The sequence below is a fragment of the Camellia sinensis genome, chromosome 8, assembly GCF_055761805.1.
Source record: "Camellia sinensis isolate YWXY chromosome 8, ASM5576180v1, whole genome shotgun sequence".
Lineage (NCBI taxonomy): Eukaryota > Viridiplantae > Streptophyta > Magnoliopsida > Ericales > Theaceae > Camellia > Camellia sinensis.
Window position 1 is genome coordinate 77,131,458 of NC_138968.1, and position 72,089 is coordinate 77,203,546.

General features: G+C 37.5%; 1 long non-coding RNA gene across 1 annotated transcript; it reads left to right on the forward strand.

The window, feature by feature from the left end:
• Positions 1–25,680: 25,680 nt before the first annotated feature.
• LOC114323952 (uncharacterized) lies at positions 25,681–42,315 on the forward strand. The gene is made up of 3 exons (XR_014337089.1): positions 25,681–25,881; positions 31,338–31,520; positions 41,613–42,315. It is a non-coding gene; the product is annotated as an uncharacterized LOC114323952 (long non-coding RNA).
• The last annotated feature ends 29,774 nt before the right edge of the window (positions 42,316–72,089 follow it).

Here is a 72,089-nt window from a genome sequence, read left to right on the forward strand (position 1 = left end):
ATATAATCCTCCTTCATGGTTGACTAGTAGTAATCGGGTCTGAGAATCTTCTGAGCTAACATCACCCCGCTCATGTGCGATCCGCACTCTCCTCCGTGGATGGCCTCCATTAGGCGCTTTGATTCTTCAGTATCGACACACAGTTTATGCATCCCCAGATGGCCCCGTTTGTACAATTTTCCCCCGCAGATGATAAACTAAGCAGCCATGCGACATATTACCCTCTTATCTTTGGCATTTGACCCTAGTGGATAAGTCTCCTTTTCCAAGAAGTTCCAGATATCATAATACCAGGGGTTCTGATCTTGTACTTCATCTATTGTGACGATCAACTCATAGGCCAGCACATACCTCTGCTCAATAATGATCGAACGCATCCAGACTCCCAAAGGGATGTCTATTATTGAAGATAGAGTTGATAAAACATCAGCGAACCTGTTGTTCTCTCTCAACAGATGGGTGAAGGTTAGCTTTCAAACCGAGGAATCAAAACGTCCAAGGTCTGGTGATAGGTTTTTATTCTTTCTTCTTTAACTTTCCAATCTCCTTTTGCTTGAGATACAACCAGGTTCGAGTCCCCAATGACGTCCAACCGTTTTGCCCCTAATTCGAGGGTAGCTTCCAGTCCAGCGATACATGCCTCGTATTCTGCTTCGTTGTTTGACACTTTGAACCAGAGTTTGAAGGCTAAAGGTATCTGGGAATTGTTGGGCGCTATCAGCAACACCCCTATCCCATACCTGTACTGATTAGATGCTCCGTCAAAGTACATAGTCCAAATCTCTTTTTCGACCTGCAGAATAGTCTTATCTGAGAACAGATACTCTACTGCTTCGTCTCCCTCCATTGGGTGATCAGCTAGGAACTCCACTACCGCTCTCCCTTTAACAGACTTGTGCGTCACATACTTCAAGTCGAATTCGGAGAGAAGAAGCAACCAAGGGCTAGCCTACTCATAAGCGTCGGTTTCTCAAAAAGATATTTGATGGGATCTAATCTCGAAACCAGTATTATGGAGGGAGCTAACAGGTAGTGCCTCAACTTCCTGGTAGCCCATACCATGGCCAAACAAGCCTTCTCAAGTGGAGTGTAACGGGTCTCATATTCCAGCACTTTCTTGCTCAGGTAATAGATAGCCTTCTCCACTTTATCCTCAGATTCCTGCGCAAGCATACAGCCCATTGTCGTGTTGGTTATTGACAGATACAAAATCAACGGCTTCCCCGGCTCTGGCGGTGACAACACGAGGGGTTCTGTAGATACTGCTTGATCTGCTCAAAAGCAACTTGGCATCGGTTATCCCATTGGAATTTATTTTCTTTCTTCAGGAGACCAAATAGTGGTTCACAAGTCAAGGTTAATTTTGTAATAAACCGTCTTATGAATTGCACTTTACCTAGAAAGCCATGCACCTCCTTTTCAGTCCTTTTTTTGAACAACAACTTCCTTTTCAGTCCTTGGTGGTGGCATTTCTAAGATGGCCTTGATCTTGGAAGGATCGACTTCGATGCCCCTTTGTGCAATCAAGAACCCCAACATTTTCCCTGCTGTGACACCAAAAGTACATTTCTGAGGATTCAGTCGGAATCGATACTCTCTAATCCGTTAGAAAAACTTCTTCAAAGCGGTGTAGTGGCCCTCTCTTTCTTTGGACTTGACAATCATGTCGTCCACATATAACTCAACCTCTTTGTGGATCATGCCGTGCAAGATAGTGGTTGCAGCTCGTTGATAAGTAGCCCCAGCATTCCGAAGTCCAAACGGCATCACCCTATAGCAGCAGGTTCCCTACGGCGTGGTGAAGGCAGTCTTCTCCCTATTCTCAAGTGCCATTAAGATCTGGTTATACTCGAAAAATCCATCCATAAAGGAGAGTAACGCATGCCCTGTTGTGAAATCCACCAATTCGTTGATATGCGGTAGAGGAAAGTCGTCCTTCGGACTAGCTTTGTTCAGATCTCTGAATCCACACATACCTGAATTCTGCCATCTTTCTTCGGCACCGGAACAATGTTGGCCAACCAAGTCGGATACTTAGATACTAGCAAAAACTCTGCGTCTATCTACTTGGTGACCTCTTCCTTAATTTTCAGAGCATAATCCGGGCATATTCTACGAAGCTTCTGCTTGACGAGTCTGGCCTCAAGGTCAAGAGGGATCAGGTGCTGTACAATCTCAGGATCGATTCCAGGCATGTCTTCGTAGGACCACGTGAAAACATCTTTGAAAACTTTTAATAAAGCGACTAAGCGCTCGCGTTCCTCCGAAGACAACGTGGACCCGATCTGGACCAGACACGGATCCTTCTCAGTACCAACATGAATTGAAGTGATTTCATCAACCAAGGATTTTACAAACCTCTCCTCCTCTCAATCAATCAAATATTTTAAAACCAGAGGAATTCCTTCCTCGTCGTTTTCATCAAAATTTTGAAAGTCTATATTAATGCAATAGACTAAAGGCACAGAAAAGTACTCAGAAATAGCAGTGGTACCATTCTCATTCACAACTTCCAGCTCGTCTAGTTCCTTGGTTACAACCGACTCAAAAGAAAGGGAAAAAAATGACCTGGACAAAACAACGGCATCCGGGTTGTTAACCCCAGGAATACCGGACTCTGACTCAGAAGAACTGAAATCTGATTCTGACTACACAGACTCTGTGGAATTCGATTCTGACTCACCACCTGATTCAGAACTACCAGACAAAAAGCCCTCCTCGAACTGCCAAACGAAGAAGGGTGCGACAAATGCATCCAGAATACCGGTAGAAGGGTCCACAGCTGATTGATCCCCAATCATGGAAACAGAGAAGTCATCCTCCAAGCTCTCTGGTGTGATCTGAGGATCTGAGAGGAGACAAGCTAGCGCTACCCCCATTTCAAGTTATGTTCCATCAGACTCATCCTTTGCATTCAGTTCTACCTCGGCAGGCAAGTCAATTTGTTCTTCTGAGGCTTCATCCCCTTGCAGTTGTAGGTCAAAAAAGATCTCAAAACTGGGCAAACGCTGCTTTTCTAAATTCAGTCAATGCTCTGGAAAACCGCAGAATAGGAAATCTATCCCCTTTCAGACAAAGCGACCATTCAAGGTTCCTTGAATAGGTCTATGCACCAACTCATAGTGTTTTTCACTCTACCTTGCCTTGGCCCTTTCGGCCATTTCTTTTTCCTTTCTTACCCAATCTTCCTTGGTAGGCGTGTAACCTAAACTAAAGGCATGAGGGTTGTGTGGCACTTCGGCCAATGTAGCGACGCCATTCTAGCCACTTCTTCCCAATCCCATTCCGGGTACATGTTGAAGCTTATTCATGAGGTAGATTGATTGCGCACTGACATATAATTGTAGACACCCCATTTTTGACCGTCCTTAAGACTTAGGCGCTACTGATGGTTTACTTGGTGGTGAAAAATGTGCAGGGCAAAGGTTCAATTACTTTGGCAAGGAGAGTGTCAAGTCCCAACCTAACACCCCTTTTTGGACTAAAATGATCTTGATCAAAAGATTTTAGACCTTCAAACCCTCTCTTTCAAAATAGTTTTTGAAAAAGTTCCTACGATGTTCCGATGCTCGCATTTTGTTAAATGTTGCGCTTTTTGATAAACTGAGCAAGAACAAAGTGGAAATGAATGAAAGAGAGATGAACTCTTTGAAAAATCTTTCAAAACACTTTGTTTAGGGGTTTGGAGTTGAAGAAAAGAGGAGAGGAGAGGAGAGAAGAAACCAAGTTTGGGAGAAATCCAGCATGAATCTGGGTAGGATCAAAACTGAACAGTCTTCACTCAAAGGAGCATAACTTTTTGTACAGTTGGAGTTTTGAGGTGAGGTTTTCACCATCTGAAAGAAGACTTCCAGGGCTTCAATGTGGACACAATAATGACCAAAAACGAAGTCTAGATGAAGGAGTTATGTCCATTTGAAGTTGGACCTGGAGAGTAGATTTTCTCTACTGGCCACTGGTGATGGGTGCCGGCCATCGATGATGCAGTGCTCGCCATTGATGGTCCTTGCCGGCCAAAAATGGTGTAGTGCCAGCCATCTATGATCCTCTGCCGGCCAACAGTGGAAAAACGCTTTTTTGTTTGCAGATATTTAGCTCCAGCTGTTTCCATGTTGCTCCAGCTATCCTATACATCAGATATTTCGACCAAGCTCTTGTTTTGGCTATATATGGAGGCTATATCTCATATTTTAGGAGGAAAAGAACAAGTTAGCAAGTTTGGGAGCTTCTCACACTAAAATCTCTCTCTCTCTCTCTCTACAATTTTCAAAGCAAAATCTCTGCCTCTTTCTCTAGAGCTCTCTCTCCCTTGCCCTTTTGTGCATAGAAGTAGAAAAACACTTCTAGTTTGCCTAGGCATCCTTCATCAAAGTTGTATATCTTTGGAATGAGGTCCCTTGGAGCCTATTTTGAGCTCTCAAAGCTATTTTAAGCTCAGAATTTTGGCCATTTTGCTGTTGTGTTTCAAAGGTAATCACTTATCCCTCTTAGCTTGTTTTGCATACTAGCTTTGACATAGTTTTCAACTACTTTGGGGCTATTTTTTTGGGTGGTGTTGAACTACAAAAAATTTTGTTTTTCAGTCCTAAAAATGGTAGTTTAACCCCCTTTTGTGTTAGGGGGTTGTCTCTCCCTTTGCTCTTTGGCTTGCAAAGCCTTTTGAGCCACCTTTCAAAGCTTTTGAAACCATCTTGTTTTGGCCTTTTAACCACTGAATTCCAAAGGAATTTCAGTGGTAGAAAACTTGTTTTGAGCTCCCAAATAGGAGGGGGTGGTCCCCCCACCTCTTGTCTTGTTAGCATGTGTTGTTAGCCTATCAAATGAGCTTGTATTTCTCCCTTCTTGAGGCTTAGTTTGAGCATATTTTTGTGACTTTTTGGACCTGCCATAACTCTGTTTTTGGCTAGTTTGGTCACCTCTTGCATGCTTCTTACACTTGTAGTGTAATCCTACTTGTTAGCCTTACATGCTTAGCACTTTAGCCTATTGTTCTAGCTTGTTTTGGCTCTATTTCAGCATGCTTTTGGCCTTGTTTTAGCATGCTTAAAATCTATTCCAAGTGGTCTTGGTCATGTATGGCTTGCCTTGTAGGGCTATAGCGTAATTGGCTTTGCTAGTCTTGTGTTTTGAGACCCCTAGCATGCATTATTTGTGATGTTTGTATGATATGGCATCATTTGATATGTAATTTTAGAGCATAAACTTCTATCATACTCTTATGTTTATCACTCTTTCAATGCTTTTGAGAAGTTGAGCCTCATGCCTTGTTTGTGAGCCAATACATGAGCCTATCTTTCTTGCCATCTATGCTGCAAGTCTAGCATGTTTTTGTCACTATTTTGACCTGCCTTAGATCTGTTTTGAATGGTTAGGGTCATTTGAGCATTGCTTAGTATGGTTATAGTATAAAGAGCCTTGACTAGCTTTGCGTTTTGAGGCCTTTAACATGTTATGCATGTGATGTTTGCATGGTATGGCACCATTTAGTATGTAATTTCAGTGCATATAGTGTATTCACACTCTCATATACTTCACTTCTTCATAGTTTTTTAGGGTTGTGCATTATGCCTTGCTTATAGGTCAACATGTGTGCATGTTCTTCTAGCATTTGGAGCTCCCATTTCAGCATGTTTAGACTATTATTTTGGCATGGTTTAGCTTTGTTCATGGCTGGTTTAGTCATTTGAGATTGATAATGCATGCCTCTTGAGTGATGCTCTTTACTAGCTTAATGTATTTGGCTTTTGAGCATGCATTGTATATGTTGTTTGCATTGCATCGTGTTCAACTAGACGTTATGTTGAACACAAGGTGGATTGGTCCACTTCAAACTCAAAGTGATGAAAGTGAGCCAATCCCCTTTGTCTCCATTGCCTTTGATCACTCATGATAAGGCCGTGGTCTTAGTGTCTTGTTTGTTGTGCATTCATCGAATTTGTGCAAGTTGGATCTTTGGCCATCATGCATTGAAATGCTCAGTTGATGGTTTTGGATCTAATGGTGTCTCTCCTTTGATGTTTTAAGGTGATAAGGAGGGGCATAGCACAGACATGTCCTAGGGAGACCCTCTCTTTCCTCTATTTTGTGCTCTGTTGCAGTTTGGTGTCGCAGCACACCAGTGGCCGGCAGCACCACATTGATGGCCGGCACCCTCTCATTGTTGGCCGGTAGAGGCCTATCTTTGGCCGGTAGGTGGCCGGCAGCAGCTCCTCATGGCTGGCAGGCCACTGGTGCACTCCCTAGCATGGTTTTGGTAAGATCCAGTAGCAAGTTCTCAAGGACACCCTGCAAATAGAGCCTCATGAGAGCAACCAGAGAGCTTTTCGGGGTGGAAACCGAGCATGCATCCTCTTCTTCCTCGAACAGAGCTGGAGCAGCTTAGTTTTATGCTTACTTGTTAGTTAGCATTAAATTAGTAATTAATTAATTAATTTGTTAATTAGTTAAGTGATGTAATAATTAGTAAATAGATTGCTTATTATTCGATTTGGTTGTGTAATAATTAATCTAATTAGATTATTAGATTAGTTGCTAGCTTAGCTTAGATGTAGCTTAGCTTTTATTCGGACCCTCCGTCAAGAGGGCAAATGTTGTAATAAGTGTGCATGAGTGTGTGAATGTCTTCCAACCCCACGTCTTTCTCCCTTTTATTTACCCACTTTCAGTGGTTAGATTAGGGCATGTTTCGATTAGCATACCTTATGTTTGCATGTTTACATCATCCATTTGTTTTGCATGCATCGGGCTCAGCGCATCATTCAAACTGCATCGTATTTCAATACACTTTCTTGAATACGTGTTTAACATCATGTTATCAAGTGTTGCATTCATATGCCATTTTAGATAGCCGAGCCTATTTTAGTTGCATTTTTGCATGTGTTGCATTAGACATCTTAACATAGCTAGGATTATGCATATTTCTAACTAGTTTTCTGTTTTGGCTAGGAGTACACTGCAAGTGTTTACGCTTTAGCATATTGCATGAGATGCGTATGTTACCATGTTTAGCATGCTTGCTATGAGGCTATGTACTTATTTGATAAACTGCATGAATGCCTGTGGATGAAGGCTTTATTACTTGAATTGAAACAATTCATCAAAATGCGAGTTTTAAGCCCACTTGAAGTGGCAAATCATCTTGTTTTAAGCCCACCTTGTTTGGTGGAAAATCCATGTTTTAACCTACTTGCGAGTAGCATCGTCAAACCACTTTCGAAAAACAAACATAAGATGCTTTGTTCCAAATTGAGCGATTTAGTCTATACTTGTATGCTGCGTGCATCACATAGTAAGTTAGCTAATAAACCGAAATAAGAACACATGTGTTTATAAAACAACATATCATGTTAGTAGAGGCCGATCTTTGATCAGGCGAGCGAGGGTGCTCATTTTAGGACCTTCCCCCCTCGTACCCAAGTTCCCTAGCCAAGGCAACTTTGGTGATGATGGACACATAGCCTTAGGCACGAGTCAGGGTTTCCTAAATTTTCCAAAACAAAATATTTAGGTGGCGACTCTGAAATCTGGCAAAGCAGTCCATGTTTGGCACTTTTTGATTGAAATCGATTTTCCAAAACGATTTGCCAGATTTGGACTCTTTGGTAATTTATCAGTCTTGTATTGCACTTTGTGAGATTAGATTCAGAACCGTGACAGGAGTCTGAACTGTAGTAGCTATGAACCTAAATCCGCGCCCTCTCCGAAAGGGGGGCGCATAGAGCGAGTTCTGGTGGTCTACAATAATCCCTAATCAACAGCCAAAATATCTCGCACTACCCGGGCCTCGGCCAAGGTGAACCCAAACAAAAAGATGTCCTCCTCACCATGCACAATTTCTAGGACCGGCATAGTAACCTCCGATAGCAGATGGATTGAAGCGTTTCCAAAAACAATAGCTATCCCCTTCCCATGGGAATATTTCAGCATCTGATGCAGAGTGGAAGAAACAGCCTTCACTTGATGTAGCCACGGCCACCCAAGAAGCAAGTTAAAGATGGCTGGGACATCTAGGACGTGGAATTCAATATCCTGTTGTGCCGGGCCAACCTGAGTTCTGATCCGCACTGTCCCCATCACTTCCCAACTTGTATTATCATAAGCCCAAATCACCTGGGTTGTTGGCACAAAGTCTGCGGGTTTCAACCCGATAGCATAGGCTGTGCGCGACAGGCACACATTTATTACGGATCTCGTATCAACCAAGACAACTGGTATCCACTTCTATTTGCACTCAATAGAGATGTTCAATGGTTTATTATGCTCAGAGCCCTCAGGCAGCAATTATTTATCTGTAAAGGTCAAAGTCGGTGAAGCCCCTCCCGGGAAAACCGATCCTACTAGCTGCTCAGGGGTTGTGTCGATGGAGGGCTTGGCTTTGTCCATTGCAGAAAGGACTGCTTGTCTGTGCACCCGTGATGCCATGAGCAATCCCCAAATGGATATATCTTCCCGAATCTTCTTCAACTGCTTCAGTACATCCTCTTTTTCTAATAGTTTCTCTTTCTATTTCTCTGCTTCCTTGTCTTTCCTTGATGCTTCCGGCTGATCTAGATGTGGGGGCTTAAAGTACCGCCCGCTCCGGGTCATGTGATCCACCTCTTCGATATACCATGTATTATCTGGGAGATTCTGTCCCTAGTCGTCATCAGTATGGGCGAGACGCAAGCCATCGTCTTCTCACCATGACGCTCTAGCAACCGACAAGCACACGTCCGGTTCCGCTGTAATTGTTCTTTTGTTCACAACACATTCTATCCTTGCAGGACCCTTGGCTTTTCTGGCCTTCTGATCATCCTCAATTCTTTCGTGTTCAAACCACTTCAGTGCGGCTTCTTGTTCTGTATCAACTGTAGAAATGCTGCTCAATTCCCGAGCAAAAATTCTTCGTATCGGTGCTCTCCGACAACTTCCCTTTGTTATCGACCATTCCGGCTGTTGCAGACGTTCCCGTTTCTGACCGTTCCTATTTTGGTTGAGACCCCTCGTCAACATTTGGTTCATCGCTGAGCCACCATGCATTATCTGTTAATCCATTCATGTCAAACCAACCAAGCTGTACATTCCCCAGATCCTATTCATCAAAGAACTGCAGGTTACTGATGTCCTCCTCAAGTTCAGCCAAATCATCCAGTCCCTGGCTTGGCCCGTCTTCCCGGACTACATTGACTTCCATTTCCCTCGGCAATTCTACCTTTGACCTGGGTTGATCGGCTGGTACAATATAGTGGCAAGGGTTATATCCTTCCTCTGCTAAGTCCCCACCCTCAGGTTGTGAACCAACATTTCCATTCTCCTCCAAGGTCACCCTGACTTTGTCTTCCACGGTCACCACCACTGGCTCGGGTTAGGATACGGAGACGCTCATCACGTACAGATCTGTGCTCTCTGGGATGAAGAGCGTCGGCTTGGGTAGGTGGGAGGGAGTGATATATATGCTCTGGTCGTATGGGACGGCCATGGTTTGGATGAAGTTTACCAGCCTAGGTGGAGGGGGTTGGTTATGTGGTGGAAGATGATTTGTAGTGACATTTGGCTTCTCAGGAGGTGCTATTATTTTGTTGTCAATGAGATCCTAGATCTCATGATGGAGTCTGAAGCAGAGGTCAGTGTCATGACCATGCTGCTAGTGGAAAGCACAGTACTTGGCCAGGTTATGTGTAGGAGGGAGGGGATTAGATAATGGGCGAGGCTCCAAAGGCTTTAGGTGCCCCTTTTTGATTAAGACCCTCAAGGCCGCTAACAAAGACATGTAAAGTGGGGTGAACACCCTCTAGCCCCGAGGTGGATACTTTGCAGGTTGTGAGGCGGGTGCGGAGGTTCCTGTAAAGGGTGTGGCTGTTTTTGGTGTGGTGGCAACCATACCCACATCAGAGGTCCTCGCAGCTGCATTGCTACTCGTAGCTGCATTCGAACTGCGTGTAAAGGCCCTCTTGGGCTGCTCCTTTTCGTGGTCAATTAGACCCTGTTTCATTGTATCTTCTATCTAGACCCCTATCTCATGAAGGTCAGCAAATGTCGGGAGGGGTAAGACAATCATCTTCTGCATCAGCTTCGGTTACAGATTACGAATGATCATTCTTATTTGGTCTTTCTCAACTGGCCTAGTTGTCATCATAGAAGCCTTGGCCCTCCAACGGGTTACAAAGTCGAAGAAGCCCTCCTTCGGCTCTTGGCGAGTAGCCTTGAGATCATGAGTTGTGACCTCGATTTGAGTGTTATACGAATATTCGGCGACAAAGGCCTCAGCCATCTCCTTCCAGCTCCTTTTCACAGAATCTTCCAACTTAGCATACCAGATAACCGCAATACCCGACAGGGTCCAACCAAAGAGAGATAGCTTCTGCAATCTGGACAGGCCCATTGGCCGCAAAATATTTGAGAACAGCCGCAGATGGACCATAGGATCTCTCGAACCGTCGAAGCGGTCTATGTGAGGCATCTTGAATCTATCCGGCAATGTTACCGCTGAATCTGTGTAGCCATCCTCTATGTCTGGGATGGAGTTGACTCCTTGAGCCCTCTTAAAAAGATTTTCAAGCTTACTCACTTTTAACACAGTTGGGTCGATCTCAAACTCAAAGGGGGCCTCGGTTGGGAAGGCCTGTGCTTTGGAAGTCTGGGGTGGAATTGGATCCACTGGGATGTCCGTATTTTCCTGGACATTGGTTGTGGGGACAGGAGCCCTTGGTACATGAATTTCTACTGGAGGTGGGTGGGATGCAGAAGTTGTTGCCTGTTGGGGTTGTTGTTTCTGTTGTTGTTGAAGTTTGGCAATGAGTTCAGCCCGTTGGGATACGACCTCTGTTTGACGAGTGGTAACCTCCACTTGGCGAGCAGCGTCTCGCTGCATGGCCTCGATGGTCAGTTGGAATTAATGCATCATATCCTCTATACTCATACTGTCTAAGGGCTACTGATCTATCTGTTTCGGTGAGTACTCTCTTTCTGAGGTGGGAACAGGAAACTAAACCCGACTGCGCACAGGCGACATAGATAGTGATTGCTGAATCGAAGACTATTGAACCGGTGATCTGTGCCTGATTGTCCTTCGTCTAGCAACTAGGGGTAGCGAAGCAAACACTGATTGTCCTTTAATAAGATCTTCAGATCGGTGAATCTTCCCAACTCTAGTCCAGAGTACTCAGGAGGTGTCTGCCTCGTCGGAAGCAATGATGAAATACTACCTTGCAAAAAGAAAATAAAGCAAAAAGAAAAGAAACATCAATCAGCCAACGAACAGCATCTCGTCTTAGACAGAGACAACACACAGTTGAAATCAAAAGTTGAACAATCTATACTCAAATATTGATCTCTACCCCCAAATTTCTACTTCAAACTGATACCCCCAAACTGATACGCAGACTTGCAACTGATACATACATTCCTGTAGAGTCACACTCTAAAAGCACATATCAAGCAAGTGACAGCCAAAACACCCCTATGGTGGGGTAGGGTTTCCCTGTCCTAATTTCGTCAGGAACTAGGGGTTCGCTACACAAGTAAACGGTTTCAAACAAACCAACATTCAGGTGAGCCACCTATCCTACTTTAGAACAGTCTTTATGGCTTCCGATATGCAACTAGGTCGAATAGTCAAAAAGAGTGCCTCAGCAAGACCACCTAATATACCTCTCGCTCCTAACACCGAGAAGTGAAAGAAGAATCAAATGGTACAGCAGTGATCCAGATCCAAGGTTTGTGTTCCCATCGTGGCAAACCCGTAACCGGTCAGCCTTATGGCACGTTTTTCCAAGCAAGCCTCTGACAAACCGCTCAGGAATAGCAGATGGCAAACACTACGACTTAGGCGCACCAATGCAAATGCAATGCAAAGAAACACATAAGTGTAAATAAAACAACATATCATGAGTTCAAGTCAAGTTCTCTAAATCCGTAACAGAGTCACCAGAAACTGTAGCACTCGACTTTCTTCGCACGCCCCCCTTCGGAGAGGCGCGAATTGGTCCTACAGTTCGGACTCCTATGACGGTTCTGAATCTAATATCACAAAGTGCAATGTGAGACTAATAAACACCAAAGAGTCTAATCTGGCAAATCATTTTGAAAAATCCGATTTTAAATCAAATAATGCCAAAATTAGACTGCTTTGCCAAATTACAGAGTCACCACCTAAATATTTTATTTTGAAAAAATTTAGGAAACCCTGACTTGTGCCAAAGGCCACATGTCCGTCATCACCAAAGTTGCCTCGGCTCAGGAACTTAGGTACGAGGGGGGAAGGTCATGAAATGAGCACCCCCGCTCAGAGGATCGGCCTCTACTAAGTATGATATGTTGTTTTATAAACACATGTGTTCTTATTCCGATTATTAGCTAATTTTACTATATGATGCGCACATCATACATGTATAGACGAAATCGCAAGAATTGGAACAAAACAACTCATGTTTATTTTCAAAAATGGTTTGAAAATGCCACCCTCAAGTGGGCTAAAGCGCGGATTTGCCACCCTCAAGTGGGCTAAAGCGCGGATTTGCCACCCTCAAGTGGGCTTAAAACATGATTTTTCCACTTCGCAAAATGGGATTAAAACTCACATTTGATGAATTGTTCCAATTCAAGTAATGAAGCTTTCATCCACAGGCATTCATGTAGTTTTAGCATTTAAGCACATAGCCTCATGGCAAGCATGCGAAACATGGCAACACTCACACTCATGCAAGTATGCTAAAGCGTAAAACTTATAGTGTACTCCAAGCTAAAATAAAAACTAGTTAGAAATATGCATGATCCTAACTATACAAGATGCCTAATGCAACACACGCAAGAATGCAACTAAATAGGCTCGGCTATCTAAGACGGCATATGAATGCAACACTTTGATAACATGCATCTAAACACGTATTCACGCAAGTGTATTGAAATTGCGATGCAGTTTGAATGATGCGTCGAGCCCAGTGTGTGCAATACAAATGAATGATGCAACATGCGAGCATAAGGTATGCTAATCAAAACGTGCCCTAATCTAACCATCGAAAGCGGGTAAATAAAAGGAAGAAAGACGTGGGGTTGGAAGACATGCACACACATACACACACTTATTACAACATTGCGCCCTCTCAAAGGACGGTCCGAATAAATAAGCTAAGCTACACTGAGCTAAGCTAATTATTACCAACTAATTAACTATTCTAGCTAATTAATTATTACAACACAATTGAATAACTAGCTAAGCTAAGCTAATTAAAATATTACAAAACAGATTAAACTAATTAATTACAACACATGTAATAATTAGCTACAATTAACTAGTAAAGCAATAAAGTAGCCCTGCGGGTGAGGGAGATATGCATGCTCGGTTGGCTTCTTTCTGAAAATCCACCACCTTGCCTCTAGATGCCTCTGTTTGCACATCTTTGGACCTCTAAAAATTATGCCAACCTCCAAGTTTCCTCTGTTCCATCTCAAGAACACACTGATGGCTGATCGGCTATGATTGGTAGCCATTGGCCACTACTGGTGGCTGGTTGGCTGGCTTTGGTGGCCGGTCGGCTAGTACATGTGTCCGATCGGCCACTGCTCTCGTGAACTTCCTCTTTTTGCTGCAACAGAGAGCAAACAGAGGCATGACAGTGTATTTGTCAAGGGATATATGTACTGCCACTCTCCTTATCATTTCTCAAGCTCAAAGGAGTGTGGCACTTGGCTCTCAAGCCACCAACCAAGCATTTTCAATGCATGATGGCCAAAGAACCAAGCTTGTACAATGTTAATGAATGCACAAGTAAGACTCGAAGAGCCACCACCCTATCATGCATGATTAAGGGTGATGGCGACCAAGAAACATGACATGTTTCATCACTTGGAGCATGAAACGTCCCACATTTCTTGTGTTTGGATTAACGTCCGATCCAAACACATGCAATGCAGCACAAATGCTTATCTTGTTCATGTTTTACTTTGCTCATTTCTTGTTTACACATTTTTCATTACAAATTAATCCTTTAACCGATTAAGTCTAATGTGAAAGTCCTCTAATGAGAGAGGGATCAACTGAAGGATGATTTAAGACATGAGAAAGATCATGTCTTTGGCTAGGAGGAACCCTCAAAAGAGAGTTAAAGCCATTGAGCACAAGTTCTATCTCAAGCTTAAACACAACCTTAAGGCCAACCAACCCTTAAAGCAAATTAAAAGTGAAGAAATGAGGGAGGTTGCAGAATTTTCAATACTGAAATGGCATGCTAAAGACACTAAATCATGCAAGCAATCCATGCAAGACATGTTTAAAGCCAAAAGCATTAAAGCTAGTGAAGAACACTACATTAGAGGCATGCAATACTATGCTTAAATGACCAAATCAGCTCTGAACAGAGCTTAAACATGCCAAAATAGTGGCCAAAATATGCTGAGATTAAGGCACGAAAGGCAAGAAAAACATGCTCGCATGTTGGCTCACAAACAAGGCACAAAGCACAACTCTCAAAAGCAATGAAAGATTGGAATATGTGAGAGTGTGACAAAGTTACACGCACTGAAATTACATGTTAAATGATGCTATAGCATGCAATCATCTCAAGCAAAGCATGTTAGAGGCCTTAAAACACAAAGCTAGTGAAGGCATTTACACTATAGCTATACAATACATGGCTCATGTGACCAAGACCACTCAAAACAGAGTTAAAGCATGCTAAATCAGTAGCTAAAACATGCTAAGATCAAATCATAAAGAGGTAGAAAAAGATGCTCATATCTTAAGCCATCTGCACATGCAAACAAGATACAAGGGGATGAGGCCACCCCCTCTTATTTTGGACCTCAAAACCAACTTTTTACCACTGAAAAATCTCTGAGTTTCAGTGGTTAAAAGGCCAAGAAAATGGAGTTTGAAAAGCTTTAAAAAAGATGGCACAATACTTAGCAAACAAGCTACAAAAGAGGGTGAACCACCCCTAACTCCAAAAAGACTTTAAACCACCATTTTTAAACCTTAAAAAAAGAGGTGTTTGTAGTTGAAAACTAGGCCAAAAACAACATGCAAAGGTGGCCAAACAAATAACTAAAGCAAAGCTTAAAAGGGGATAAGGCTACACCTTTGAAGCATAGCAACAACCAACCACTTTTCTGAGCCAAAACCAACTTTGAGAGCTCAAATAAGACCTCCAAGAACCTCATCCACAAGGTAGTCTAATTTGGTTAAGGGGGTTGTATGCAAATATGTAGAGATTTCCCACTTTCAAGCACAAAATAGGAAGAGAGAGAGGATTCTAGAGAGAGAGGCAGGAATTTTGCTCTAAAAATTTTTTAACCGCAAAAATGGGGGAGAGACCTCCCCTTATATAGAAAAACAAGCTACAAGCTTGTATTCATCCCTCCATACACGTGTATGGAGATAAGCATTAGTGACCAATAACTGGCACAACTGGCAAATAAATATCTGAAAAAGGAGAAAAATGGCCACCGGCCACCACTGATGGCCAGCAGGCACAAGCCATGGCCAATGGACACTGCGGATGGCCGAAAAGCCACCCTCTCCTCCAGATGCAAAGCACAAAGCTCTTGGTCCACAACCAAGCACAAAACAGACAAGTTGAGAGGCTCCAAGGCAAGGCACTCAGTTGAGACCTTCAAGAACTCAAAACAAACACGAACATGCGAAATCATCGGGTGTTCAAATGATGACGTCCAAGTCTTGAGGACGGTCAAAAATGGGGTGTCTACTGGGTGCTCATTTCAGGACCTTCCCCTCTCATACCTAAGTTCCCGAGCCGAGGCAACTTTGGTGATGACGGACACGTGGCCTTTGGCACGAGTCAGGGTTTCCTAAATTTTCCTAAAATAAAATATTTAGGTGGCGACTCTGTAGTCTGGCAAAGCAGTCCAGTTTTGGCATTGTTTGATTCAAAATCTGATTTTCCAAAATGATTTGCCGGATTGAACTCTTTGGTGTTTATCAGTTTCACATTACACTTTGTGAGATTAGATTCAGAACCATGACAAGAGTCCGAACTGTAGGACCAATTCAAGCTCTCCGAGAGGGGGGCGCGAAAAAGTCGAGCTGCAATGCCCCATTTTGAAAATGGCCAAGGGCTGGCCACTGGGTTCAAATCTGCTACTAGTTAATGTATCAAAGGTGCGAACCTTTGACACTTCTCGCATTTTCTAACATAGGCTTCATCATCCTTTTGCATGTAGGGCCACCAGTACCCCTTAGTAATGGCCCTATAAGTAAGTGATCTGCCCCCAGCATGGCTTCCACATACTCCTTCATGTGCTTCATACAAGAAGTCTTTAACTTGGGAGGGATGCACACATCTCAAAAGGGGACCAATAAAAGGCCTTTTGTAGAAATGTTCTTCTGCTGTCAGGCTAAACCTAGCCGACTTCTGTCTAGCCTTGTGTTTTTCTTTGCAATCATCTGGCAGCTTCCCATCTCTAAGGAATATTACTATTGCATCCATCCAACTTGGGCCCATCTCCACATAAATTGCTTCGTACACTGTGATCAATGGTTCAACACTTGGGCCTGATAAATAATCAACCATTATTGTCCTTGCCTCCCTTGATTTCATTGCACTAGCCAGGTTAGCCAAGGCATCGGCATGGTTGTTGTTATCTCGGCTAACCTGCTATAGTCAGCAGTCCTGAAAAAAGGCTAGCAGACTGACAATTTCTTTGACATAGGCTATCATTCTTTCATCTCGGGCTACATATTCGCCTGTTGCCTGGTTCACAATAAGCTAGAAGTCACAGAAGACCACCACCTCGTCGGCTTCCATTGTTGCTACCAACTTCAATCCTGCGATCAGTGCTTCATATTCTGCTTCATTGTTTGAGGCTTTGAACCCCAAACGAATAGACTGCTCTAGCATTCGCCAATCTGGAGATACTAGAACTACTCTTGCCCCCGCTCCTTGACGGTTTGAACTCCCATCCACAAATAAGCGGAAGGAGTCGCCAATATAAATATCGCAGGGCTTGAGTTTCTCTTCCTTCTTCCGCTCTGCTGTGGGGTTTTTCATTCCCAGCTGGGTCTCTTCTTGTTTCCTTAGACGCCCCAAGCCGCGCCTCATCGGAGCCCGACATAGGATGGCTCCAGGTGTGAACTCGGCCACAAAGTCGACCAAAACCTGGCCTTTAATTACTGTTTTGGGCGTAAATTCCAGGTCGTATTGGCCCAGTACTACTGCCTATCTGGCTACCCTACCTGTCAGATCTCCTTGTTATAGCAGGGACTTCAAGGGGTGCTCAGTTAGTACCATAATCTTGTGGGCTTGGAAATAATGGTTTAACTTCTTGGAGGCCATCATTAAGGCCAATGTCAATTTCTCCAGGGGTAAATACCTGGTCTCTGCGCCTGCTAGGGTTTTACTCACATAGTATATTGCCATTTGTTCTTTCTTCTCTTCTTTGATTACCACTGCACTCATTGCATGCTTCGAAACTGCCAAGTATAAGAATAGCTCCTCTCCAGGTACTGGATTTGACAGAACTGGAGCTGTTGTCAGGTACTTCTTCAAATCGGCCAAGGTGACTTCGCACTCCTCTGTCCACAAAAAATCTGTGGCCTTTTTCAATAGACTAAAAAATGGTTTACAGTTATCTGAAATTCTGCTTATAAACCTATTGAGGGCTGCAGTCCTTCTTGTTAGCATCTACAGTTGTTTTGTCGACGTTGGGCTTTCAAGTCCACGATAGCCTTGATTTGATCTGGAATTGCCTCAATGCCCCTTCTGGTAACCAAGTATCCCAAGAACTTACCAGACCTAACTCCAAATGCACATTTTGAAGCATTGAGTCGAAGCCGATATGTTCTAAGAATGTCGAAAACTGCCTTCAAGTCCGCCAGATGATTCTCAGGTTCTTTGATCTTCACGACCATATCATCAATGTATATTTCCACTGTTTTGCCAATCAGATGTTTGAATATCTTGGTCACCAACTTCTAGTAGGTTGCTCCTGCATTGAAAGGCATCACTCTATAGCAATACAGCCCTTTTTGGGGTGATGAATGCAAACTTCTCATCATCAGGGGGGTACATTGCTATCTGATGGTACCCCGTATAAGCATCCAGGAAGCTTATCATTCCATGCCTTGAAGTGGCATCCATTAATTAATCGATCTTGGGGAGTAGGAAGTTGTCTTTAGGACAAGCCTTATTCAAGCTAGTGAAGTCCACGCAGACCCTCCACTTTCCATTCTTCTTTTTCACAATAACTGTGTTTGACAACCAAGTGGGCTAGTTTATCTCTCGGATAGCTCTAGCCTCTAACAATTTGTCCACTTCCTCCTCTACTGCCTCCATATGAACCAAAGTCGGCCTCCTTACTTGCTGAATGATGGGTTTAGCCGACCTGTCTACGTTTAATCTGTGGCATGTAACCTCGGGGTCAATTCCAGGCATCTCGTATGGCTTCCAGGAAAACACCTCTATGTTTGCTCACAAGAATGCTTCTAACTTCCTTTCCTCTTTTTCGGCCAAGCCTGAGCCAAGGAGGAAGAATCGCTCTTCATGTCCTTGTTGAACCAGAATTTTCTTCAAGGCTTCCTCACTTTTGTCGGCCGGCTCTTTGCTGACGTCATCCAGGACATCCATGTCCTCGTCCTCAATCTCCACTGTTTCTGCTTCTCATACATTGCAGGTGGATTTCATTGCTACCAAGGAGCAATTCTTTGCCTGCACTTGATCCCCTTTGACCTCCTCAATTCCATACTCTGTTAAGAATCATAACAACTGGTGTAGTGTTGAGGAAACAGCCCTTATTGCGTGCAACCATGGCCTCCCCAAGATAACATTGTAAGGGGAGGAGGTGTCAATTACTGTAAACTTTGTACTTACCTTCTTGGTGCCTACCTGCACCTCCAAACTTATTGCTCCCAGGGGCCATGTCAGCGTTCCATTGAACCAGACCATTGGACTGTTAGACTGCTCCAGATCATCTTGGTGAAGGTCGAGCTCCTTGTAACATTTGACATACATGATGTCACAAGAGCTGCCTTGATCGATCAGAATGTGCCTTACCTGGCATTCTTCAATCTTGAGGGATATCACCAGAGCATCGTTGTATGGATGTTGTACCATGTCTAGGTCGACTTTAGTAAAGGACACCATTGGTCCCTGGTACTCGTTTTCCCTAGGCCTCTTTTGTTAGACTTGATACACATGTTGTAAGTGTTTTACCCTCTGAGTCTCCCCACGTACCTCGTTCTCATTGACCTTTGAGTGAATCACATTGATCACGCAAGGTCCGTCTACCTGCGGTTACGGTGTTGGTAGAGGTGGTGCTGCTGCTAGTGCTTGGGGCAACCTTGCTTGCTCCTCCTATTCTGGCCTCATCTACTAGGTCCCTTAAGTGACCTTGTCTTACCAGATCTTCCAGATGTGTCTTTAGGGCTCTGCACCCCTGAGTTAGATGCCCATCCTCATTATGATAGGCACAGTGCTTTCCAAGGCTTATTCCCATAAATTCGCCAGGGATCTTCTCTAGTGCTCTATAGTAAGGCTGAAACCTGATCTTTTCCAAGACTTTGTAAACCGGGATTTGAAACACTGTGGTGACTGCCTGTGCAGCTCTCAGTCCTATTTCTTGTCTATTAAAATTTGTATTACGTTGGTCTAGCTTCGGCGAGCTATTCCGCTTCTCTTGTTTTGATGCCTTTGTTCCGACGTGTCTTCTTCTGCTCTCCCATATTTCTCGATTCTGGCCATAAGTTTCTCCATACTTTTTGGCAGTGTCTTTACCAGTGACTTTCGAAGCAGGCAGTCATCATTCAGACCGTTCTTAAAAGATACAACCGCCAACTCTTGGTTGCACCCTAGTATTCGGTTAAACATCTCATAATACCTTTTGGCATAAGCCCTGAGGCTTTCATCCTCTCCAATTCTCAAAGCCATCAGGGAGTCTACCCTCAACGGCTGCAGTTTGTTTGTAACAAACCTAGCCACAAACATCTCGGCCAGGCCTTCCCAACTTTTCATAGTTCCTTTCGGCAATTTGTGAAACCAATCTGATGCGATTTCCCCAAAGGATGAAGGAAACACCTTGTAGAGCAACGGTTTGTTCCCGGTATATAGTGCCATCAAATATAAGCCGACATGGAAGTTCGGATCGGACTTACCGTCATATATCTGGAACCTCGGCATGTGAAACCTTTTTGGGGCCTCAAACTTATCCAACTCTACTGAAAACAACATTCTTGGCTTGACCGGGGTTGTGACCTCGGCATCTTGTCGCTTCCTCTGGAGGTAGTCCCTCAAATCCTCCTTAGTCCGGCCAAGAGCTTAGCTGTCAATGGATTTCAGCCTTTTTGGTACGCTGTTCTCGGTGTCATTATGAGTCCTCTTGAACCTCTCTTCATTCATCGTGTCAAAACAAAGCTCCTTCCCTTGAACATGCCGATGTTCCTTGACGTAAGTTTCCTTGGCATGATGTGTCTTCTAAGACTCTCCTCTTATCGATTCTCCTCGCCCGACCTCCTGTGAAGGCCGATGCGAATGCTCCTTCACCCTGTCATGCTGAGAGACTGCAGGGATTGCTTTCTGTCCCCCCTCTTCTGGGCATCGTTCTTGGCCACTGGAATCGGCATGTCTTCTAATGGAAACGGTGGCTGTATGACGTTGTTCTGCATCATGAAGTTGACAACCAATTGTAGGTCTACCAACTTGTTTGCCATTCCTTTCATCTTGCCGTCCCTCCTCAAGCATCTATCTTTCCATACTTGAAGGTTGCTTTCGTTGTAATACCCGCCTTGACATGCTTTCTTCGGTGCGTCTCCCTCTTGGCCGACATCCTTTTCTCTGGGATTCTTATCCCAAGGTTCTTCATTACAGTTGTCCTCTTCAACGTTAGGATCAGCGTTTTTACCACTCCCACTAGGGATGTCACCCCCAATCTTTTCTTTCTGCCCATCATTGGCCATCTATTCTCCTTAAGTTTCCCACAGATGTTGTCAAATTATGGGTGCTGATTTCCGACCACACTGCCAAACAAGAACTCAACGAGAGAGTACAAGCAGAATAGATCACGCCCGAACAACCTATCACAGAAAGATAAGACTCCAGCGGTGGTTCGTCCACCCGGGGGCACTCCGACGATCAAGTCAGTACTCAGTATCTCCCAAAGATAGCAAACAGTGCTTAACTCACTAGCCAGAATACAAAAAACGTACCGCAAACCCACGAGGGTGCCTTATTTTATAGCTAACACTAACATGATCCCCGTATAAGCCTAACTTCAATGGACTCTGGCTCAATGCTCATCTTGGACTCCCAGCCAGATAGAGATAAATTCCCTAAGAGCTTTATCTTTATCCAGACTGAGGTCATCCCCCATTCTAGGACTCTTGTCTCCTATCCGCTCATCTCGGATTCCGATATCTCCGTAGATAACCTCGGCAACATGACCAAGACACTTGGCACCTCAGCTGACACTCCGTTGCCACCTTGGCCACGTATTGTCATTCATAAAATATGTCCTTACAGTAGTGATACTATAAATTCAGAGTTAACTATTTAAAAATTATTGAAAATTATTATTTTGTGATTCAGATTTATTCTATGCATAGTGTAACGCCCTCAAAAAAAAAATACATAATTCCCACATCCAATCTTTCCATCAACATGATAGACAGTTTACATTACCATACAAACATCAAAGTTAATACTACACAAGTGTATTTCATATTAATTACAAATGTTTACAAAAATGATAAAATGCCCTGCAGGCTTACATCCTTTCAAGTTGTTACTTGGTCAATCAAAAGAAGAGTTCTAACTCTTTTTACAGGTAAAGCCCTCGGCTTGCATTTACGTATAATCAACAAAATAAATAACAAAGCAGAGTCTTCAACTCCGAAGACCTCCCAAGCAAAGATCTTGAACTTGGCATGTCTCTTGTACCTGAAAATGGTATCCCAAGTAGGGTGAGCCAAAGCCCAGTAGAAATATACTAAACCCAATATGAGAAATAACTAAAACATTATCACACAACAAATGATCGACACGTATAAACATTATCATACATCAAATGATTGACAGGTATACACCAAATCACACCCTTCTCAATGTCCGGCAACAATTACATCCATGCTACCATCCACTTCCCTTATTTGTCCAGATCAGTTCCTAATTATGGTTCAATGTCTAACCAAACGATTTAAGTGAGACTACCACTCGACTTGTTAACTCTTCCGTTACCCATGATTCAAAATGAGACTACATCTCACATACTAATACTTCACTTTATAAGGTCTCGGGACTTTCACCCCGAACGCCATGGCCAACTTAATTATCTATGGAGTACATTCCCCAACTCCTCCCAAATAATGATACATATATAATGTATTTAAACATATAACCACCTATGGAGTTCATTCCCTATCTTCTCCCAAACATAGATGTACAAACAATGTGTTAAAGTATATGAACACGCATATGGAGTACATAAATAATGTATTAAAGTATATGAACACATATGGAGTACATCCCCCATCTCCTTCCAAACAAGTTACATACGTAATGTGTTAAAGTATATGAACACATATGTGTGTGGAGTACATCCCCTATCTCCTCTCACACACTGGAGTACATCCCCTATCTCCTCCCAAACAAGTTATATACATAATGTATTTAAGCACTTCATCGCATACCATGATCAATCAATACACATATTTGCTGTATTATTCCAACCATCACATTCAATGACATAACACGTTCGATTAGTTTCAGTTTTCCCTAATCAACATACAATGTCTACAACAATCAAGACTATCATCCACCAATAGCCCAAAACAGTTATCTCTAAACAGATAATAAATTCATCAACAGATAAAATATCGACAATCTCATAGGTGAGTGATTAAATTATCCAACTATACCATTTACTCCTACAATTCCCCAATTTCATTATTCTCAACTCAATTTCACATTTTCCCAAATTAATTATTCAACATAAATAGGGCATTTTTCCTTTTTTCTCAACATCAACCCTAAGGTTCAATTTCATCAACTTGACAACAATAATTCCATTTCCCAAGTTCTCTTACGCACATAGAGTTTAACATTTGAAAACCCCCTTTTTATAACCACCAAACAAACCCTAACTTTTCCAAAATTACCCAACATTACTAACTAATCAAAATGACTAATATTTATGTCAAAACTCATAAGAAGGAGTAGATCATCCCTACCTCAAATTCGGAGCTTAAAGGAAGAAGATGAAGAAATTCGAAATGCTCCAAACCCTAATATTTTCGGATCAAAATGTAGCTCTCAACAAGCTCCACACTTTTTACAAAGGTCCAATGGTAGAAGATCACTCCCACTAGATCAAACCCTAGAGAGAAGTTGGAGTTTTAGAGTGCGAGGCTCTCAACTTTGTGTTTTGAAAAGTAAGAAAGAGAGTGAGGGTTGAAAAAGTGATCTAAAATGACCCAGCTGCTAAGTGATATATGTATGACCCGCTCGAGCGGAGAATAGGGCGCTCGAGTGTCAAACACAAAAACTGGACCCGCTCGAGCATAAAGATACCCGCTCGAGCGCCAAGACACAACTACAAAACTCCACCCGCTCGAGCACAAAGGATAACCCGCTCGAGCGTAGCTTACACTCCTCCATTACTTTCATAGACTTCGAACACCCGCTCGAGCGCAAGAATACCCGCTCGAGTGCTACCCGCTCGAGCGTAAAGAACACCGCTCGAGCGCGAAAAACACTCTTGTAGTATTTCTGCAGACGTACAAAATGCTGAAAGTGTGCAAACTCCGCTCGAGCGCAAGAAGACCCGCTCGAGCGGATCACCAAAAACCTGGGCAACAATTGTGGGGACCAAAGCTGAACCAACCTGTTCGAAACTTACCCAACACAACCTAAAACTCAAAGACAAGGAGTAAAGGATGGAAATGAGAATAAAGCAACAACACAACCACAGAACCAAGTCTGGAATACAATAAACAAAGAATGGGAAAACCGGGATCGCTATACATAGATTCTGTACTACATAAACTCAATCTCAATCACACAATTCTCATTCGGGATAAATTTGAGATACTTTAGTAGGGTCATAGTATTTTTCTAACAAAAATGCTACAAATTTACAAAAATTACTAAAACATTAAAGGAGAATTCTACCCTACATACTTCCACTATATGCACATCTAATTATGTCATTTTCTTCGATAGTTATGAATAATTTTTTTTAATAGTTATGACATTATTTTAATTATACCATATGTGATATTTAATTATTATTATTTTTTAATTATGACTAAAAAAAATATATAATTAATATTTTTTTTTTCTTTCATTAGAACAACCCCAATCACACTCTCTACTTTTCACTAGCTAAACTACGAAAAAAGTACACTTTTTATTTTACCTAATTACTTTAGATATTGTGTTCTTCCACCACACTCTTTATTTTAGCTAATCATTCAAACTAACTTAATTAATTTTTAAAACAAAAAATACTAATTGTTGATATTTACTAATGTAAATTAGCAATAATAATAAATTTGCCCATACAAGCATACAAAATCTGTAGAATGAGGAGAAAAAAAAAATACAAAATACAAAATAAGTTATTCCGTAATTCATCAAACAGAATTGAAAGAACATATAAAATTGCTACATACACATATACATATATAAAATATATAAAATCTCAAATCCAAGACATAAATATTCAAAAATCCAAAACATATAATACATATTTGTTTGGAGAGCCTATGAGACTCTTTAATTGTAGCTAGCAAAAAGGTAGGATGATAAAGTAATTAACCCAAAACTCAACCCATTAAAGCTCAAAACTAGAGTTATATTGACTAAAATACCTGAGCATCTCCAAGAGAATAGTTAAACAAGGCTTGTTAGGCATTTTAGCCAATGTAAGTCTAATTTTGAGCTCCAATGGGCTAGTTATTGGGCTAGCTACTTTACCATCCTATTTTTTTGGTAGCTACAATTGAAGAGCCCCAGAGGCTCTCCAAACAATTATGTATGTATATATTTTAGATTTTTGTATATTTATATCTTGAATTTGGGATTTTATATATTTTATATATATATATATATATATGTGTGTGTGTGGGGGGGGGGGTGGGTGTGTGTAGCAATTTTATATGTTCTTTCAATTCTGTTTGATGAATTACGGAATAACTTATTTTATATTTTGTATTTTTTTTTCTCCTTATTCTATAGGTTTTATATGTTTGTATGGGCAAATTTATTTTTATTACAAATTTATATTAGTAAAATATTAACAATTAGTATTTTTTTATTTTAAAAATTAATTAAGTTAGTTTAAATAATTTGTTAAAATAAAGAGCGTGGTTGGAGAACACAATGACTAAAATGATTAGGTAAAATAAAGAATATATTTTTTTTATACTTTAACTAGTGAAAAGTAGAGGGTGTAGTTGGAGTTAACAAACTTTTTTTAAAAATGCTAGACGCCCCAAAAATTCTACCAAAAGTTTTACCAAATGTCTCACATGGGTGTGGGACCCACATGGGACCCACATTATGTGGGTCCCACACCCATGTGAGACATTTGGTAAAATTTTTAGTAAAATATTTGGGGTCTCTAACATTGCTCAACTTTTTTTTTAGCTATCCCATGCTCTTATATATATATATATATATATTGAACTGTCCCACGCTCTTATATGTTATACACATTTTGCGCCTCTACATAATTTTTCCCAATGTTAAATACAAAATTGCACCTATAAACAACGGTCTTCTCTGTGGGTCGTCGTCTCCGTCAACTGGATGAGAGAGGAGAGAGAACCATACCATGGAAGCTCTGCTTAGGCTTCTTCGAGTAGCCCTAGTGTTCTCAGTCGTGGCTCACTTCTCTCTCCTCGCCGAATCTTCTTCTTTCTCCTCGCAGGAGTTTCAGATCGTCAATGTCGAAAGCAGAGTAAGCTCTCTCAGTTCATCAAATTTGTCTCTCATCTATCTATATACATATATATATATATATATATATCGCATCCGAACGAGCCCCTGTAGCAAATTGAGCTACAGATCTTACACTTTAGGCTTTGGTCTTTTTGATAGTATAATGGAATCTGGCTTTGTTTCTGAAATAAAACCATCTAGGTTTGTTTGGCCGCCAAGAAAATGGAGGAAAAGAAAAGAAACTAAATTTATTTATCTCATGTTGTCAAAATTTCTCATTTTCCCCAGTTTCTAGAAAATATACGATGAAATAAATCAAAGTGTAAAAAGTTGTTTCAATGGTTACAGAGCTTGAACTCAAGTTCAGATGGTTACAGAGCTCGAATTTTGAATATTTCGATTTTTCAAAAAGAAAGCTATGGAGTTTTTTTTCAAATGGTGTGCACATTTATAATAAAAAACAATGTGCTGTGACTTCTTGTTGACCAGATGCCCCCAACTGTGAATTCAACCAAATTTCAACAAAAAATGGAATTTTTTTTCTTGTAATTCTATAGAAGAATAAGCCCCTTTCTTTTTCTTTTTTCTTGGGTATGATTTTCACAAATTCACAGATGATGATTATTATTGTTATTATTCATGCAAGTTTGAGGCTCATAACTTGCAAGTTCATTTCATGATAAATTTTTGGAAAACTTAATTTGTATGCTTCTTTATTAAAAACATACATAGATCTAAGTTACTGGAGCGGAATGGGAAAATTGCTAGTTTCTTATAGTGTCAACTTGGTTCTGAGTTTTTTGGATCCAAATAGAAAAAAAATAATACTTACAAAAAGTCTGCTAAATTTTTCTTAAATATATAATAAAGTTTACAAAAAATTTAAAAATATATAAAATGTTCATCAATTTATATAAAAAAAAAAAAATTAGTTGAATAGGTCCATAAAATCAATCAATAAATAAAAATAGAGAGGGAAAGAAAATATCTTCACTATTTATGATGGATGAAAGATGAGAGAAGATCAATAATGTTGAGTTTTAGGCCTCCAATTTCTCATTCTTTGAACTTCAATTAATCTTTGAGTGGCTGTTATGTGTGGCTAGCTTTTGTTTTGCTCTAAGGGTTATGTTTTGTTTTTCCCCAATTTTGATTGTCAGTCAAAGAGGCACGAACAACCCACCAAGGATCCTTTAGAGTGTTTTTTTTCTAAAGTTTCTTAAAGTTATGTATTGTGTGGTTGAGATTTAATATTAAAAAATTGATGTGACTTGCTATTAAATCTCAACCACACAATGCATCACTCTAAAAAATTTTAGGAAAAAAAAACTCTGAAGAATCTTGCTCCAACCATAGATAAGAGAGAGAAGAGATTGGTTGGACCTCAAATTTCTTTACACTTGGGCTTTGTTGAAGAATATCACTTTTTAATTTAAAATTAAAAAGTTAGTAAAATAATCAAATAACCAATAAATTATATAAAAATGTGAAAGATTTTTTTTTCTTCCTACTTTTTACATTTTTTTCGTAAAAAATTAAAAAGTTATCTCACACATTAATTTTTTTATGTCAAATTTTAGTCAAAAAAATTAAAAAAATACTAAAATAATTTATTTTCAAAACGAGGCCTAACTTTAAAAGATTTAAGAATATAGGCCTCAAATTTTTGGACTTTTTAAATTTAATTTGGGTTATGTATTAAACAGATTTTTGTAGTGAGTTTTTATATTTTTATATTTTAGATTGGGCCTTTTATTTGTTAAAAAGTTAAAGTTTAGATTGGGCTTTTTATTCATTCAGGCCTTTAAACTTATACTAATAGTAAATTGGGCCCCATTTTTTTTTAATACACTGGTACAAAATTGTAAATTTTTTTAGGGTCCTATTTTCAGCCTTTTTTTTTTTTTAAGGCCAGAAGCGACTGCTTTTGTCCCCCTCCAAACTGGGCCTGCAAATTCGTATCCATTTTTCTTAGTTTTTCGCCCACAAGAATATATAATATGTGTGTTTGTTTTGAAGGATTAGGGTGTGAGATTGGATTATTAGTCTCACTGGATTAATAGTTCATTATTTGTTTGAAAAATTTTACTCCGGACTACTAGTCCCACAAATATGGGACTATCCTATCTCATTGGGGAAGGTAGGATAGAAACCATGTAGTTGGTATCCCATGAGATTATTTTGTGAAATGTCCATTTTACTCTCCATACTATTACTTAGTAAACAATTAGAAAATGAGAAAATAGTCTTTTGAACATTTATAAATTACTTTTTTAATGTTGTTAATTTAAAATTATATATTAAATAAAAAATTTAAATTATAAATTATAAATTATAAATTTAATTTAATTAAAAATAATAAATTAAAAATTATGGCCTTATAAATTAAATTTTTTTAGTGTTGTTAAAAAATTAAATTTACATATTAAATAATTTTTTTTTAGTGTTGTTAATTTAAAATTATATATTAAATAAAAAATTTAAATTATAATTAAATTTATTTTAAAATAATAAATTATAAATTATGACCTTATAAATTAAATTTTTTTAGTGTTGTTGAAAATTTAATTTATATATTAAATAAAATTATTTTTTTTATTGTCATTAATTTAAAATTATATATTAAATAAAAAATATAAATTAAAAATTATGGCCTTATAAATTAAATTTTTTTAGTGTTGTTAAATTAGAAATTATAGATTACAAATTTTAAATTATATATTAAATAAAAATTATAAATTACAAGGGTAAAATAGTCTTTTGAACATTTATCCTTATCCAGTCCGTCCAACCAAACATTAGATTCACTGAAAATAGTCAAATCCAAACATATAATCCCATGACTAAACAAACATTGGATACAAATCCAATCCAACCAAATAGTCCGGGGACAATATATCTCGGAACTAATAGTCCGATGGATTACAATCTCCCTTATCCAATCCGTCCAAACCAACACACCCAATGGGTATGGATTGAATCTTATTGATGATATGGTTTTTGGTTGCTTCAGAAGTTTGAAATCACAAATCTTGGAATACAGAACACTCTAATACCATAAAAACATCAACAATTTGAAAGTTCCCCACCAAATTTCCAAGGGAATGATGGAATTCCATGTAATACTATTATATTGGGTAAATTATCAATAGATCTTAATAGTTGAAATCCATTCTCTTCAAATTTTATTAAAAATAAATCCAAATAAAATCGTCGCTAAAAATAATCTCTTATGACGATTTTTTGCATATAGCGATAAAAATTGACAATTAGTGATTCTTTTTATTACAATTTTTATAAATTGTTGTTAAAATTTATAATTAGTGACTTTTTTTTTAACGAATTTTTTAAAATGTCGCTAAAAGTTTAAAATTAGTGACATTTTTTTGTGACAATTTTTTAAACTATCGCTAAAACTTATAATTAGTGACATTTTTTAGACAAATTTTTTATATTGTCGCTGAAAATTAACAATTAGTGACAATTTTTTATAGTATTTTATTAAAAACGTCATTAATTCTCACAAAACCTATTGGACAATAAGTTCCCTTACTATTTAACTACAAAAAATGCACCGCATTAAATTTTTTTCCTTTTTAATTTTTGGAAAATAGTTTCATATTTTGGATGTTGAACCCTTTCAGACTAATATCCTATCTAAAAAATTAAAAATTAAAAAAATAAAAATAAAAATAAAAAAACCCTTTCAGGCTAATAGATATATATCACATCTAACTGTTTATGTCGATTATTTATGACAACCACTACAAGCTAATGAAATAGGGAGTATATCATCATCACATTTACGTATAGATTCTAGGAATACAGTTATTGTTTCTTATTTTCTGTTATCAACTGTAGCGGAACTAGATTTCAATGTAATTCTTGAAATTTCAATTGCTACAATGTCCAGGATCCATATGCTTTTCAGACATGTGTCTGTTTTTTTTTTTTGGAAGATTGGCTCAACATTTGTCCAATTTATTACATTAAGAATAATCAACTCCGTTTGTTTTTCCAAAAAATATTTTCTACATTTTTTGATATTTGATATGACAGAAAATAAAAGTCATTAGAAAATATTTTTCATGATCAATAGAAAACAAGTATATTTGAACAGAAAATATTTTTCACTTTTAAAAGTTGGAAAACGTTTTCCGAACTAAATTTTTACTAATGCTACCACTACCAGACTACTACCACCACCATCCATCATTGCATTGCCGTCACCACCTCCATTGCCACCAAACCACCACGACTACCACCTCCACCCTATCACTACCATCACTATCACAGTCGCCACCGCAAACACCCCAACACCTCGAACCTCCACTACCACTTTCACCACCTGCTCCTCCTCTATTACCACCACTAATGCAACTATTAGTGCATTAGTTTAAAAAAAACAAAACCAAATATAAGAAAACATTTTCTATGAAAAATATTTTTTGAAAAAAAATTTCCATAAAAAATATTTTGCACTGAAACAAACAAAGAGTAAATTTCAATTGCTAAATTTCCTACTTGATGCTTGCGGGAGTGATATATTTTCCAAGTACCAAAATCATTGGTCCTTGACGTACATATGTATACATACATATATATAGACATACAATCCTTCAATTCGGCAACATTTGTTTTGGGGTATTTTATTCATTTTTTGTTGTTCGGTTAAACAAAAAGTAAATAAAACATTTTTTTAAGGAAAATGTTTTTGCATCCTTTTTTTAAAATGACTTACTTTTAAAAATTTTCTGAGTCAATTTTTATGAAGTTAACTCTTACTCATTATCTTTTCAACACATTTAGTATTTTTAAATAAATATCTAAACCCACTCAAAAATCATAAATGACACTTATTGAATCAAAATTTATCTTTAGGTAATCAAATATTTTTATTTTTAAATGTCAATCAAACGTCAAAAAACAAAACAAATTTTTTATTTTTTTTGGTGTAAAATATTTTAAGTTGAAACAAACTGAATCGATTGCCATATATATTTTTGATCTGGCTAGGTTTTGCTAGTCTCATCGTGTGTTTTTGGCTTCTTCAAAGACTGCAAGTTCAGCATGATAAGAATTGCTATTCAGCTTTTGGTCGTTTTTGATTTTACTATTTCCCTCTATAGAATTTTTTTTCCCTTTCCATTTGGATGAAAGAATGATCTCAGTTTCATGCAGTGATCAATTTAAATAATAAAAAAAACAAACAAATGAGACAATGAAAATTTTTCCTAAGGTTAATGTTAAAAAAAAAATCAACAACACTATAAATTCAAATTTATTGACTCAAAATTTATCCCAAAAAAAAAGAATTTATAATTTAAACTTATTTTATTTATAAACTTTACATTTTATTAATTTCATCTCTATCTTATAAACATATACGGAATAAATTATAGACCGATAAGAAGGACTTTATAACATTTTTGTAAAAAAAATTCTTTATACTGATGACTTTTTCTTTGCAATCAGAATTAGAAATAAAGCCGCGGTATGCCTTTATTTGGGGGGTTAAAAGCCACTTTTGTCACTGGATATGGAATACCGTTGCAAGACTTCCTTTTTTGAGTCATCTCATGTAGCCCCCTCACTTCACTTCAGCTTTTGGATGTCCTCTTGCTGAGGCAGTGGCAGACGAGTTGACCATGAAAGTGGGTACGTATATTTTTTCTACTTTCTATTTATTCACTTAAGTTTCTCTCTGTTGGACATTTCCCTGGAATGAAACATCATATAAATACTAAAACAGAAACTGTTGCCAGAGGGATTAAAAAAGGGGAATTAGCACTTCACTCTATATTTGTAATAGATAAATAAATGATTAATTAGTTAAATTAGTGATAAATTTTAGGGTAATTTCCAAACACACTCATGAAATTTACTTAAATTATAAATTATTTCCTGTGATTTTAGAAATTACATTATACCCCCTAAGGTTTTAATTTTATAAAAGATATGTCCTTTTATTAATAAATCATCAAGCCAATTAACAGTTCTTAATAATATTAAAATTTTATTTCAATTAATAATTCAGATAATTTTATTATTGTATAGGTAAACAGTTAAAAATTTCACTTTTTCAATTAATTATGTTAAATAAAAATTCTGATAGGGAGGTATTTGTAATTTTCCAAACCACAGGAGGCAATTCGTATTTTAAGCAAATCTCAGGGGTGGATCTGTAATTTATCCTAAATTTTAATAATCAAAAGAAAAAATTGTTAAAAAATTCAAGGTAGAAAGAGTATAAGACCATTGTTTCGAAACCCAGGCCAAACCAGCCGGTCGGTCGGACCGGAAACTAGGCCTTGCTTTGGTTCGAAAAATCCTCTAAACCTGGACTAAGGGAAAAATTGGTGTAAAATTGGTAAGAAGTCCTTTTATTGGTTTTGAAGGATATTTTATTTCTAATTTTACCCTTTAATTTATCTATGGACTTTTTTTATTATCTGTTCAATTTTTTTTCAATCTGTTCAAATTTTTTGACTATCTATTTAAATTTATATCTATCTTTTTATATTTTTTCTATCTGTCAAAAATCTATCTGTTCAATATTTTTATTTGTACAAATTTTCTATCCAAATTTTATTTGTATAAATTTTTTATATTTTTACAATTTTTATCTATCCAACTCACTAAGTTAATTTTTCATATCTGTTGAATATCACAAACCTTATTGAACATATATGTGCTAAATAATTATTTGTTGAACTTATCTGTGTGAAATTCTTATCAAAGAAAGAGAAATTGAATAGATCGATCATCCATTGAACAGTCTGGGTATGAACAGATCAATTCAAAAACCATTAAAAGCACATATCTACACAACAAGCATATATAACCGCAAAACACACATATCTAAATCTAAAGCATATATAACCGCGACAATCACATTCTTGAAAATCAATGGTTGATCTATGTGGATGCTACTCCATAGAAGAGGATCACTTCTAATAGTTGAATGCAAAGATTTGCAAATCCGTTCCACAGAAGATGATCACTTCTAATAGTTGAATTCAAGGATCTGCAAATCCGTTCCATAGAAGAAAAAAAAAAAGATCCCGAACACCAAGAAAACTAAGGGCAAAAGGTAAAGCCACATGAGCAGCTCCACTATCTTCATCAGCACAACTTTCAACAACCTCCAGAGATTGCCGACCAATAGAACGTAGATTCATTTCCAAAGCAAACTGTCATCGCCGGTCACCTGCAAAGCCAAGTTCATTTGTAGTTTTGGTGGAAAGAGATAGAGGATGAAAGATAGATAGAGAGATCAGTCGGCAGAGAAAGAGAGAGAGAGAGAGAGAGAGAGAGCGACAGTGATGGCAGTGACACAGTGGTGGTCTAGATCTAGGGTTAGGGTAGGCAGATCTAGGGTTCGAGTAAGTAGCAACGAAACCCTTGGGATCACCGGCGACGAATCCCCTATTCCCTCATTCGAATATCTCTCTCTCTTTAATGGTAGCTCCGGTGAACGTACCGAAGTGAATGTAAAGATTTGAGAAGATGAGTGATCAAGGCAGAAAGAGAAGATAAGAAAATACGAAGACGAATGATCTAAAGTAGATCTAAGGAAGATCGATACTCTCTGCTTCATTTTCACCGGCGGCGAGGCTTTATTCTGGCAGAAGATTAATAACAAAACCCTAGCACCTTGTTCCGTCAATATCTCCAATGAATCATCGAGAGGTGTATTTGTGATGTTGAGAAGTAGCGGCTGAAACGGCACCGTCGAAACCCACCATTGTTGGGCAGTGTTGGATGGGTTTTTAGTAGTGGTGATGGAAGAGAAAGATAGGTTTTTAGCAGTGGTGATAGAGGAGAAAGAAGAAGAAGAAGAAGAAGAAGAAGAAGAGAGAGAGAGAGAGAGAGAGAGAGAGAGAGAAGAGACAGAGAAATGCATAAATGAGGAGAGTTGTGTACATATATATAATATGGGTAGTTTCGTCATTTTGCACAACCGTGTCCTTATGGACATAATTGTTTACCGCCTAGACTTTTCAACTAAAAGAATTCGAATTTGGATTTATAAACCGAATGCCCTAATCAAAATCATATAATTTTTCATGAGTTAGTAATTATTTTGGGAGAAAAACCACTGATTTGTAAATTCCCTATAAAAAAATAAAAAATAAAAAAAACCCTTTTGATATGGTTCTTTTTCTAGTGCAACAACACCTGTAAGTATTTTTTTTTATGGTATACTAGTTTTGTCAAAAATTTGAAATAAATTTTACCATATATGTTAGGAAATCGACTCTTCCTAATCAGAATCAATGAGATACAAAATAGATAGCCAAAAAATTAAAATGAATTGAAACAATCATATACACAAGAAACACAAAAATTTATCCCATAATATGACTACATCTACGCTGTGGTTTTCACTATGATCATAAAACAATTACAACTCTCCACAATAAAAGAAATGTGCCCCCCCCCTCTCATCTATTTATAAGTATAGAAATTAAGGTAATGAGGAAGCAACAGGAAATTATCCAAATATCCAAAAAATTTGAGCCTCCGCCCAACCCTCCATCACTTGAGGGAGGAACCCCAAACCCCCCATTGAACATATAGCCCAGTGTACAATAATTATTAGGGTTCACAAACCTTGCAATGGGTGCATATGATGGAGTGCATTACTCACATCACAAACCACCAGATTCATCTGCTGCTTTCATATTGCTTATTCTTTGTTGAAAAGATTTATTAGGGAAATAACATGTGTACCTTACAATGTTAACTGTAATTTCCTCTCATATGGATCTCTACAGACCAATTATTTATACCTTGACGTCGTTGGAAAAGAAAAATGTAGTTCTTGAAAACAAGTCTTCCTTTCTAAGTGATTTGCCAACCTCTTGTGCTGATTTTCACATTTGCACAGCATTAGTTCTTTTCAACCTTGAGTTTTAACATGGTTAAGTGTAATTTTAGATGATTTTAGGGTTTGGTGCCCGTATGTTGAGAATTAGTTCAGTAATTTTGTAAGACAAATGAATCATACATACAAGACACAACAAAGACTCACATGTCATTTGTACAACATTTTGCTAACTTGAATAGTTGACAAATGTTCATAGAGACAATAGTGAACAAACAAGACATCCAATATGCAGTAAACACATGTTTAGATAAAACATGTTTAAACAAGCATATTTTATGTTAAAACTTTTGCATCAGTAAGTAGCATGTTATTTATTGTTATTTCTAATATGTGCTGATGCTTTTATTTTCATTTTATGAGTAAGCAAACTTTTTAGTCACCGACAAGTAGCATACCTCATCAAAACAAAAGATATACATTCATGTAGCCTGTTACAATATCTAAGAGAGAGAGAGAGAGAGAGAGAGAGAGAGAGAGAATATTATATGATGTGTATATTCAATATTATGTTGAATAATAATGTAACAATGTATACCATACTCCTTTATCTAGGAAAAGAGCAACTTAAGTATGGTAATGAATATAGTATGGTATATATGATAGACAGAATATATAGTTACTATATTTAACACCCCATCTCAAATTTAAATAAAGATACCAACTTGAGTTTGGAGAGAAAAATTAGAACATGAAATAAAACTAGAAATAAAATAAAACATTGATAAATCTAAGGCAAATAGATTACAAAGTCCAGATGAGAGCATAGGGGCACTTGAGATAGATTAGAGCCCGGAGCTAATGCAAGCATATAGTTTATGGTCGTGTCGAACCATTGTAGGAACATGGCTGAAGCTCATAGAGCTAATGCCAAGAGACAGTTTATGGTCATGTTAGACTGTTGTAGAAGAAGAACGTGTGTTGAACCAACAAACGTGGCACACATGTAACATATGACGTGGTGTTGAACGATGATGGCAACAGATGAAGAAGTGTGTCAGGGAGAGGCTTGGAAAGGAACCTTGTGCACTAGGAGGTGGCTTGGAAAGAAACAAAATGCGCCAAGGGGGTGGCTTAGGTAGTGTGCCAAGGGGGCGACCAACAGCTTAACCTATAGCTCTGATATTGTGTTACAATATCTAAGAGAGAGAAAAAGATAATATTATATGATATGTATATTCAATATTATGTTGAATAATAATTTAACAGTGTATATAACACTCCTTTATATAGTAGGAGAGAAACATAAATATGGTAATCCTAAGTATGATAACGAAAGTAATATGGTATGTATGATAGACAAAATATGTAGTTATTATATTTAACATAACGCTCAAGATTATCTATAAAATCCAAAAGATGCTCTCTACCATTTAGTTACTAACCCTTGGAGACCCACATATACAAAAGAGTCAACAAACAAGATTTCAACTTAGAAAGGGGTATCAAAAGGCCTTCTATTCATTTCCCCCCATAAAATCCGCATCAAACAACGTAGAGCCACTTTCCATGCTTTCCTTGTATAAATCTATTAGGTTTCATCAAAGCATGATAAAAAGAGTTGACTTCAAATTTCCTTGATTCAAATATATTCCACATCATCATGTCATTTCTCTATTTTGAGTCCTCATAGATTATACATTAAGGTGAAGTTGATAAAATAAAAATCAAAAATTAAAAGAAAAGGTAAATCACATTGACACCCCTCTATTAATTTGAAATCATACACACACCCCTTATATTCTCTGAAATATCATGGAGCTCCCTTACTTTAAATTTTGTTATAAAACACAAACCCTTTTGTGAGTTAACCGTTTGGCAAAATTCTTCAAGTGACAATTTTATTTTATTTTTTTTGTGGCAATTTCTCCAATCGTACACCCCTATATTTTCTCTCCCCCTCCCTTACACAGAGGGTATCAAATGTATGCCTTTCACAATCTGAAGCTATAATTAAACCAATGAAAAAAAATCTTCACACTTTTCTCTCTCTACCACAACCCTTGATGATAGCTACAACAACCGCTTAATACTTATTTGATCAAACAAAGAGGTTGAAATACAAAACCCTAGCCCAAAACCACCATTACAACCTCTAGAATGCTGGAAAATCCATCTTTTCAACTACCACTACCTCTATTGGATTGCACCAATCAACACTACCTCTCAACTCAAACCAACCCTTACACCCTTCAATACTTTTTTACCTATTATTTCATCCATTGTTCATCACCATTCACCTCATTCCACATTTGATCAATGAACAATCGCAACCACCACCTAACATAAAATCCACCACCATAGAATCCCTCTGTACGTAGATCCAAATGGATGATGATTTTAACCAAAAAAATTGATTTAAGAGAAAACCTATAGAGCAATGAGAGATTAGAGAGGGAATATCGCATTTACAGTGATGGTGTGCGATGAAAGAACTATGGCAGAGGCGTTGGTGGGAGTGGAATGTTCAAACCACTTATGTTGTTTCAAAAATAGATTTAGAGAAATGATTTATAATGCGAAAAACAAACTTTTATTTCACTTAGATAAACTGAAACACATACATGGAGATAAGAATACTTTCTCTCAAACTCTCACACTCTCTCACTTTCTTATTTTTCTTCTCAACTCCCACACTTAGAACTAGCATAATCTTACATATTTATAGCTAAACATTGATAATATGAATGTATTAAATAAACTACAATAAAACCATTCAAGCTTGAACTCTTCAACCATCAAACCTATAGTAACATGTAGAAATCCTTGAACCCTAGTTTTCTGTATTTTTGCTCCTACCTCCTAGCTAGGATGGTAGAGAAGAAAGCTTATTTCATAACATCACCCCTTAAGCTTGATCGTCTGCAATGCTTCTTCCATTGTCTTTTTCTACAACATCATTGTAAAACATGAGCAACATCACCTCTTCACTCATTGTAAAGTTTACATACTCGTCAACTTTGTTGTATGTTACTTCCTCCATGCACTAATGACTATAGTGCCCATACTGATTGCAGTTATAACATTGGACCTCTTTTATGCATTCACTATTGTAATGACCATACTCGTTGCAATTGTAGCACTGCACGTAGCTTCTGTCACAACCTTTTCATTTGTTGTTAACCCACTATTGACCTCTTTCTTGTGAAACAACCATCTGTTGTCATCTCTTGTCAACCATCAATTAACTTTTGTCTCTTGGAACAACTACATGTTGTTCTGTGTTGTTAACCACCTATTGACCTCTTCTATTTTGCAGAACAACTGCTTGTTATCTGTCTCGTGGAACAACTACTTGTTGTTCTCTGTTGTCAATCAACTGTTGACTTTTGCCCCCCCCCATGTTGGAGCCTCTTCCAACTTGTCTACGGCCTTTTCCTCCACTTCTCTATGGTGTTCCCTATTGTTGTTATCTGTTTCCTCTAAACGTCAACTTTGACTAAAGAGCTTGCTCTAGGGAACTTGCGAAAGTTCTCTTGTTTATTCTTTGCTTGTGGATCTGCAACGTAGCCATCAACTTATCCACAATCATGGTGTTCAAGTCCTTTGATTCCTCTACTGTAACAACTACGTGTTCAAACTTTAAACATAGGGATTCAAGATCTCCTCTATTACTCAAACATCATCCATCGTGTCTCTATATCATCTGATCTAGTTCACAATGGTCAAAGTCTTTATAAAGTACTTGAAAATTGACTCATGGTCCTTCATCTAAAACAATTCGAACTCACCTCTTAATACTTGCAGTCAAATCTTCATGTTCTTCTCAATTCCTCGGTGTGAACTCAGAAGAATACTTCATGCTTCTTTAGAGGTTGTCATCTTTTCAAAGCTTGACTCATCAATGCTTTGATAGAGCAAATACAAGGATGTCTTATCTCTTCTTCTTGTATCTCTCAAAGTAGCCTTTTGGGCTCTATTCACTTCCTCTTCATCTTCTAGGCTTGCCAACTCTTCATATGCGTGTTCAACCAAGTCCTACACATCTTGTGAGGCTAATAACACTTGTATTTGGATACTTTAGTTCTCATAGTTCTTTTTGCTCAATTTTGAAAACTGGGGATGAAAAATGGTGTTCATGTTGACCATTGATTGACTTATGTTCTTCAAATAAGCAACACAAAATTTTCAAGTCTGAATTTAAAAAAAAAAAAAAAGACTCCAGAAATAAACTCAGAAGGATCAATTTAGCTAGGAACATATTTTGTAAAATTTTAGAATTTTTCAAGGTGTTAAATGAAAATATTCAAAAATATCAAAGATATAAATTGAATTTTAAAAAAATTTGAGGCCAAAATGGAATTTCAAAAATTACTGGGCAGAACCAGACACAACCAGGTGGTTCAAGTATTGTGATTTGGAAATGGTAATAGGTTAGAGATGGTTGTTGAATGCATGACATTTTCTCCTCGTTTGTGCTTGGATTGATCTCATTGTATTTGGTTGTGTTGTTTGCAAAAGTCATAACGATTTGAGCAGGGTCAGTTCTGGGTTAAGGCCGGTAAAACATGTGTCTTGGTTCTCAAAAATTAGGGCGACAAAATATTCCTAAATTCATTAGTCTTGTACTATATTAAAAATTCAAAATGACCCAATTTTGTTTTATTAATTTAGGCCAGTTTAAGGGCCCCAAAAAATTTTGTTAGGCCCAATCAAAAAATATTTATAAGGGTTAGATGTTAGCCCGATTGAAAAAATAAAATATAAAATAATTGTATATGTATTAATCGTTAATCCAAATCTATTTAGCCTTTTTTTTAAAAAAAAAACTCTCTTTATGACTCAATTATGTGTTTTTTTAGTAATTTTTTTTAATATTTTACGTAATTTTTTTTATTTATTTTGTAAATATACCTAATTTAGATACATTTAAAATGTATAATGTTTGTGAATATATTTTTTAAAAATTTACCAAATATAAAATAATATAAAAAATACGAATTATAAATTCAAAAAATTATTTTTGAAAACTCTGAACTAAATAGAGTAATTTTTTTATTTTATTTTATGAATATTTAAAAAACTCCCGAAAAATTATTTCAACTTAACCTCTCGAAACTTAGGGTTGGCCCTAGATTAAAGGGTGATCACATGACTGTCTTTTTTTTGGTTGTGCTGAAAATTATCAAATCAGATAAAAGACATTATAGTACTTTTTCCATTTCATCAACGATGTTAGCTAATCAGGGTGCAAGTACGGGTGGACAAGCGTAGGGTCGTTTAAACTGTGCTAACACTACATAGTAATGAATTTTGTATCTACCCAATTTTAGCCCAGCCAAAGGGTCTCTATGTTTGTCCTAAGCCCAGTCCAAAAAATAATTCTAAATCTCAAACCTACCTATTGGGCTATATGTTAAAAAAAAAAAAAAAAAAAAAAAATTAAAACACTTCATAATTAAAAAATGAGAAAATGGAAAATTTTCTTAATGCTATTGTTAAAAACATTCTCTATACCAATGACTTTTTCTTTGCAATCAGAATGGGAAATAGAGCCACAATATCCTTTATTTGAACACTACAAGAAAAAGCATTTTTGGCGACTAAATTTTTAGTCGCCAAAAGTCCGTTTTTAGTCGTTGAAAGTCGAGTTTTTACTTTCAGCGACTAATTTTTTTCGTCGCCCCTTTTGTCGCGTATATATGGTCGCCGGAGGTATTGGCGACTAAAATTTTTTTAGTCGGCAAAAAATAGCTCTTTAGCGACCAACTTTTTGGTCGCCAATAGTGATTTACACTTTTTAAAATCACACATTTGGCGACTAATCTTTTAGTCGCCAATAGTCCATGAATTGCCGACTAAACGGTTTAGTCGCCCAAAATAAACACTTTTGGCGACTAAAATTTTCGTCGCCAAAGGTCCTTCCGTGAAAAAAAAAAAAACCAATTTCTTTGCTTTTTCTGAGATTCGAACCGCCAACACCTTTAGCAACACGCTCACACCTTTAGCAACACGCTCCCTCCACTATGCCACTTCAACATCACATGAATATATATGCAATATATATTATTTATATAGTATATTGACCGGTATTAACACAAAACTGTATATGTAAATATAATTATTTTTATTCAATATAATTTATGTAAAAAATAAATTATTTATTAAAAAAAAATTTAGGCCACTTTTGGCGACTAAATCCATTATTTAGTCGCCAATTCTATTATTTTGGGCTACTAATTAATTTTTTGTCGCTAAAAAAATAAGTTCAAATTAAAAATAAGCAGTTTTGGCAACTAAATCTGTTTTTAGTCGCCAAAAACGTCCCCTTTTGGCTACTAAACTGAATTTTAGTTGCCAATTGACTGTTTTTAGCTACTAATTTTTTTTTTGTAGCCAAAAGCTTCATTTTCAGCGACCAATCTGTTTTTAGTCGGCAAAACACCTATAATCGGCGACGAAAATGTTTTTTAGTCGCCAAAACCATCACTTTTGGCTACTAAACAACCTTTAGTCGCTAAAACCCCTACATTCGGCGACTAAACTCTTTTAGTCGGCAAAAGTGTTCAATTTTGGCGACTAATTCCATTTTAGTCGCCAATTCTACTACTTTCAGCGACGAAAAATGAAGTTTTAGTCGCCAAAAACGCTTTTTCTTGTAGTGGAAGGTTGGAAGGCCACTTTTGTCATTGGATAAGGACTACCATTGCAAGACTTCCTTTTTGAGTGATTTGATGGTAGGCGTTACCTCAACTTTAGCTTTTGGATGTCCTATTGTTGAGACAGTAGTAGATGAGTTGACCATCAAAGTGAGTACAGTTCTTTAAATTTATATTTTTTTTACATTCTTTTATTCCACTTATGTCTCTTTAAGCTGGAATGGAAAAGAAAAATACTAAAGCAGGAACTGTTGTTTTTAGGTGGTTCTGCCAGAGAGATCAAAACACCCTTCTGCTATGGTTCCTTTTCCACTACAATATCTAGAGGCAGTTGTTATGGCATATCACTTTTGTCATCTTCAGAGACATTTGAAATAAATTTTATTATGTGTGGATGTGTACTGTGTTCCTTCCCTTGATGTTGTTTTACTCATATTCCAAAACACCTGATTCATCTGATTGTGGCAACGAAATTTCATGAGTACAGACCAGTTGTTCATATCTTGATGTCATTGGAAACATTATAGCAGCGTTGGTTCCTGGACACAAAGTCTCCTTTCCAGGTGATTTACTAACTTATTGTGCTGATTTTCAGATTTTCCTTGGCATTAGTTCTTTTCAGCCTTGAGTTATAACAAGATTAAGGATAATTTTGGATGATTTTGAGGTTCGATGCACGTATGTTGAGAATTGGTTCAAGAATTTTTTTTAAGACTAATGAATCATACACACGAGACACAACAAGGACAGACATTATCGTTTGTACAACATTTAGGTAACTTGAATATCTAACAAATGTTCATAAAGACATTAGTGAACAAACAAGACATCCAACATAGCATGTTTATACAAAACATGTATAAACAAGCATATGTTATGTTTAAAATTTTATATCTTTATGTAGGCATGTTATTTCTGTTATTTCTAACAGCTACTGATTTATTATTTTTTAAATAACAAGTAAAAAAAAACTACAAGATGTAAATTAAATAAAAATTTAAAAAAAAAAAAAAACAAGAAAACTTAAAATATGAAGTCATCAAAGGGAATGTTCAGGGCCAGCCCTAGGGCATAGGCCACAAGGCCATGGCCTAGGGCCCCTCAAACTAGACTAAACAAAGGGGCCCCTCTTATTATAATTTAGTATAATATATTAGGTATGTTTTAAGTCTAAAAAAATTAAAAAAGGCCCATACTAACTTAAAATAAATTGAACCATTAAAAAATTAAAAATCCATTCAAAAAAATTAGCATTGTTATCCATTGAAAATAGATCCAAAAAAGGGGTCTCTCTTATTATAGTTTAGTCTAATATATTAAGTATATTTTAAGTCCAAAAAAAATTAAGGAAGGCCCAAATTAACTTAAAATAAATTGATCTATTAAAAAATTAAAAGGCCCATTTAAAATAATTAGCACTATTATTCATTGAAAATGATTTTGTAAAAAAATTAGATTATGCAAGTATGATTGATTTATTTTCTTCTAAAAACACAAGAAGAGTGAGGATCAAACAATACTTATTAGTTATTATAATGTAATGCTAAGTATTTTTTGTGATTTTGACACAAATCTTTTGTCCTTTACTTTCAATTTTTTTTTTCATTCAATGAAAAAAAAATATGAAGAGCCCCAGAAATTTATTAGTTGATTATCGGTTTTGGGCCCCGAAAATCTCAGGGTCGGGCCTGGGAATGTTACATGTATCCTTCCACAACCACAAGCATACCTAGACAAAACAAAAGCTGGACATTCCTTTGGCCATCAAAGTTCTCTAAAAAAATCCAAAAGATAATCATCGAGTTACTAACACCCTTGGAGAACCAAACACACAAAAGAATCAACAAACAATTTAGAAAGAGGTTTCTCCATCCCATCAAAAGATCGTCAATTCCTTTATCTCCATAAAATCCACATCAAACACAACAGAGCTACCATCCATGGTTTTCTTATACTCTTGCCGACTCACACCATTCCAACAATGCATGAATTAATCACCTTCCCTGGGAACACTCAATGAACCAAAATCTGATTAAACAAAAGTTTGCATTTTCTGAGCCATAGGACACCAATTCTGCATCTTCCTTAATTAACAGTAATGTGCTTATACAGAATCAGGGTAATTCAAAGTAAGGATTTTATCACGGGTTGTTATCTGAACAAAGAAAGCAACCTTGCATGGTGGTTTAGACCTCCAAATTCTTTTCCAAGGAATAGATATACAGCCACCAAGCAAAGCATTGATAAAAGGACTCAATTTTCAATTTTTCTTGATCTAGATCTATTCCACCTTATGTCATCCCCCTTTTCTTTCCTGGTAGATTATACAATAAAATAGAGCCTTAAGTAATAATAATAATAATAATAATAATAATAATAATAATAATAATAATAATAATAATAATAATATAAATAAATAAATAAATAAATAAAAGACAACCTATACAATAAAGTGAAAAGAACCTCAAACCCCTCAAACTTCCAATCATACCTGTTGTGCCCACCAAAAAGACACATCCAAAAATACCCTGCTCCACTATAACCACAAATAATGTACCACTGCTGCATTCATATTCTTAGCAATCCCAAAAAGGGACCAAAATCTCCCCTCCTTCCACAACCAAGCTATCATAAGATTTTGGCCTTAATTCAAGTTTTTTTGGGTCCACCTCCTATTCAACTAAGCTAGCCTCAGTCACCGCTAGCTTATAATAAAGCAATCCTAACACTCTAAAACAGGTATTCTAAAAACTTAGAAAATTAAAACTGACTCAGAATAAAGAAACTAAAATGACTAGAAAACAATAAATTTTATACTATTTTAGGCTAGATAACAATAATCCTTATCAAAATCTAAATTTAAAATAACAAAAAATAAAATAAAATATAAAATTTTCCAAAATGGTGTCGTACGCCAGTTGGTGAGCTTTTTGGATTCATCTATTCTGACCTCTATGGTTGAATGGAAAACAGAGTAGTTCCAAGCTCAATGGCTCAATTGGTGTGATTGCACAATCAGTTGGCAAACCTGCACTGTTCGCCTAGAATTGGAAAGGGAATGATCCTTGCACCCAATGGTTGGGGCTCACTTGTGCCACTCCGGAATAGGAAGAGACTGAAGCAAACCTACTGGTTTCTGATGCTCTGCTTTTACCTGTTGGCATTGTAAGCATTTAGAGTTGAAGTCGGCAATCTCTCTTTTCCTGTTGGGCCACCAATACACTAACTTCAAATCTTGGTACATTTTGGTGTTCCCTGGGTGCATTGCAAACACTAACTTGTGGGTTTCCTCTAAAATTTTCTTTTTCAAATCCGCATCATTTGGAACACACAATCTCCCTTGAAATTTTAATACGGAATTTTCAATTATGAACCCCGATTTAGCCTTGGGGTCAAGTTCATCACAAATCTTCTTTAAAAACTCATCATTCATTTACTTTCGTTTAATCTCCTCAATAATGGCAGGTTAGGCAGACATCGCGGCTATCAAGCTATCTTGTTCATAAGGAACCACTTCAATTTCAAGTTTTTCAAACTCCAGTAGCAGTTCTCTCTGATCTGTGAGTAAATAGGCAAGATTCTCCACATTCTTTTTACTAAGTGCATCTTCTACAGTATTGGCTTTGCCCGGATGATAGTGAATTTTCAAGTCATAGTCTTTGATTAGTTCAAGCCATCATCTTTGACGTATGTTCAACTCTTTCTGTGTGAAGAAGTATTTGAAGCTCTTATGATCTATGTACACTTCACATTTGGTCCCATACAAATAATGACGCCATGTTTTTAATGGAAACACAATTGTAGCAAGTTCTAGGTCGTGTGTAGGGTAGTTCTTTTTGTGTAGTCTCAATTGTCGAGAGGCATATGCAATCACCCTGCCATTCTGCATTAAAACACAACCCAAGCCCTTATAAGATGCATCACTAAAGATCACAAAACCTTCAATACCTGAGGGAATAGTAAGGATTAAGGCTGTAGTCATTCTTGTCTTCAACTCTTGAAAGGCTGTTTCTCTCTGATCTGTCCACTCAAATAGTTTTCCTTTTCGAGTCAACTGAGTCAATGGCACAGCAATTTTTGAAAAGTCTCTAACAAATCTTCGATAATACCCTTCCTATCCCATAAAACTATGAACGTCTGATACATTAGTCGGGGTAGGCCAATTAATAATTGCTTCAATTTTATGAGGATCCACAGATATACCATCCTTATTAATGATGTGCCCCAAAAATGCTATTTCATCAAGCCAAAATTCACACTTTTTGAATTTCCCATATAACTGTTTTTCTCTAAGTGTTTGAAGAGTTAGATTCAAATGTCGTTCATGCTCATCTTTATCTTTCGAATAAATCAAGATGTCATCAATGAATACAACAACAAAGTCGTCCAGGAAAGGTTTGAAAATCCTGTTCATTAAATCCATAAATGTTGCGGGCGCATTTGTAACTCCAAAAGGCATGACTAAAAACTCATAATGTCTATACCTGGTCTGGAAGGCAGTCTTTTCAATGTCCTCAGCCTTAACTTTCAATTGATGATATCCCGATCTTAAGTCAATTTTTGAAAATATCTGTGCCCCCTGCAACTGATCAAACAGGTCATTAATACGCGGCAAAGGATATTTATTTTTCACCATTACCATGTTGAGCTCTTAGTAATCAATGCACAATCGAAGAGTGTCGTCTTTCTTTTTCACAAAAAGTACTGGTGCACCCCATGGTGATGTACTCGGTCTGATAAAACCTTTATCAAGCAATTCCTGCAACTGAGTTTTCAATTCTTTCATTTCAATGCTAGACATACGGTAGGGAGTTTTAGAAATTAATTGAGTTCCCGGTATTACATCAATTGTAAATTCAATCTCTCTATCAATAAGTTGGCCGGGTAATTCATCTGGAAATGCATCAAGAAAATCTCTCACCACTGGTATATTGTCTAGAGTAATGTCTATAGTTGGTTCAGTTATCACACTACACAAATACCCTTAACAACCCCTATTTATTAGTTTTCGGGCTTTCATGGCAGATATGAGGTACTGTGGAGGAACTACCCCTTTCCCTTCAAAATAAAATTCATCTTGTCCTTGAGGTCGGAATATTACTCATTTCAAAGCACAATCAATAGTTGCATAGTATTTAGCTAACCAATCCATACCCAATATAGCATCAAAATGTCTCATGTCTAAAGGTATTAAATCAGCGTACAAAATAGCATTCCCGAGAAATAATTCACATGCAACAAATACTGTTGAACATAGCATGGATCCCCCCCGTAGGTGATGCAACACATAATACATAGCTCAATGCTTCCATAGGTCTATTCAAAGTTTCAGCAAAAACCACAGAAACAAACGAATGTGTAGATCCTGGATCAATTAAAGCATAAGCAGGTTTACCACAAATGGAGATTGTACCTGACACTACTGCCTCGGTATTTTGAGTGTCTCCCGGGATCAATGCAAAGACTATTCCTTGCCTCCGTTCATTTCTTGTGGTAGACGGTGTTGTAGTTGGTTTTGTTATGGGAATTGATTCAATCGAGCTTGTGGCACCTTGGTTACCATCCTGACGTGACTATGTGCAATCTTTTGCCATGTGTCCTACTTTTCCACACCGGTAACAAGTCCCTATAGTGCGATAGCAAACACCCCGATGCTTCTTTCCACAAATGGTGCAAGTAGGTGTTGAGTTGCCACTTTGGGTTGACCCCGAATTACTGGAATCCCCAGGCTTCAACTTCTTATTTGTTGATGGTGTCCCTTTATTGAAATTATGTCTCTTGCCCTTACAGTTGGCTACATTTCTCTCTGCTATTAGTGTCCTATCAAGTATATTCATTTGTGTCGGTAATTTGAGCACATTGATTTTATCCAGAATTGGGTCACGCAAACCTTCCTCAAACTGTCTAGCCTTCTTGTAGTCCGTATATACCATGTGGGGTGCGAAGCGAGCTAATTCTTTAAACTGAGCCTCATATTCAGCAATTGATTTATTTCCTTGCTTGAGTTCCATGAATTCAGCTGCCTTTCTGTCCCATACACATTGTGGAAAGTATTTCTCATAAAAGATTTCTAGGAAACGGGCCCAAGTAACGTCTCAATTCTCATCTCGAACCAACATCCACTAATGTCTTGCATCATCTTCTAATGTGAATGCAGCTAGTTGTATCTTCTGAGTTTTAGTATATGGGAACACTTCAAACAATTTTTCAATTCCTAAGACCCAAGCTTCGGCTTTCAACGGTTCAATTCCGCTATGAAACAATGGTGGCTTCATCTTTTTAAATTCTCTGGTCAAAGCAATAATACAACTCCCCGGCTGGCACCGTGGAGCTGGAGGTGGCACAGGTATTGGAGGTGGGGGTGGTGTTTGTTGTTGTTGTTGTTGCCACTGTTGTTGTTGCCTTATGGCTTCAGTCATATCTTGCATCATTCGTTCCATTCTATCCAATCTTGAGGAGGTTGCCTCCTCGAGCTCATCACCCCTTGTCCTTACCATATTCTATATAAAACTTGTATTATAATAAACACAACAAATAAAATATGTCCACATGTACAAATTCAAAACATGTAATCATACAATTTATCTCACTCTAATATTTAATTGCACATAAATGCAATCCTGAAGTCTCTTCCAGACTCTCTATAGCTCAATGGACAAGTGAGTGAGATATAACTCGTGCTCTAATACCACTCTGTCAGGATCCAAACCCGCCCCTATAGGTTTAGCGTCATGACCGGCCAGTAATCATAGATTACCTACGGCCTCCATACAAAAGAATCTCTTAATATAAAGTACGGGGCTTAGCGGAAGTTTAAAATGACATAGAAATTATCCATTGAGCTATGCGTATATGTAAAGAACTAGTATAATAAGTAAAGTTTTGTCCCAAAAGTACATTCATCGCAGTCATACAAAAATTCATGTCTTACAAAATACAACCCCAACTATATATAAATACAAAATTACTGAAACACACAAAAAGGGGGTTCGACTAGCATGGCTCCACCTGAGTATGTTTAGTTCACTTGGAAGCTCCACAAAAGGCTGACTTGGGTAGACTCGAGGCTTTCCTAACTCTGTTGTTTGGCTTGCCCAGCTACATATATATGTAAATAAATAGTGAGTTAAAGCACAATGAGTAATAACAGAATAAAGAGATTATATAAATGAAGTTCAATAGCATTGCATCATCAATTTTAACATCGAAAACCATTTCAAACAAGCATGTAGTACATTCGATAGAGTAACAATGTTGTTATAATAATAGGACCTCAAGGGTCAATCAATATATCATAACCAATGCGACCATTAAGGTCTAATAGCAAAGATTTCTATATTTCAATCATCTAATGGGCCACGGTACTGTTTCTCCCGGGCGAGGGTTAATGGGCCATAGTATTAATCTTCTCCAGGCAAGGGTCAATGGGCCATGGTATTAATCTCCCCCGGGCAAGGGTCAATGGATGCTGTAGACACCCCATTTTTTACCGTCCTCAAGACTTGGACGTTATCATTTGAACACTCGATGATCACCCAAGTTTGTGTCCGTCTTGAGTTCTTGGAGGTTTCGGCTACGCGCTTTGCCTCAAGACCTCTCGACTTGTTTGTTTTGTATTTGGTTTTGCACCAAAAACTTGTTGTTTTGCTTCTGAGGGTGGGAAATAGCTTGTTGGCCATCCCCACACCTCACCAGCCATGGCCTGAGGCCACCGGCCCTGTTTTCTTGCTACCGGCCAAAAGTGTTGGCCGGTCGGCAATGTTTTTGGTCGGCCGGCCATTGTTTTGATCAATCGGCCACTTTTCGTGGCCGAGACCTTTTCTTGAGGGAGCTTGACCCTTTTGAACCTTTGTTTTAACTTCTTGAGGAAGCTTGAACCTTTTGAACCCTTGTTTTAGCTTCTTAAGGAAGCTTGAACCTTTTTTAGCTTCTCCAAGAAGTTTGACCCTTTTGCTCCAAGCTTCCAAGAGAAGCTTGAACCTTTCTTAGCTTCTTGAGGAAGTTTGACCCCTTTGCTCGAGCTTCCTCAAGAAGCTTTACCCTTTTTGCTTTAGCTTCTAAGAGAAGCTTGGCCCCTTTGCTCCAAGCTTCTAAGAGAAGCTTGGACCTTTGTTCCTCTATAAAAGAGGGCCTCTCCTTCCATTTCAAGGGTTGAAAAATCTGATATATAAAATATATATATCACTCTCTCTATATATCTCCCTCTCTCTCTACATTTGTGTGGGTTAGAGTGTTCCAAAGTGAGTTTTTGTTCTTGTTCTTGCACTAGAACACCTAGGAGTACACTACGTTTTGGTTACTAAGGTGCTAAGGAGTTGTTTGAGGGGTTTTTGAGCTGGTTTGATCCAAAGAGGCTGCTGGTTTGGTGTTCTTGGAAGTGGTCTTCGAGGGTAACTCCTTTTTCCTCTTTTATTTCCCATTTTTGTACACACTTTTAGCCTATCTTGCATGCTGATTTAAGCTTAGCTGACCTTCCCCAATCGTACCCAAGTTCCCGAGCCAAGGCAACTTTGGTGATGACGGACATGTGGCCTTAGGCACGAGTCAGGGTTTTCTAAATTTCCCAAAATAAAATATTTAGGTGGCGACTCTGTATCTGGCAAAACAGTCCATGTTTGGCACTTCTTTCTAAAAAATCTGTTTTCCAAAACGATTTTGGCAGATTTGGACTCTTTGATGATTCATCGGTCTTGCATTGCACTCTGCGAGATTAGATACAGGACCGTGACAATTTGAGTCCGAACTGTAGTGAGCCCCAATGAACAAAACGGGGGATTTCCTCCCAGGGCGTTCGGGAACGTCTACAGATGCCATGGTATTAATCTCCCCCAGGCAAGGGTCAATGGATGCCACGAATACATTTCGAAAATGAACTTCATTCATCATTATAAAATAAATTTTCGATAAACCATTCAATCAGTCACATATTGATTCCAAAGAAATAACAATTTCAAAAATAATATTACTTGAGCATATCTTTATAAAGTTACTACTCACAGTGGTTTGTGGTGTCACTAAGCCTTGGACGCCTACCTAGACAAAACACATAACAAATGCACAATTGAAACACCACTTCAATTTAATTCAATTCTTCTCATGTGTTTCTAACTCATTATATGATTATGTGAGTCTAAATGGTGCCTAAGAATACTTGGAGTGGCACGAGGATGCAAATATACACTTAAAAGAGTTGGTAAAATTTTGCTGAGAACAGGGTCTCCGCTCGAGCGGGGGTTCAAAAACAAAAGTGATCATTCGAGCGCAGCTTCTGTCACTCGAGCGGTCTACAAAAGTACTGGTTGCATGAAATTTCAAGTCGACGGTTGCTTGAGCGGAAGACAGAGAAAAACGGTCCTCGCTCGAGTGCCACTTTGGTTGCTCGAGCGGCCTGTAAAATTTTATAAAACTTCTAGGAGCTCGATTTTCATGCTCGAGTGAGGTTTTTCTCGCTCGAGCAGACAACACGAATTCTGGAATTTCCAGAACTGTGTTTGAGCTTCAAGGTTGATATCCAAAGCTTTAAAACTTGTTTTTTTGGTACAAAAGCTTGGAAAATCATCATATAACATGAAAATACTTCCATTTTGAAACCATTTGTTCGAAATCATGCTTCAATTGTCCAAGTTCAAGTTTAAATTTTCAAGTTGAAACCATGCATGTTATAGATTAAGCCTCCGTCATGTTAAAACACCACTAAATGATATGAAATGCAAGAATTCATGGATGATCTTCAAGATCATGCCTCCTAAGCTTCATGCATGCATGAATTTCAAGAAATCTTAGCTCAAAAATGAAAGATTAAGCATGCATGTGCACAATTCAACTCAAATTCATCATATCCATGGTAATCCATGCTCAATCTACCCAAATTCAAACAAATGATCCCCTAACTCCATGAACTTAGTTTCTATATGACTTGATTCCAAGAATTTGGCTTGAGTTTCATACCTAATGTGTGAATTCAAGTGTTAGACTAGCTCAAGTCACCAAAACTCTAGCAATTCAGTTCAATCTCCTCTTTCTCTCTCTAAATGTTCAACTCTCCTCCCTTCTCTCTCAATTCTTAGCCAAGTATGTGTATATGTGAGCTCATAAGCTTATTTAGAGCTATTTATATGGTCTAATCACATATGATTAAGGTAGCCTAATCACATATGATTAAGGTTAACTAGTTAGGCTTAATTCTAGTTAATTCAATCTGTTTATTCTAATTATTTTGATCCAAATCAATTTTCAATTAAAGTTACCATAAAACTCTAAATATTCTAATTAGCCTATTGGGCTAGTCAATTTCAGTTTCTGAAGTCATCTAAGCTCTCAATTTATGTATCTAAGTTGTCAATTTGAACAGATATTCCATGTAATGACAGATAATCACAAAATGAAGCATGTAATTGCATAAATAAACACACAATCATGCAATTAGACTTACTAAAATATCATTATACACTAGTTCGGAGGTCAGGGTCATCACAATCTCTCCCCCTTAGAAAGTTTGGTCCTCCAAACTTAGGTTACCTTATGATGGAAATAAATACGAATACCACTGCCTCATCTCTTCTTCTTTCTTCAAAGTAGCCTCCTTCTCATAATGTTCTTTCCATTCAACTTTCACCATAGGGATTATTTTATTCCTCAATTGCTTTACTTGCCGATCAATGATTTGCATGGGCCATTCTTCATACATCATATTCTTGTCTAGAGCAATTTGATGGTGATCAATCACATGGTTTGGCATACACTAAAAAATACAAAAAAGTGAAAAAGTTACTAAAAAACAAAAAAAAAAGTCATCACTATTCACCAAAAATATATATATATATAAAAATCCCCTTTACACAGGCCAAGTACAAGCCAAGTACAAGCCACTATACACAGGCCAGGTAAGTGATGGTCACACGGGTGGAAATTTTTTTTTGCACAGGATGGTGCTGTTCGGCCCATGGGGCCCATCACGGGTCCCATTTTGATAATCTGAACCGTTCAATGTGTAGAACTCATCGAGTAATATATGCCTGTAAAAAATCATGTTGATCGAATATCGCTAACTAAATGATCAAATCAGTTTTGTATAAAAAATGGATGGTGTTATAGTTAACGATTGACAAAAAACTAATCCTATCATGACCCAAAATCGCCCCTAAAAGTTTGGTCCATGACCAGCCTGTACTTAGGCCTCAAAACAGAATTCCAGAATAATATTTAACCAAATACAGGGCCTTAAGTGGAAGCAAATATCAACATAGATAAAACGCCCATTGAGCTTGTGCATACATGAAAATTAGAGTAATGTAAGTCTTTAATTACGTTTCCATATTCACAATAATCACAGAATTATATAGATCTCACACACACTTATATAAGACTCTACAAATTACATAACTCCTAGTAATCAAAATTAAGGCCTCAACACGGAGGCATACCCCAGGCGACTTGGCAGACAAGTGGATCTCATACAATTCTAGTGTCAGTTCCCGATGGCTCACCTACATAAATATACACAAAAATGGAGTGAGCAAGGCTCAGTGAATAATAGCAATGTAAGGAGGTCAGTTAAACGAGTATACTCTTAGAAAATGTAAATATGCATATCAAACCATACACAGATCTTATTCATAATCATATTTTAAAACGGCCTCAGGCCCACATATGATACGAAACGGCCTTAGGCCCAATATATGTACAAAATGGCCTTAGGCCCAACATATTATACAGAGCGGCCTTAGGCCCACATCTCGACAGTTGTCCACACATTGGAAGGTCAGTAGAACATCGACATGTACACTACCTCTCTTGGCCTCTGGCCATGAATCATAATCGATTCGAATCATATTAGGGTCGGTGAGACATCGGCATGTCCTCACCTTGTAACGCCCTCAAAATAATAGCTTTAAACCCATTAAATAAGACATGCATTGATATTCAAAAGCTCCACATTCTTTCTTTTAACAGAGTTTCGTTACAAAAAGTATTACATGTTAACAACAAAAGCAAATGCCCTATGGGCTTACAGCTTTCCAAGTTAACACTTGGTTACAACAAAAGAGTACTAACTCAAACACGTTAAGCCCTTGGCTTGAATTTACATGTAATACATCAAGTAAAACAACAAAAAGTCCGCCTCTGGCCTCCCAAGCTACGTCCTTGGAGGTGGCATGCTACCTGTACCTGAAAATGATATTCCCATATAGGGTGAGCCACAGCCCAGTAGAAATACACTAAACCAACCATGAACAATGACTAAAAGATTAGCAACTGATAGACGGTCAACACTGACACTTCCATTTACATCTCCCTACGTTACCATGACAGCCAAGTCTATGTTACAATTCACTTTTCGTTTTTGTTCAACTTTGAGTTTGAAAACAAGGCTCAGTACTCTGGCCAGAACATTTGATGAGATTATAGTTCATCACTAGAACACTTTCGAAATCCAAGGTGGATACACATTATTTTATTGTATCAATAACACATAAACTACTCCCATACTTCGCAAACAATGATGATATACATTTTAGTGCTATATCAAATCAAACAAACTTTTCAATAGATAAGCATATGAGCTATATCACTACTACAACAGATAAGCATATGAGCTGTATCAACATTACGATAGATAAGCATATGAGCTGTATCAACACTTCAACCGATAAGCATATGAGCTATATCAACATTCCAACAACCGGTTTAGAGGTACATCCCCCATCTTCCCCTAAACCATTAACCGGTTTAGAGGTACATCCCCCATCTTCCCCTAAACCGTGGAGTACATCCCCTATCTCCTCCCATACACAAGTAATGCATATAAACACAGAATCACATATGCAATCAATCAATACATAAAATTAATGTATTCTATCAACCGACATGCTCTATGACACATCCAATTGATTAGTTTTAGTTTGCCTAATCATCAAGCATTGTCTACAACAATCAACACTACCCTCCGCCGGTAGCCCAAAGCAATTATTTCTAAGCAGGAAATAAATGCACAATGGATATTCAATCGACATTTCAATTCGGTGAGTGATAAATAATTCAACTACACCCTTTAACCCCATGCACTCCCAATCTCAGCAATTCCATTTCATTTCCTCATTTCCCACAATTAATTATCTCAATTAATTAAACAATGTAATTAGGTCATTTTCCATAATTACCATTACCACCCTTAGGTCCCATTTTCATCAATGATTCAACATTTATTCCATTTCTCTATACCAAACATGCATCTAGGTTTATTACAAATAAAACCCCAACTTTTGTAAAATAACACAAATGGCCCAAACTTTCACAAAATTACCAAACCAACCCCAACATCTCAAATTACCAAAATTTAAAGACAAAATCCATAGAGAGGAGTAGGATATCCCTACCTCAAATTCAGAGCTCCAAGGGAGAAGATGAGTAAAACTCAGAAGTGCTCCAAATCCCAAATTTCTCAGATCTCAACAAAGCCCTCGACGATCAACACACTTCTTACAAAGGCCCAAGGTGAGGAAAACACTCTAGGTAGATCAATCCTAAGAGAGAAGTTCGGTTTTATAGTGAGGTGCTCTCCAATGGAGGTTTTGAAAAAGTAAGAGAGAGAAAGGAAATCAAAAAGTGATCAAAAAGGTGGTTTCACGAACTGATATAAAAGCAGGTCCGCTCGAGCGTACAACACCCCGCTCGAGCGTACAGACACAGGTTCACGCTCGAGCGTCCAAAGATCCGCTCGAGCGCCGGGTGCACTCTCCCAGAATTTTCTGCAGACGACCAAAATGCTGAGAGAAGGAAATTCACGCTCGAGCGTCCAAACTGCCGCTCGAGCGGAGAGGCAACAACAAAATCCCGCTCGAGCGTCAAATCGCCGCTCGAGCGGAGAGACCAAAACCTGGGCAAAATTTCTAAGTTTTAAAACACGACCCACTTATTCCCAACCTGCCCAACACAACCCAAAATTCTAATTAAAAGAGTAAGGGATAGAAATGAGGATAAGATAACAACGAATCTACGGAACCGAGTCCGGATTATAGTTAAACAACAACAGGAAATATCGGGACCGCTATAACCTCCCCCCCTTAAAGAATTTCGTCCCCGAAATTAAGGGTACGCCAAAACACAAGGCCAAGTGATAACAGAGCATTCAACAATCGAGCCCCAAGGAAAGAAATTACTTTCACAACAAACCTCCGACTTACTCTTAGCAAGGAAGATACTAACCAAGGAAACACATTCTAAACAACCACACCTTAGGTACGCAAGCCTCAACAAACCAAACCTCCCCCGAAACAATTCACCAACAACCGACTAGCATTCCAAGCTAAGTCACTACTCAACAACACGACCAAAGCAAATCTTTAGAGTAGATAATAAGAAAACATTTTCTTGTTCAAGAGGCATTTCCCAAAGATGTTTAAATTTTCAACGTTAACGTTCCGGAATAAATCTTGCATGTTCCGTACGAAAACTCAAAAGCTTTGCAAACATTTTTCACAAATACGGTGTTACCCAAAAAGCAGAGTCATCCACAGTTTATTTGCCAAAAGATTAATCTGGAATTCTTTAAAATTCTTGAATTAAATCAACTTTTCAACAACGCATTTATATGGTCCAAACACTGGAAAAATTTTGTTTTCCATTTCTTTCCAAAACAGCACTATCCACAACTATCACTCATACAGTGATGCCACAACCGACACAGAACATAACATTTCTATAATGATAGTTAATAGAAATAACAACAGTACTATCAACACATAAGGTATAAGAAATTCATGGTTTTGCAATTTTATCCCGCCTCCCTTTACTTAACCACTTTATAATCCTAAACACGGCTCAGAAATACACAAATGATACACATTATAGTGCTGTATCAACATCAAACTAAACACCATACATTCATAATGTATAAAAAGCCAATCATTCACAATGATCAATCAATACATATATTAGATGTATTATTCCAACCGTCAGACTCAACGACAAAACATGTTCGATTAATTTCAGTTTTCCTTAATCAACATACGTAGTCTACAACGAACGAGACTAAACTCAAGGTGACCAATGCCACCCCAACACCCGATACCGACAAGCTGACTAGTCAACTCAATAAACTCTACACTCAGTAATCCACACACTGATGTGCTACTCAGACCACTAATCCCAACCACGGAGTTCTCTACACGAACCACAAATTTTGGAATCTCACTGGATTTCCTAAAATTTAACCGCCTCAACATCGCGTCTAAGGGAATCACCATCCCCCGCCATGGTTATCTAGCAAGCCTGCTCACTTCCTTGACCGAAGACCGACATGGTCAACCTCAATCACAACATCCCGAATACGAAGGACTACTTTGACCCACGCTATACTCATTACTTTAGAACACGAATTGCTCTTCCTTCAAAGAATGTTGGCAGCATCCACTCATAACCCACACCCAACAATGGATAACCAATCACAATATGAACACTACCCCTATACAACCAAGGGGGGTCACCACGGACTCACTATCTAGCAAGGCCCAACACACGAACCAGCATACAGGTACCATTCCCACTAACTCGAGATACAAATCTCACGTTCCCTCGAACATTCTCATATAGTCCTGCCAACACCGCGCAACTCTCGAAACCATCCCATCTAACACATTCAACCGTACTAGGCAAAACCTCCTTATTTTGCAGGCCCTCTTACTCCTACACCGAATCCTCCACTAACTCATAGGGTCCACTCGTTACTCTATATCTTACTTGTCACTCATCTCGAGAGTACCATCAAGAGGCCCGGCATCCGTGCTAAACCACTAGTCCACACTACCGCTAGGCAACCATCATGAACCAAACCCCGACACCGTCACAAGTCGCCGATAGGGCTTCCAAAGATTCACTCTTCTAACTTTCCAGAGGGGTAAAAGTCCTCGCCTCCCTCGTCATTAACCCACATCTTCATCCGCAAACACCATACCACTGTGACTCCACCCACGGGTCACACTCTAACCATGGGCTATATACCCAATTAACGCTTCTGATAATATCCTCTGACTTGACCAGTGCTTAGGTACGAACTTATCACATTCAATCCAAATAAAGAAATTTGAAAACTTAGGGAGACATCCATTATACTACAGCCCGAGGTATAGTACCAGCTACTCACAACACATCGCTCCCGATACAACAATCACAACCTTATATAGGGACTGACATCCCTTCACTTGAAACGGCCAATCAGTACACCTGCAATCTTGACAACGTTACTTACCACGAAGGTACGAGTCCAACCTTGACAAAATTATGTGCCATGCCCCCGTAGGACACCATATTAAATACGTGTTACATCTAGTATTAATCGTACACTTCACATCCTCTCAAGTTCACCCGACAGTAGATCAAAAGCTATACCACGCACAAACTTTAAATGGGTAGTACTCATGTAATTCCACACACTCGGCAAGTAAAACAGTTCTCGCTCCAATATTTCCTTGGCTAGGACACGTACCCCTCGGTGGTTCTTCCAAATTTTGAAAACAAGGCTCTCTAGCCTCATCCTCCCCAAATCAAGTCACAAGCATAAATTTTTTTTTTATATAGGAACTTTATACATTAATAAAATTTTAGAGCTACGACATGCTCCAATTCACCCACTCTAGGGAAATTAACAAACAAAGCATATATGTATATATATATATATAGATAAACAAACAGTTTAGATGTTTCAACCTTCCCAAAACACATTGGTTACACAACGGAACCCAATGATCACAAAACAATAATCCACTGATTACAAAACGGATTAGTCAAAACAAAACCATCCCATCAGTATTACTACTACTACCGTCCCTTGTTGGACCGCCGAAGTTGGTCATCCCCGAACATAAGGCAACCTACGAGCTTACAAGTCACGGACAAGAACCACTGGTATGCCCCCTCTGCCCACACCTGGAACAACTACAAACTTCCCTAGCTGGGGCTTGGGAACTCGACTCTACTGAGGCCCTCGCAATCTGGCCTGCTAGTCCCCCAAAACGATACTGTTCCTGCCCAGTCGAAAGAAACTGAGCCTGGTTAGGTTGCAAAACCCCTAAAGAAGCTCCCGGCTGAGTACAAGAACGCCGAATATGACCCGGCTGATTACACACCCAACAGGTAGGCGGTGCCTGAGCACGAGATTGGTTCAGAATCTGGGCTGATGAAGACCCCAACAACTGCCTCCCCACTGAGCATTTAATCGGTCCAAAACCCGGCTGGTTGGATGATCCTGGTGGTACAACTACTGGTTGAACTGCTAACCCCACCCCTTTCTTCTGTGGGCAAACCGAAACCCTGTGGCCCAGCAGACCGCATCTGAAACAAATGATGCCCCTCTGCTTACTTTCCCCCGAACCCAAATCTGACACTGGAAGGGCAGTTCTAGCCCGTCCTCCCTGTTGCGAGTTTAAAACCCTCTGCCTCTTAAAAGGCCTACCAACACCCTGAGTCACAGGAGTTGCCGAGATGGCTTCCTCTCCACTCTGCCCCATTGCTAGCACTGCAGCCTCTACATGGGCGGCCGCCTCAACAAGCGCCCTATATCTTTTATGCCAAGACCCCGCTATCCTTACACGGATGTCGTCACGCAGCTTACTCTCAAACTCAAAACAACGTAAATCCTCCGTCTCCACCAATTCTGGAGCAAACCTCGACAGATTAGCAAACCATCTTTCGAATCGCACCAAAGGTGTAGTACCTTGGCGTAATTCCACAAATTGTTTCCGCAGCTCTTTCCGAGCGGAAGGAGGGAAATCGCAACTTCCTCGCCTAGGCATCCTAGTAAAAGTAACGGAGACACGTTAGCACACTCATACATGTGCCGAGGCTAAACACTTACATCCTAACACATGGATAACTGTAATTCACTCCACATAAGCACATAAACATGTAAGCACTTACGAATTTCATTTCCAGATAATGATAGTCCCGAGGCGTTACTAGAGTTCCGATCAGAAACAGCATTGATCAAGTGCCTTTCCAACAGGACTCCCAGAAACCCAAGGATCCAATCAACATCCAAGAAACTACATTCCATACCCAAATAGTCACATAAACATGTTATCACAAAAGTACATAACATTACGTCTAAGTCTCTAACAAGTGAGAGAAACCCATTGTGATACTAATCACTTCCTACGTACCCAAAGTATTCGAACCCGGTACGCTCTGATACCAAGTTGTAACGCCCTCAAAATAATAGCTTTAAACCCATTAAATAAGACATGCATTGATATTCAAAAGCTCCACATTCTTTCATTTAACAGAGTTTCGTTACAAAAAGTATTACATGTTAACAACAAAAGCAAATGCCCTATGGGCTTACAGCTTTCCAAGTTAACACTTGGTTACAACAAAAGAGTACTAACTCAAACACGTTAAGCCCTTGGCTTGAATTTACATGTAATACATCAAGTAAAACAACAAAAAGTCCGCCTCTGGCCTCCCAAGCTACGTCCTTGGAGGTGGCATGCTACCTGTACCTGAAAATGATATTCCCATATAGGGTGAGCCACAGCCCAGTAGAAATACACTAAACCAACCATGAACAATGACTAAAAGATTAGCAACTGATAGACGGTCAACACTGACACTTCCATTTACATCTCCCTACGTTACCATGACAGCCAAGTCTATGTTACAATTCACTTTTCGTTTTTGTTCAACTTTGAGTTTGAAAACAAGGCTCAGTACTCTGGCCAGAACATTTGATGAGATTATAGTTCATCACTAGAACACTTTCGAAATCCAAGGTGGATACACATTATTTTGTTGTATCAATAACACATAAACTACTCCCATACTTCGCAAACAATGATGATATACATTTTAGTGCTATATCAAATCAAACAAACTTTTCAATAGATAAGCATATGAGCTATATCACTACTACAACAGATAAGCATATGAGCTGTATCAACATTACGATAGATAAGCATATGAGCTGTATCAACACTTCAACCGATAAGCATATGAGCTATATCAACATTCCAACAACCGGTTTAGAGGTACATCCCCCATCTTCCCCTAAACCATTAACCGGTTTAGAGGTACATCCCCCATCTTCCCCTAAACCGTGGAGTACATCCCCTATCTCCTCCCATACACAAGTAATGCATATAAACACAGAATCACATATGCAATCAATCAATACATAAAATTAATGTATTCTATCAACCGACATGCTCTATGACACATCCAATTGATTAGTTTTAGTTTGCCTAATCATCAAGCATTGTCTACAACAATCAACACTACCCTCCGCCGGTAGCCCAAAGCAATTATTTCTAAGCAGGAAATAAATGCACAATGGATATTCAATCGACATTTCAATTCGGTGAGTGATAAATAATTCAACTACACCCTTTAACCCCATGCACTCCCAATCTCAGCAATTCCATTTCATTTCCTCATTTCCCACAATTAATTATCTCAATTAATTAAACAATGTAATTAGGTCATTTTCCATAATTACCATTACCACCCTTAGGTCCCATTTTCATCAATGATTCAACATTTATTCCATTTCTCTATACCAAACATGCATCTAGGTTTATTACAAATAAAACCCCAACTTTTGTAAAATAACACAAATGGCCCAAACTTTCACAAAATTACCAAACCAACCCCAACATCTCAAATTACCAAAATTTAAAGACAAAATCCATAGAGAGGAGTAGGATATCCCTACCTCAAATTCAGAGCTCCAAGGGAGAAGATGAGTAAAACTCAGAAGTGCTCCAAATCCCAAATTTCTCAGATCTCAACAAAGCCCTCGACGATCAACACACTTCTTACAAAGGCCCAAGGTGAGGAAAACACTCTAGGTAGATCAATCCTAAGAGAGAAGTTCGGTTTTAGAGTGAGGTGCTCTCCAATGGAGGTTTTGAAAAAGTAAGAGAGAGAAAGGAAATCAAAAAGTGATCAAAAAGGTGGTTTCACGAACTGATATAAAAGCAGGTCCGCTCGAGCGTACAACACCCCGCTCGAGCGTACAAACACAGGTTCACGCTCGAGCGTCCAAAGATCCGCTCGAGCGCCGGGTGCACTCTCCCAGAATTTTCTGCAGACGACCAAAATGCTGAGAGAAGGAAATTCACGCTCGAGCGTCCAAACTGCCGCTCGAGCGGAGAGGCAACAACAAAATCCCGCTCGAGCGTCAAATCGCCGCTCGAGCGGAGAGACCAAAACCTGGGCAAAATTTCTAAGTTTTAAAACACGACCCACTTATTCCCAACCTGCCCAACACAACCCAAAATTCTAATTAAAAGAGTAAGGGATAGAAATGAGGATAAGATAACAACGAATCTACGGAACCGAGTCCGGATTATAGTTAAACAACAACAGGAAATATCGGGACCGCTATACACCTCCTTCAGTCTTAGAGTTGTCAACACTCCGTGGCTTATAACTGAACGGCCTCGAGCCCATCACTAGTAAAGCAGAACGACCTCCAGTCCTTAAGAATATCATTGCTCGATAACGCAAATAAGTTTTCTAGTTATTCATCATAAGGACAGATAACTTACTTATGCATAACAGAACGCCATCGATAACTATTAGTAGTAAATGAAACAGAACATTACACTGCTATTACTCACAGTGATGGACCTCCGGTAGCAATGGAACGATGTCCTCGTCTCAACCTACAACACAATGCATATAACATAATATGAGAATAAAACCAATCTCTTTCTTATTCTTTAATCAATTAGCCATATCGGTTCTAAACTCATTAGTCCTCAATAAGTTATAATCCATGTCTAGGAAAATAGGAGGAATCGAAAGGAAAATGGTTTAGAAGAAGAAATGGTACAAAACCGGTAGACAGAAAGTGAACAATCGTCACTAATTTGGGCATAACTATTTGTGTACTTAGAATTTAGGAGTGAGATTACCACCACTGGAAACTAGACTTCCGGGGCTTGAATTTAGGCTCTAGAATCATCTAAAACGGAGTCTGGATACAAAAGATATGCTTATTTGAAGTTGGCTGAACAGAGCTGTCCCACACGTGCGGCCTCAAGAAACTTGGCCGCATGTGCCAGAATTGAGCCGCACGTGTGGGACCATGTGCTTTTTTAGCAAAATCTGGAAATGGATTGCCGTACGTGCGGGAAGACCTGCCGCACGTGTGGCTCTGGGTCAGTTTTGTTGTCCGAAAATGTTGTTTGCTCTAACTCTTGCTCTTTCCATTTCTAAGCTTGGTTTCCAACTCAAATCACTCAAAAACATATAAAATTGTCCCACAACATGATAAACTATCATCATTCAAGTGTAATTTCATTTTAAACAAATCATCTTTGCCTCAAGTTCAAGATCAATGCTTTATCTTTCAAAATCTTCAAGGTTCTCAAAACACAACCCACAAATACACTTGATTCTTGCATGATCTAATTCTTTGGACAATCTAAGGTTCATTTCATATGGTATTCATAAGGTTGAGTTCCAATCATAACCAAAATCATAGAACCCATGGTCTCACTTCTTAAATTGACTTCAATTAAATACATACATAAAACCCTCATCAAAATGGGTTCAAATCTTCCAATACCATAATGATTTTATGAAATTGATACGTTAAACATAAGGATTCAAGGTAGACTTCCATACCTTTGTCCAATCTTTGTCTTTCTCTTAGCTCTCTTCAATTCCCCAAGCTTCCATGGATGATCTTCTTCATCTCTCTTTAATCTCTTCTATTTAGCTTCAAACCCTCATGAAAGGTGAGCTCTCTCTTAGAGAAGCTTTGCCTCCCTTCTCTCTCTCTCTCACGATTCTCTTCTCCCGCCCTTAGATATTTTTGGACTCCACTTGATGAGTTCAACAACTCATGTGACACACACACACACACACACACACATATATATAAGGCTTCCACAAGTAGGGAGGGCCAAACACGCCCTTACGGATCACATAAAATCAAATTTCAATTAAACTTTTCAGATAACTATAAAAATTATGCTGATCATAAATATGACCTCTATTCTGGTTTCTGAAGCCTCTAAGGCCTTCAATTTGCAGTGCAAAGTTAACCCTCCAAACGTGCATTAACGAATTAGACGAATTAAATTTCCAATTAATTTTCCCAAGTAGCTCTAAAAATTCTCATTAACATATGCAAGTACTCAATTTTGATTTCTGAACCTATAAAGGTTGGCAATTTCAATTTTAAAGTCATAACTCAACAGATAATGTTCAATTCAAAAGATATAATCACATTAAAGCACATTCACCCATAAGTAAATAAGAATAATTCCTTATACACATTTTGGGGTCGTTACAAATCCGATCAGATAGCTATCAATATCCAATTAATGTGATTTTTTACAAGCATATAGCACTCAACAAGTTCTACATATTGAACGGTTTCGATTAGCAAAACGGGACCCGTGGTGGGCCCCCACGGGCTGAACAGCACCGTCCAATTCAATGCCCGAAAAATAGGCAAGCTTCTCCTATACACTATTCTGTTCACCGTACTGCCTACTCTGCCCAAGTTTCTCCTATACACTAATTTATACAATTTTTTAATACAAATTTTTTCATAAAAAGTCAAAAAGTTATCCCAAACAACCATATTTTTTTCCTCAACTTTTTAGCCTAAAAAGTCAAAAAGTGCACTTATTTACAACAACCCAAACAACCCGCAAAGTCTAACCTTTACTTCATATAATAGTATTTTATATATAGAAATATAATTGGTGTGTTTGGTTTTTGGTCTAGATTATTCAAATGTGAAATATCACTGTTTGGTGTTGAATATAGAAATTAGAGTATATGAAAAAAATTATTTTTAGTATTATGTACATACTCTGTGATTGTGTCAATCATTGATTTAGTATTGTTTCCTTATTTATATTATTTCCTAAATTGTATCATGAATCTAATATATATACATGGCCTCTATCTCATTCATGGGTAAGTTAAATAATTCTTTTCATTCTTTTTGGTATCACAGCTAGGTTAAGTACCTAGTAATTTTGCATCACCGGCGAGCGGTAGGCCTTACCTTGGCTGTCTGTCGGACCTCAACTCTTCACACTAGCTTGAGGGGAAGTATTGAATATAGAAATTAAGGCAAGTTACACTAATAGTCCATGTACTTTACATCTTGTGTCACTTTGGTCCTTGTGTTTTCAATTTGCTCGATTTTGACCCTCAATTTTAATTTTGTTTCATTTTAGTCCAATCAATAACCCCTGTTAAAAAATTTAACAGAAAATAGTCATGTGCACAACATGTGATCAACTTTGAGGGACAAAACAGATATTTCAATCCTAATCTTCCCTATTCCATTTCAGCAATATCCTTTGCTCTTTTCCCCATCCTCCATCGTTTATCATCAATCTCACTCCACCACTGTCATTGCTAAACAACACAACCACTACTATTCGCCACCAAACAACACTTTCTTCTATCCCAACCCCTGCACCACCTGTTTTGAATTACCAACAAGCCAAATCCATGAGTATGTGTTCCAAGCTTTGGATGAGTCAGGGAAGCCTCACTGTTTGGGTGGTGATTACTTCGAAACCGACCTCTCTGGTGATCGATGGAAGCCTTGGCCTCCGATCAAATATTTGGGCAAAGGAACATACTATTGTTCTCTTCAAATCCACCCAGATTTTGCTGGAGATTACAATCTCACTATAATCTTACTCTTCAAACACTACGAGGGTCTGAAATTTTCTCCACAAAGATTCACAATTGACAAACAAGTTTGCACAATCCCACTCAAGTTCTTCAAATCAATGGCTGAATTGCAAGAAATTGGGATCTGTAACAAGTTTGATTTTTTGAGAAACATATGGTCTGGTCGGTGGAATAGCCATGGGAAGAACGATAGTTGCTGGGTTGACAGCAAAGGTTGATTCAAATGCTTCGAACCCACATATCCATGTCAGGGTCCATGGTGTCATGGAAATTTGGGAGTTTTGGAGAGCAATGGTTGGACCTATTCGACCCATTGCTCGTTTTGATTGATTTCAGGGGAATCAGCTTGGGATTGTTTATAGGGTCAGTGGATGGGAGACTCGAATCACTGCAATACCATTCAAAACATGCTTCAATTCATACTCAATGTGGAGGACATCAAACTGGTTCCGAGGAGATTTGATATAAACATTACGAACCCGAAACATGCAATCTCTGTAAAGGTTTGACTTTATCTTCAAGTCCATGAACCTTGGTTTCATCAACAGATTAATCGCTCCACCGAAAAGCCTCTATTTTGGTATCTAATGAGATCGATTCATGGGTTGATTGTTGAGTAATTTCACCATTTGATGAACCCATATTGGTGTTTCTATCAATAGACCCTTGAATTTCCCATTGTTGTACCTGATTCGAAGCCACGCCATCGTCTTTGTCTTGAAGGTTGACCTGATCTAAGTTGGAAGCAAACTTGAAAGTGGAAATTACACTCTCTTAATTTCAAAAAAACACTAATCTTAATCTCTCTTTCTCTCTCTCTCTCTCTCTCTCTCTCTCTCTCTCTTTGTGTGTGTGTGTGTGTGTGTGAAGGTTGTGAAAGAGAAATTAAGTGGGTTTTTGGTGCGATGGAGGTGGATGGTGTTGATGTTGGGATTGGCTATGGATGATTTTAGTGGTAGAAGAAGGCAACGGTGGTAGATGATTTTGTTGCAGAGAGTCCAAGAGAGAGAAGAAGGTGAAACAAGGAAAGGGTAGTGAAATGTCCATATTGCCCTTAAAAAAGGGTCATATGCATCTCACGTGTTTGTTTTCCATCAACAATTTTAACCGGTGTTAACAATTGGACTAAAATGAAACAAAATTAAAAATTGAGGGTCAAAATCGAGCAAATTGAAAACACAAGGAGCAAAGTGACACAAGAGGTAAAGTACAGGGACTATTAGTGTAATTTGCTATTGAAATTAGAGTACATAAAATCTTTTTGTTTTTAGTATTATATATATAATCTGTGATTGTGTCAATCACTGAATTAGTATTGTTTCCTAATTTATATCGTTTCCTAAATTGCATCATGAATCTATTATATATACATGACATTTACCTTATTCTTGAATAAGCCAAATAATTCTTTTCATTCTTTTTTTGAATGTAGGTGATGGTTGGAAACAACCATAATAAGGGTAAAATTAACATTTTAATACTAAAATATTGACAACATCATTAATCATCATTTTTAATGATATCAAAATTATAAGATAAATTATAATTTCGTCATTACTCAGCAAAAGTCTGTATAATTATAATTTATCCTACTTAAAATTATGATTTCATATCTAAAAGTTACGACATGAGTATTTCATCATCTTTTTTTTTTACTCTTTATCTTTGTTTGTCCTCTTTATCTTTGTTTGAAATTGCAATGTATCCTTCTCTTGCATGATAAGAAAATGTTTATGTATATAGTTCAAGTAATTGAAAGTTTTTTTCCAGCTTCTAAGTAATTGAGACAAGATATTCTATTTTTGGATAAATTATACTTATCTTTTTTCAGGCTTGGGAAAAATATATCGAGTCCCACAAGTTTTATAAAATTTTACTGACTTTTCTAAAATTTTCACATAATGCATGGCACCCGTCTTCTGTAATTGATTAATAATATAGATAAAACAAAAATAATGTCATCTCTTGATGTTAAAATTTATATATTATTTTGTTTATCATTACGTTTACTACCATTTTTATTAATTTTAATCATTTTAATATTATTAAAGGAGAAATTAATATAATTATGTCAAATAAAAAATTAAATAATCACATGGCCAATTTAGGATTTGTTTGGGAAGTGATTTTTGTAGTCACTTTTTTTTGGGGGGGAGGGGGGGGGGGGATGACATAAAAAAGGCCTTATTTAGTTTGATTTTCAAAAACTTATTTTAGAATTTTTTTTTCTAAAAAACTAAAAATTAATTTGGTGAAAGAAATAAAAAAATACTTATAATTTTTATATAGGTTTAACTTATGGGAGGCCAAAATAATCTTTAAAATTTTTGATTTGTTATTTTTTCAAAAAAAAATTATTATTATTATTATTATTTTTTGAAGCATAAACCAAACATGGCCAAAATATTTTAGACTGACTTTTTAGAACTTGCAAAAAAAAAAAAAGTGAGAATTTGTGACTATTTTGTTGGGTAAATTATACTCTGCCCCATATATGTTAGACTATTTTTTCATTTTAAGCTTTAAAATTTATTTTTTCTTACTTTGACCCTTTATGTTTCAATTTTTTTCTAAGGTAATTGTAAAGCTATTATTAATGATTAAAATATTATTTTTTAGTTGATTTTACTTAATAAAAATAAGTAAATTGTTTAAATTTAAAACATATTAAAACTTTAAAATTTAAATTGATAAAATTAAAAATTAAAATTTATGATTTATTTTGATATAAGGGTGAGACTTTAAAGGATTATATATATATATATATATAATTATATATAATTTCTGCTTTTCTTTTATTACGGTGGTTGTTTTTTAGTGGTTGATTGGCAGTTGTGTACCAAACATGCATACATTCTCCCTCTTACTTGGATCTCCTCAAAAAGATTAGCAATATTATAAATTTAGAATTATTTATTCAAAATTTATTTGGAAATAATAATTAATGATTCACATTTATTTTACTCGTGATTTTCACATTTTAATAATTTAATTTTTACTATAATAAAATTTGAGTCCCTAATTTTAGGATTCCAACTTTTTTCCAAAAAGATATGGGACAATTACTAGATGTATACAAAGTTCATTTAGAATATGAGTTGGCTTTTAGATTTTTTATATTTTTTTACTATTAACCTGGTACTAAAAAAACTCGTCTAAAATAAGTTTTTTTTGACTTTTTTAAGTTTTATAAAAGAAAAAATAAAAATAATTATAATTTAAATATAATATTTTTTAACTAAAAATTTAAAAAAAATATTTTATAATTTTTATAATTATTTTAGTTCCAACCCAATTCAACCTAACTTTTTGAACGAGTGCACATTGGTAATTTGCACGGCATGGTTGGTAGTTGTTGATTGGCAGTTGTGTACCAAACATGCGGACAATCTAGCTTTTACCTTTCATTAAGATGAGACAAAGAATATTCATTCGGTGATGATTCTTCTGTCAGTATCAGCTTTCATAATCATCATTCACACTAAATTTTATCCATATCTCGGTCAAGCCATCAAAAGCCAACCTTAATGGTTACCCAAAAAAGGTAAGCACCAGTGGGTTGATGCCAGTGAGTGCTTATATATTTTAAATTTTTTAAGTTTTAAAATATTAATCTTTTATGTTATTTTTTATTATCTTAAAATATTAATTTTTTTTAAAAAAATTAAGAACTAAAATAGGGTAAATTACACTAATGATCCCTATAATTTGAAACTTGTATCATTTTAATTCTTAATTTTTTAATTATGACACATTTGACCATATATTTTGAATTTTGTTCTAAATAAGGACAATTAAAGATACAATTACTCAATTTCAAAGAAAAAATCATCAATTTGATAAAATATAAACTAATTTGATAAAAATAAATGTCAAAAAAATATTTTAAATTTTTAAAAATTATTTCTATCAACCAAAGATAAAATTATATAATATTAATAAATTTTTTACGGTAAATTACACTGACCTCCCTTGAGATTTTCCTTAATTAAATGTACCTCCCTTGTGGTTTAAAAAATAATACAGACCTCCTTTACTTTTAAAACTAATATACAAAGATCTCCTTATGTTACCCATCCGTCCAAATTCAAATAGATTATGCTAATGTCAACCATAAATATTCGTCAAATTCCAATACTACCCTTCAAGAGAGGTAAGTGTAATTTACCCATATATATAAACACATACATTCCATTTCTCTCCCTTTCGCTGTCTCTCGGTGCTCTGCCTCTCCCTTCTCACTATCTCTCTTACATCTCTCTCTCTCTCTCTCTCTCTCTCTCTCTCTCTCTCTCTCTCTCTCATCAAAAGTTTTCGTCGTCATGTTGGACCCAAGAGGAAACCCTAGCTCTGATTGACGTCTATCGCAAACGGTGGTATGATCTTCGGCGAGGCTACCTCCGGACTACCGACTGGGACATGATAGTTGCCGCCATCCTCATCCGCTACCCCGATGCCTCCCCTTCCAAAACCTTTGCCCAGTGCGCCACAAGATGGAGAAGCTTCGCCAGAAGTATTGGATGGAGAAGCATCGATCTCTCTTTTTCCTTGGTCGATTCATCTCTCAATGATTTTAGGGCTTAGGGCAAAGAATTGTAGCAAGATTGATGCAAATTCTAACCCTAATTGTCGTTCTACGGTTTTGAATGGGCATTCATCGTATTTGGATGAAGGATCTAATAAAGATGTTGGGGGATGATATTGATTTTCAAGGCCTAATTAGAAGCAAGAAATTTGAGAAGATTCGTGGAAATTTTGATTCAGATGGTAGGTTTTACATAAAAATCCCAATTGATCAAGATTTGGTACCTCCTGGGTTTAGGGCAAAAAAATTCAATGAAATATATTCAATTGCTACTGGAATTAGATCAAAGAGTTTAGGCAAGAATGATGGGAATTCTTGGGCAAAGAAATTCAATGATAGATATTCAATTGATGCTGGAATTAGATCAAAGAGTTCAAGTAAGACTGATGGGAATTCTTGGGCAAAGAAATTCAATGACATATATTCAATTCCTACTGGAATTAGATCAAAGAGTTTAGGCAAGACTGATGGGAATGTTTGCCCTAATCTTGATTCTAGGTTTGTTAATGGGAATGGGTTTTCTTCAAGTGAAATTGCAGAGATGGTTTCTGCCATTAAGGTGTTGAAAGAAGGGTTTATGAAGAATGAGAAGGGTTAGTTGTGTCTTTTCACAATTGGATTCGAGGGCATTATGGTCAATTGAGTGGTCAAGTTAATATCGTTCATGCTCTTTTAATGGAAAGGGAAAATCTGTATATTATTTTCAAAAGTATGGGAGGTCAGTGTAATGATTCGGGTGTACTATAAATATAAATATATATATATATATATATATTTGTTTTAGGGGTTTAATGTGTATTGTCCATATTAACAAATTTACATTAAAGTATAATAGGAAATAAACTCGTAAAATTTTAATTGGACACACTAAATTACTATTATGATACAAATAGAATCATCTGTCGAGCTTTAACCAAGGATTTCTTAATTTTTTCTAGTTTAGGCCCAACTTCTTTCTTTTGATCCCTCTTGTAGTGGATGGGAAGTGGCATTATGTGTCTCGATATAGAGAAGCACTTTCTTTTGTGTCCCAGCTCTTCACTATAAGAAATTGCACTTTTGGCCACTACTTTTGGCGACGACTTCAATTTTTCATAGCCAAAAGTGTATTTTTGGCGACATAGTAATGAATTTCGTTGGTAAAAGTAAACCTTTACCGACGCAATTTACTACCGTCGCTAAAAAAACATAACATTCTCTAAGCGCCAAAATTATTGGTTGGCGCCAAAATTTCAAAAGTTTTAGCTACAAGGCATATTTTTTAGAAACACAATGAGTGTTGCTTTTAGTATGCTTATTTTTGGTGACGACAAGCTGGCTTGGGCAAAGAGTTAAACATTTAGCGACGATAACACTATTCGTCGGTAAAAGTTTTGCTAGTGAAACGAGGTGCTTTAGTGATTTGTGCTTTTATTATAACTTTTGAAAGAGTATTAAATATACTAGTTATTGAATTGTAAAATTAAAGTGATTATTGAATTAGATCACAAAATGAACCCATCAAGGCCAAACAAACTTTTAAGTTGAGATGGCTAATTTGAGATAATTTAAACTTTTCTAAAGAATGTGGTTAGATTATTAATTTCAATATGTTTGGTTTTATTTTCAGAAACTAGTTAAAAAATTTTTTTTCTAAAAAATTAAAAAAAATTGGGTGAAAAAATAAAAATACTTATTATTATTTTTGTATAATTTTATCTTTTAGGTCATATACTACAACAAAATTGATTTTTACAGCACTACATCAACGACATACAATGAATGCAAGCCGTAGTTTCTTACTTTTATGACTTACTTTTTTTGCATGTCGTAAATAATATCATGTAACGCCCTGAAATTTTGCCACAAGAATATACCAAAACAAATACAACAATATACCCAAAAAGTCCACCTTCTCATTGAACTAAGAGATAAGAGGTTACAATTCACCATATACATTCCCATAATATTCAGAATTCGTATTCCAGTTCAATGAACTAAGTGGCCTTACAAAATAAGCCTCTAGGGCGTACAATTACAATAAATAAATTAATAGTTTTGTTACAAAAATTTCAATTCAAAATAATAAAATACACATGGATCAACTTTTCCAAAAAAGAGCTATTGCTTGACCAATCTTTCAGGGAGGTGGAACTCCATCATTTCCTAAAAGAATAAGATAGGGTTGAGCTATATGCCCAGTAGGAACACATTTAACCAAGTATTTAATCCTTTGAATAATATTATGGTAACCAAACATTACATGAAAATTTATCTTTACATGTAATCCTTAACAAACATACATATCCATGACAACCAAATAATAACAGTGACTATTCATGTCATCAAGCACAACAATCAAACATTCACAACCATAGAACGAAGGCCATGAGTCCACTTGTAAGAGTCCAATTTAAAACACCCTTTACTTTTGTTTTTAAAACCACCCCCCACATTTGTCGGTTATTATACAGCAGGGAGTGGGCACCCCAAAGAAAAGCATCCGT